Source organism: Chenopodium album, chromosome 10, assembly GCF_948465745.1.
Source record: "Chenopodium album chromosome 10, dcCheAlbu1.1, whole genome shotgun sequence".
Taxonomy (NCBI): domain Eukaryota; kingdom Viridiplantae; phylum Streptophyta; class Magnoliopsida; order Caryophyllales; family Amaranthaceae; genus Chenopodium; species Chenopodium album.
The window spans coordinates 37080287-37152375 of NC_137843.1; the positions used below are offsets into that span (position 1 = coordinate 37080287).

The 72089-nt window shown below is 34.9% G+C and overlaps 1 pseudogene across 1 annotated transcript; it reads left to right on the plus strand.

Annotated features, from left to right (window-relative positions):
* Window positions 1–2330: 2330 nt before the first annotated feature.
* Window positions 2331–50143, plus strand: LOC145565170 (uncharacterized; annotated as a pseudogene). The gene is made up of 42 exons (XR_014094981.1): window positions 2331–2412; window positions 2542–2665; window positions 2765–2836; window positions 3115–3189; window positions 3283–3354; window positions 3563–3724; window positions 3856–3930; window positions 4114–4185; window positions 4317–4388; window positions 4481–4549; window positions 4633–4707; window positions 4955–5026; window positions 5246–5383; window positions 5687–6165; window positions 6240–6401; window positions 7155–7306; window positions 7643–7862; window positions 8060–8295; window positions 8452–8896; window positions 12790–12845; window positions 13351–13503; window positions 19885–20222; window positions 21637–21716; window positions 21941–22126; window positions 23917–23970; window positions 40755–40878; window positions 41015–41086; window positions 41456–41530; window positions 41622–41693; window positions 41944–42290; window positions 42637–42708; window positions 42819–42890; window positions 42981–43049; window positions 43134–43208; window positions 43542–43613; window positions 43867–44004; window positions 44558–45039; window positions 45138–45296; window positions 45990–46141; window positions 46588–46807; window positions 48723–48958; window positions 49054–50143. The product of XR_014094981.1 is annotated as an uncharacterized LOC145565170 (transcript).
* The last annotated feature ends 21946 nt before the right edge of the window (window positions 50144–72089 follow it).

A 72089-nucleotide genomic window follows, 5' to 3' on the forward strand; every position in this document is an offset into this window, starting at 1 on the left:
CCCTCAAAAAACCCAAACCAAACCCTTAACAGTAGCGGGGAAGGTCCGATTAGGGTTTTTTTATGGTGGAGGATGGGTTTTAGGTAGTTTCAGGGGAGTAAGGATTTCAAAGAGGGGAGGTTCGGTGGTTCAGGTAAGCGCTAGGGAAGAGGGAAGGGAGTGACACGCGGGGGGGGGGGGGGGGGAGGGGTCGGGGCTAGGGGGCAAGGAGGAGGGCTATTGGTAGGGCGACGGGGAAGGTGGTGGCTAATGGAGGAGTTGGGTTTTTTTTTTTTTTTTTTTTTTTTTTTGTAAAAAATAATAATAATAATAATAATAATAATAATAATAAAAAATAAATAAATAATAAAGAGATGCTTTTTTAACTGGTGTAAAATTACACAAGGTATTATAGTCGATTAGAGGTATTATTGTAGGGAGACAAGATGTTTATGAATGAATTAATGTTGTGTTGACATAAGGAAAAGAGAGGAGTGGAGGAATCATTAACCTCAAAATGAGGGTAATAGGTTACCCACCCTCTCCCTAGTGTAACTATTACCCCCAAAACAAGGGTAATAGTTCGCTTTCTTCACCTATCACCACATCATCACTATATAAATCTTCTTACAATCACATCATCACTAGCTCTCCCTCTCCTATATTTAATTTAATTTGCTTGGTTTCACTTTTATTACTCCTTAATTTAATACTCCCAATCCAAGAACCCCTAAAGTGCTTACAGATTACCATTCTCCTTTATATTTTATTAATTTTGAAATTCTAATATACTCCCTCTGTCCCTAAGTTAGAAGCATATTTTTCTTTATTATATGAGTAATAAATATTAGAAATAGGTTTCCAAAGTTCCAATAAAGGGGCAGAGGGAGTATTATTATAAAAGTAAAAAAGAAAAATGTAAAAGATTACTTAACTTAAATAAGTATTGTTATGAAAAAATTACATATAATGTTAAAGTTGACAAGATTAGATCTAGTATCACTAATAAATAAAGACGGTGTCATAGCCAGATCACGAGAAAGCGATACTTGGGATTGCAGTTTTTCACCAAGTGTCGCGCCATGTAGGCGAAAAATAGATGTTATTGAGACAAATAGGCGAAAATTAGATGTTATTGTGACACATTATATTTATGCAGTAAATAGCTTAAAAACATAAATTACATCAAAATTAAAATTCTATTGATCATTCATTCTTTATAAAGCCTAAACTTATGGGTGTTAAAATTTTATTTATTAACTAAGTTTACTCGATAATTAATTGTTTGAGTATTACATTAGCATTACTCTGTAATAAGTTAGTGCATTTTTTTTAATAATTATCAGGGGTACACGGTGTATTTGTAAGGTTTCATGGGTACACAATGTATTTTTTAAAACCTCGGATTGAACTTGAGTATAGTAAAAATATCAAATCGAAGAAATTTTCTTTGATATTTCAAGTTACATTAAATCAGGTTGGGTTAATATCAGTTCAGATAAAAACAAATCAGATTCAATCGGGTATTTGTTGGTTCAGTGTTAGGTCGGGTTTAATTTATTTTGAGTCAAATCGGTTTGGTATACAGTTCAAGTTGGGTCAAATCGGTTTCAAGTTAAGTTCAAGTCGTGTCAAATCAATTTCGAGTTGAGTTCAATTAGCGTTGGATTAAGTTCAGATTGAGTTAACTTCGAATTCGGGTTGAATTCAGTTTGGTAACAGATCGAATTTGATTTCTGAATTTTTCGAGTCAAATCAGGTTTGTTATACAGTTATATTTCATAACGAAAGTCTTCTTTTCTTTTATTTTTTTGGGTTGGGTGGGTTTTCACACCTCTACTCATACTATAGTAAACAACATTATTATTTCGATTGTGTCTTCTTAACTTGACGTTGTTAATGAACCAGTTGTTATTTTTTCCCTTAGATATTACAAATTTGGCGAATAATTGATATTAGTATTATCAACTAAGCAATTTTTCCTTAAAACAAAAAGAAAAACAAAGCAATTTACGAACAAAAATTTACCGTTCACAAATTTGATGAGGCATTGACTATGACATTTATAGCTAATTATACTAATTAATTGCTAACTATTGGTTGATTTTCCTTATCATAATCATGTTTAATAATGTACATAGGTTGACTTAGCATCTATGTTCTGAATTAGTAAAACGTTCTTGTTTTTAATTTCACACTTGCATTGTTTTCTTATTGCATATGAAGTGTAGTAGAATATTTTATGTTGTTAAATACAAAGTTAGAGTGCTTATATTTATTCTGCAATGTGCATTTTAATGCTGTATAGTTTCATTATTCTGTGATTTGTTTCATCAACTAAACTTGGAGCAATGAGTCCTGTTATAGTATTTTGTCTGCTATTTCTAAGCACTCGAATTTCGATCACAAAGTCGGACACAAATAGTAATGATGGTTAGTTTTAAGCATGTATATGTTTCCCTTTCTTCTCTGGTTATACTCAGAATTATCAGACAAACATGTTAATAATGATTTACTGAGAAATTCATGCATGTTTGAAACCGTAATATCTGTTGCATGCAGTTGCTGCTATAGTGTCGTTGAAGGCACTCTGGAAGAATGTGCCGCCTTCTTGGAGTGGTTTTCCTGACCCATGTGGCCGTCGCTGGCAAGGAATTATATGCAATGATTCCCGTGTTATTGCTATGTGAGAAATTTCGTTCTATTATTGCATACAAAAGTTTTCTGCAGTATCTTTTTCCAATCACCTGATCTAATTTTGCAAGTTTTTTTTTTTTTGGTTCAGAACATTAGCAAGCATGAAGCTGGAAGGCAGACTTTCAGGTGATATCCAGGAATTAACCGAACTACAAATACTGTATGATTCTTACATGAACTACGAATGATGTTTTTGAGCTAAATAGCAACCACTTACAGTTGATGTCTATTTGTTTGTCTTTATACTGTCCTTCAGTTTTCGGTCTTATCACTGATGTATTTTCGCTTTCTGTTGCATACCCTAACTTTTTTTCAAAAAATTGTGCACTAAACTACTACATTTATCAATTGATTCTATTCCTTATTCTTGAGTGACTTGTTTGATTGAATAAACTCATCATACTGAGGGTTATCTAATCGTTTGTTTCTTTGATGTAGAGACTTGTCCTATAACAAAGGGTTGTCAGGACCTCTCCCTTCAGCAATTGGGAAATTAACAAAGCTCACAAACCTGTAAGAAATATTAATTCGTGACAAAAATAGCTCTAGGTTATTTAGAAGATATATAACCTTTTGTGAAACATTCACTTTACTCTTGTACTTTAGGATCTTGGTTGGCTGCAATTTCAATGGACAGCTTCCAGATACTATAGGCTCTCTGTCTCAGTTGAGATTCTTGTAAGAATTTTTTATTTCTCAAAGATTTGTTTAATATACATAGAGTATTTCGCTTATATGCTCTTGATATCTGAGTATAGTATTTGATGGACTTCTGAGCTTTGACCCTGAGCTCTCATTATAATTATTATGACGCTACCTCCTCTTTTGTCACTTTATCCGTCAGTGTTATTGTTTTTCTTCATCTAGGCGTTGTGGGTTCTTGCAGATATATGAATTCTAATAGCTTCAGTGGGAGAATACCAAATTCAATTGGTAATCTTTCTAAACTCTATTGGCTGGATTTAGGTGAAAACAAGCTTACTGGAACTTTACCCGTCTCCAATGGGACTACACCTGGTTTGGACATGCTGGTCAATACAAAACATTTGTATGTTTGATAGCTTTGGTTTTTTCTCCATTAATACTTCTTGTCAGAAGTTCCCTTGCCTTGTTCACCCTTGAAATTGTTAAGTAAATTTTTTTTAATTGTCCTTATTTTGGGAACTATTTGATGATCAGCCACTTTGGAAGAAATCAACTTTCAGGTTCCGTTCCACCTCAATTGCTTCATGAAAATATGACTATTCTTCATTTGTAAGTACTACTCGAGAGTCTAAGATATGTGTCTAATGACTTTCTTCATCTACTCTCATTGATTAGCTAAAATTAGTTCTTGATAGAATGAATGGTTTATCTGTAAGTTAGACTATAAGCCATGTTGAAGTAGGGTATCCTACGATTCATGTCAAGTGATTAACAAATATTTTTGGCTGGCAGACTTTTGGATAACAATCAGCTTACTGGAAACATACCATCAACACTAGGCCTAGTTAAAACATTGGAGGTGGTGTAAGCATCCTATCCTCCTCTTTATTTCCAAAGAATTTCATGTAAAATCAGGTGATCAGATAAATAATACCGTGTCTTTGCTTAGTTACCATGAAGTAAGAGTTTTATTTATGGACTTCGTTTTTCAACAGACGGCTTGATTGGAATTCTATCAGTGGGTCTGTCCCTTTAAACATTAGCAATCTTACTAGTGTTACTGATTTGTAAGTAAAACAAAAGCATGGACTTCCTTTCTGTGCAATATTAGTTTTCTCACAAAATTGTAATATTTATTGGGGGTTTTATTTACTTTCAGGCTACTTTCTAACAACCAATTGACAGGCCCTATACCAAACCTTACTGGCATGAACTCTCTAAATTACTTGTAAGTATGAAATTGTGCTGCTTTATACTTCAATGTTACATTACATTCTCAAAAGTAATGTTCTGTGAATATTTTGTGTGCAGGGATATAAGCAATAATAGTTTTGAAGCCTCAGACTTCCCTTCATGGATCAATGCATTGTCTTCATTAACAGATTTGTATTAATTTTATCTTAATTATAACTGCTTCGCGTTTTTCTGTGAATTGGATGGTATATACCCTTTTGTGTTTACTGAAAATCAAGCTTCTAGTTTAGGTTAAATCTGACACAAATAATTCAGTTAAAAAGAAAATTAAAAACCTTCTGCAACAGAATATCAGCCCAGCTGATTCTCTCCTATGTCATCGCTATAATTTATTTCATTTGTATCTTATTTTTGAGTTCTTCATGGTTCCTTTTCTCAGAATAATGGAAGGAACTCAAATTCAAGGCACGGTTCCTGATAATTTATTCAGCCTTCCTCACTTGCAGCAAGTGTAAGTATCATTGTCAGACTTTCAGTCTTTGATTGTTCTTTTACAATGGAGCATTATTTACTTGATATTGGTATTCGATTATTGTTTTCATCTCGTATTCAATGCTATGATGCATAAGAGAATCAAAATGGCATGAAAGAAAATTTGTCTACCTGGAGCCAGATTTTAGTTTTGGACATCACAGGGCAGGTTACTTACAAAATTTTCATGTAAATCAAGGATATTGAAGAAGAACGGGCTCGATGGCAGGTTGGACATTGGTGCAGCTCACAGCACTGAACTTCGGATCATTGACATGCAAAACAATAATATTTCTGCTTACACTCATAGACCTGGAGATAAAAGTTTCCAACTAATGTAAGCTTTGGATTTCGATGTTAGTTCATTTAACTAGTATCATTTCCTTGTTGGGGCTTAAATATTTACCATTTCCTAGAGAGAACTGGAGTGGGGGGATTATTTTTGGTAGAAAAAAGGGTTTGGACAAGAACCATACAAAGATGTGCATGCAATTATGCAAACAATGCAAATAATCAATGTGCAAAAATTTTCAGCTGAAAGCAAGTGATATTTTAATTAATTTATTTTTAATGAACAACATATTAGTCCCTTAATGTTCAATAGAGATCTTTTGCCTCATAGATTTCTTAACTTTTGCAGTCTTGTCGAAAACCCAGTGTGTGATGAAACAACTGACTTGCAGAGTTACTGTGGAATCACTCAGGAGTCAACACCTTCATATACTACACCTCGGAATTGTGCCCCTGTTGCTTGTAATGCAAATGAATTTTCCAGTCCTAACTGCAAATGTGCTAATCCATACACTGGAAATTTTGTATTCAGAGCCCCGCACTTTTCAAACTTGCAAAACTTCAGTTACTATTCTGCTTTGGAGCAAAAACTAATGGACATTTTTCACATTTATAAACTTCCTGTTGATTCTGTTTCCCTCAGTAATATAAGTAGAGATACATCTAATTACCTTGGAATCAAATTGCAAATATTTCCCCTAGATCAAGGTCGGTTCAATAGGACAGCCATTTCTGTTTTAGGCTTTTTACTTAGCAATCAGACATTCAAGCCACCACCAATTTATGGAACGTGCTATTTCACAGCTAATGAGTATACAATCTTTGCAGGTAAAATACATATTCCTTTTCTATATTTCACTCTGTAGTTTCTTCATAATATTCACCATTTTTTCCAATGTTAGATGAACCTGCATCCAAACAAAAGAAGGCGCTCAGTATGGCTGCTATCATTGGAATTGCTGCTGGAGGATCCTCTAGTCTGCTAATATTATTGTGTGCTGGAATTACAATTTGTTACTGTCGGAAGAGACCAGCAAAATCTGAAGAGCCAACTTATCCCTTAGGTGATTTCTCATCTCGTCCATTCAACTTTCTAAGTTTTCATTTATTAGCTAACCTTTGTAATCTATATCATTCTTCCTTTTGTATTCTAGAGCCTAAGAAGAGAAGTTGCTTAGAATTCAACACATGCTTCTATTATAGTTTCTATAATAGATAGTAGCATGCTAAGCTTGTTTCTGATTATACGAGCTTGTTGCTTTAAAGTTTAGAATTTTGCTCATTTTGAAATTCCTGATCCTCAATCAAAAAATGCTTTGTGATCCGTGATATTTTCATGTGTTGGTTAAAGGTATAGAACCTGTAAACATCCTAAATATGCTAAGTAATACTTACAAAACATATATAAAGACATTATATATGTAGTCCAGTACATTTATCCTTTGCAGATTATATTTTCTGGTGTTATCAAAAAAAGATTATATCTTCTGGCTCTATGATGCTCCGCCTTGCTGTGTTGTTTCTTGAGCTTAATTCCTCCATTAAAGGGCTCCATTATACTCAAGTTTACATAGTACATTAGAGTTTTTTTTAATTATTTACAAATATCCCATAAAAATTAATTGATTTTGAGCCTTGTGGCAGAATATGATAATTCTCCACTTTTCCTAACACATATCAAGACACCACTTTAGCTGCCCAAATGGAAGACTTCGACACAATTTAGGACTGTCTTCTTTGGGAATCATTTAAAGAGAAAAGTGAATATCATTTGTTCAAACTATTATAATATTCTGACATTGATTTATAACTTGTAGGTATTACACCAGTCTCACCTTGGAGGTCACCTGGAATCAACACTAGCCCTTTACAACTTTCAGGATCGAGGTTGTTTACACTTGATGAGGTAAAAAGGATCACTGATAATTTTTCTGCAGCAAATGGCATTGGTTCAGGAGCCTTCGGGAAGGTAAATTACAGCTGTAGAAATAAATATACAACCAATTTTGAATGTTACACTCCCTCCATCCCACAAAGAATATATCTATCTAATGCACCACCATTTATACCTGATAGCTAATCCTTTACAATGTGCTCACGATGCGGTGATGCAACCTTGATTTAATACCATGCTATGAACAAGTTATTTCAAGCCATCCTATTATCTTATTTTATAGAAAAATATGTACAGATCACTGGTTTTCTGGTGGACTTATCTTTGAAAAAACTCAGTATAATGTGAATATGAAGGCACTATATTAGAATAGTAATTATATTGATTTTGTGCTATACAATGTTCACATAGGTCTATAAAGGGATGCTTGTAGATGGACAACTAGTTGCTCTAAAAAGAGCAAATCATGAATCAAGGCATGGTGGTAATCAATTCAGAGCTGAAATAGAGCTTCTAACGCGAGTTCATCATACAAACCTTGTCAAGCTGCTGGGTTTCTGCATAGAAAAAGGAGAGCTAATACTAGTCTATGAGTATGTTCCAAATGGCAACTTGAAAGAGAGTTTATCAGGTACTTCAATCTAGGGCACCATTTTTCTCTATGCTCTACAATTTCTGCAAATCATTTGCCATTTTTGTTGAATTGTTCTCGCTTACTACAATAATACTTTCGTGTAAGAAGGAAATTCAAACATGACAGTATGAAAATATGACGATTTTGCTTTCCTTTGGCTCTTGATAATTTTGTGTGTACACTGCATAATGCAGGAAAGTCAGGGGTACGACTAGACTGGAAGAGGATAATAAAGGTAGCTCTTGGTACAGCAAGAGGTTTATCTTACTTGCATCAACTAGCCAACCCGCCAATTGTACACAGAGACATCAAGTCGAACAACATCCTTCTTGATGAAAACTTAAATGCAAAAGTTTCTGATTTTGGTCTGTCCAAGCCTCTGATTGATGTTGGAAAGAGTCACATCACCACTGAAGTGAAAGGGACAATGGTATGTATACACCTTATGCATTTGTCATTGCTAGTTGAGTTTATTATATGATGAATCAATAAAGCAAATCTGCTTATTTAAGCCATATTACTAAGCTACTTGTATTAAGAAATACAAAGTCTAGTAAGTTTGAAGGTTAATCTATTCAATGTACAGGGATACTTGGATCCCGAATATTACTATACCCAAAAGTTGAACGAGAAGAGTGATGTATACAGTTTTGGAGTACTAATGCTCGAGGTGATAACAGGAAAATCACCACTAGTTAGAGGAAAATACGTAGTAAGTGAAGTAAAGAATGTCATTGACAGAACACAGGATCTATACGGTCTTCATGAAGTTCTCGACTCAGGTATTATATTCAGCACTTCACTGAAAGGCATTGAGAAGTACGTCGATTTGGCACTGAGGTGTGTGGAAGAATCGGGTGCTGATCGCCCTGACATGGGAGAGGTGGTGAAACAGCTTGAGGACATATTAGAGATGGCTGGTTTGAATCCTTACATTGATTCGGGAGGAAGTTCAGGAACATTTGATCAGCGGAATATTCGACATTTTTATAGGGATGAATCATTGTACAGTCATAATGGAGCACTCCCTCGTTAAGTTGAAGTTCTCTGTATTGGGAGCTTTTCATTAGAGTTCATATTGTTGTTTGTGATAGACTTGGTGCTAATAAGATTAGATAATTGGTTAAATGTTCATATGTTTAAAACAGTAATATTTATTAATAATCAGTGAACATCATTTTTTTTTTTTTCTTGAAATAAGACGGGAGCGGGAGCATTTTATTAAAACCATATCAGGTAAGGTCCAATTCCGCAAGAGCAGCGATGCCCTGCGGGAAATTGTCCAGAATTACAAGCTCAGCTCCAATCTAGCCATCAAGTGTGCTACAGTATTGCCTACTCTTCTAATGTGACTACAATGAAAAGAAATTGAACATATATCTTCAATCACCAAGTGTCGTGGTGTTCTGCCATTATGCTTCTGCGTGATATCACGGACTACGTTGCTAGCATCACATTCTGATAAATGAGTCTGGGCCACACCCGTCACAACTGTCCACTTTATACGACTAAGGAAATTCCAACTTAAAACCATATGGCAATGAGGGGAGTAGCCCCATATCCTTATAAAGTGGACACAATTATCTTCTTTCTTCAATGTGGGATATACATCCCAATACAAACTCTCAATTATAAACTCAACTAATGTGGGATAACACACCACTCACATGTGGGTTTTCTCATGGGCTCAACACTCCCCCTCACATGTGAGTTGTCCATAATATTGGCCCATATCTCAACACAACCCAACCTGGCTCAGATACCATAACAAATTAATATGAGGGAGAAAGCTTTAATTGTATTCATGTGATATGCCAAAATATATAGCGTACAAAAGTATCAGTGATAGACTTTAGGAAACCACCAAATATTCCTATAATCTATCCTATGCCAATAATATGCCAACTATACCAATCAATGCCAATCAAATAATATCATAAATATCCTAACATATATTTCTATCTTAACACCCCCTCAAGTTGGGACACGGTGTGGATCGAAAGTGCCCAACTTGAACAAGAGGTAATCAAATTGTCGTTTACCAAGAGCTTGGTAAAAATATCTGCCAATTGAGAATCCGTAGTAACATGAGAAGGCTCAATTATGCCTTCCGAAATAGCGTCTCTCACAAAACGGCAATCGACTTCAATATGTTTGGTGCGTTCATGAAACACCGGATTCTTGGCAATATGTAACGCCGATTGACTATCACAAAACAATGGAAAAGCCTTAGGATGCTGAATGCCAAGACTAAGTAACAAACCCTTCAACCATTTTAGCTCACATGTAATAGCCGCCATAGAGTGGTACTCTGCGTCCGCAGAAGACATTGCAACTGTAGGCTGCTTCTTTGTTTTCCACGAAATAGGAGATTTGCCCAAGAAAACCAACCATCCGGTCAAAGATCGACGAGTGAGTGGACAAGCTGCCCAATCTGAGTCACACCACCCTTGCAAAAGTTAAATCACTATCAGCTCAAAGCAAAATCCCTTGCCCTGGGGTTCCCTTCAAATATCTAACAACCCGTAGAGCTGTTTCCCAATGCTCCACTTGGGGTTGTTGCATAAACTGAGATAAAATGTGCACTGAATATGCAAGATCAGGACGAGTCACAGCAAGATACACAAGCCGGCCAACTAGACGACGATACATTTCTGGGTCTGAAAGTATGACACCCTGTGTATGACCCAAACGATGATTCTGCTCCATAGGAAATCCCGACGGTTTTGCACCAGTCAAACCGGCCTCTGAAATGATATCAAGAGTATATTTTCGCTGGCATAGAAACAATCTAGTTGCACTTCGAGCAACCTCAATACCAAGAAAATATTTCAAAGCACCTAGGTCTTTCATTTTAAAAAAATCTGACAAATAAGCCTTGAAAGCACGCAACACATCGGAATCATTTCCCGAAATTATAAGATCATCAACATATACCAAAACATTAATCTAAACAGGTCCCTTAGTGAATGTGAACAAGGAATAATCAGAGTAAGATTGGAGAAAGCCATACAACAGACCCCTAAAAATGTCTCCCCAAAACCAAACCCGATGATGAACAACCTTTTACCGCCATCATTGGTCGGGTTGAGTATTTAATATTGGAGTGCTTAAATCCATATTCAATCCTAATACATTTGATAAACCAACCCAATATCTAGCCCATTTTGCTAAACCATAACTTACTTTCCACTTTTCGTGTCCACATCACAAAACCGAGATGAACTGATTTTGTGGCCCTATAATTTTGAACCAATTATTATTTGGTTGGATAGACCTTTCAATAAGCTTTCCAACTATATATCATATATAACGAAGAAGACATGAGCAAAACACTAAAGTCGGCCCAAAACCGACACCCTTTCACTAAAACGGCCATATCTTAAGATCTACGAAAGATTTTGACCTGATTCTAATTGGGTTGGAAATTTTAATAATCTTTCCAACTATATGTTATATGCTTTATTCTAAGTTACGGATCAAAAGTTATCATAGTTTTAAAAACGCGTAAAAAATTGGATTTGCTGCACCACGGTGTTTGCTGACGTGTCACGGCACTGTGTATTGTGTCACGGTATTTTTCACCTTGACACGGTGATTTTCTAGGGTTTTTTTCTTCGCGGTGCTTCAGTTCTAGGGTTCCGTGCTTCACCCTACTCTTTTTCTCTATAAATACGAACCTAATTTCCTCAGTTTTGGCCTTTCGAGGCACCAAAAATCATTCTCTCTTCCTCTCTTATGCACCAAATCATTCTCTCTCTCTCTCTCTCATATTCTAAGCCTCAAACCTATTATCCCAATTACATTATTACTTCCCTAAGCACTCCAAGGAGTCCATAAAACACTCGAGGTTCTGTCCTTAAACCAAGGCGTGAAAGGTAGAATTGACTGAGGGTTTGGACCAAATCAACTCTGCTTTTTATTTAATTTAATTGTTTTAATTTGATTTATATTTTTATTGAAGTTACTAACAATTTATTCATGATGTAGCAATTTAAAGGAACGCATGGAATATGAGTAATTAATTAATTTAACTACTTATTTTATTCTTTATTGCTAGTATCATGATTAGGTTTATTATTTGATTTGACTAACGATATTATGGTTAAATTGCTTCCAATATTAATGTTTATTCTATTGTTATTATGATCACTGTATTGCATGTTTAAAGGGAATATGTAATTGAATATCACGACTAATAAGATAATTTGGACAACCGGTTTAGGTTCCTTTTTAATCTTATTGTTTAATCAAGTGATCACAGATATTTAATTTTAGAATTATATGCTGCATTAGTATTCAACCAATTTAGCATAATAATAGTTTGGAGCGAATTAAATCTTTGTTTGTATGCCTTTGAGATAGCAGGAAATACTTTTTACTATAAGAATCGACTAGAGGCCAATACGGGCGAATGTGACTCCATGACTCACTTCGTACCATCATCCCCGATCCTCCTTTCGTGGTTCTGAACCATATGGATTTAGTAATCTCATGGATTATGAATGGGGTGTAACCTTCATGGGTCAATCGTTGTTGCCTTTCGTCGTCCCTTTATCGTGGTTGCCTTAAATGATCCGTGAACGGTATACAAGTTCCTTAAAAACTTGTTGGTGGCTCCCTACTTTCCTTGTCCCTAATCGTATATGTCAATTCCTACTTTCTATGAGTGCTAATCATATTCACACATGTTTAATGTACTCGCACTTCGAACGACGCCTACACACACCCTTTCAAAGCTTTGGTTAGTTTAGCAAACATCTCGGAGCCTGTTTCAGACCATACAACGATTTTCTCAATCGACAAACCAGATTCGGATTATGAGTATCAAACCCGGGAGGCAATTTCATGTAGACTTCTTCATCAAGATCGCCGTGAAGAAATGCATTGTGAACGCCCATCTGGTGAAGTTCCCAATTCTTAGATGCATCAATAGCTAAGAAAGCCCGTATGGTAGTCATTTTTGCAACAGGAGAAAAGGTTTCATTATAGTCAATGCCCGACTTTTAATGATTGTCGAACACCACTAATCTTGACTTGAGACGTTCAATATCTCCATTGGAGAGATATTTTGTTTTGTATACCCACTGGCTACCAAGGGCACGTTTCCCTGGCGGCAATTTTTCTAAAGTCCATGTCCCATTATCTTCAAACGCTCTTATTTCCTTTTGCATTGACTTCCTCCACCTATCATGCTTCATTGCTTCCTGAAATGATTTCGGATCTTGACCCGAAATAATAGATGCCAAAAAATGACAATAATGTGCAGAAAACTTGTCACAATTAATATAGTATGCTATAGGATAGAAAGTACCTGAGGATCGCTATGGTGAGGGAGTATACGTTGAAGGAGATGGACTTTTTGCGACAATTGTATGAGTCACATAATCGCGAAGTTTAACCGATGGAATTTTATCGCGGAAACCTCGACCAAGCTGTTGTTCACTGTGCTGTAAGGACTGCTGCTGTGCACTGTTCTGTGCAGACTATTGTACGGACTGTTGCTGTACCGACTGTTGCTATGCACTGTTCTATACGGACTACTGCTGTACGGATTGCTGCTGTACGGACTGATGTTCATTGTGCACACTTGCAGTGTGTTGCTGCTGTACCACAGGCTACTCTGCACCCCCCTGCGGTCAGCTGCCGTACTCCTCGGGGTGCTTGTAGAGCTCACTGTCGGCTATGTGGGGGCTGCTCTAGCTCGGTCTGCTCTGTTATGGGGTGAGCAGCGGTATTACCTCCAATATGTGGTTGTGCACCCGCCTCTTCTAAATTGTTGTTACCTACAACTTGTTCATCCTCGGACAGATGCACATAATATTCTTCGAAATCCGGATCAACCGAAACATCATCATTCTTAGAAACAATATGTGTGGGCTCTATGTTTACCTCTTTCGTGTTAACGAACAGAAACACATCTTCAGAAAACTTAACATATCTAGAAACAAAGAATTCCTTTTTGTCAAGATCGAACAACCTCCAACCTTTCTTGCCAAAAGGGTACCTTAAAAACACACATTTTTTACTTCGGCTTTCGAATTCATCACCCTTGGTTTTCTGATTATGAGCAAAACATAAACATCCGAAAGTTCGAAGAGCAGTGTATGATGGAGGATGACCAAAAAGAACCTCAAAAGGAGTTTTGTTCTCTAACAAAGGAGTCTGGGTGCGATTGATTAAATGTGTTGTAGCTAAAACACACTTGCCCCAAAAATAAATTGGTAATTGTGCTTGAAACCTCAATGCCGAGCAACATTTAAAATATGCTTATGCTTCCGTTCAACCCGACCATTTTGTTGGGAAGTCCCAACAAGAAGTATAAAACAAAATTTCAGTAGCAGCAAAATAATCACGAAAGCAATTAAATTCCATACCATTATCACTCTGAACAATCTTAATGGTCTGAGAGAATTGATGGTCAATCATTGTAACAAAATTCATAAAAACACGAAAAACTTCCGTCTTATCATCCAACAAATAAACTCACACAACACGGGAAAAATCATCAACTATTGTCAAAAAATAACGAGCTCCACACGAAGAAGCATGTCTATAAGAGCCCCATAAATCACAATGTATTTTCTCAAAAATTCGGCTTGCTTTATTATCACTCGTAGGAAACATGTCCCTAGGATGTTTAGCACGAAAACAAACTTCACAACTTTTATCTAAGCTACCCTTAAGACTATCAAGAGGAAGTAACTTCACCACATTCTCCGACGGATGACCAAGTCTCTTGTGCCACAGTTCTAACTGTGTTGTTACTCCATTCACCGAGATATGTTGCACTGAATTTCCTCCGAAGTAGTAAATTCCATCTCGTCTAGTTCCCGTTCTAATCAGCGTCCCCGTTTGGTCCTGTATAGCACACATAGAGGAATTAAATTTGACAATACAATGCAAATCATCGTTTAATTGGGAAACCGAAATCAAATTACAAGTCAAATTGGGAACATAGAGAACATGTTTAAGCACTATCGAATCCGTTTGACAAAGCAAACCCTATTTCTCTACAAGAACAGTCTCACCATTCGGCAAACCACCCGGACAGTCGAAAATAAGAGTTGTATCAAACAACCAAGAGGCATTGCCTGTGACATGATGAGTGGCTCCTGTATCGACAATCCACAAATTATTATCGAATTTACCATTCAATCTATTATCTGACATCTTAGTATTACCAACCATAGTCGCAATATCGCCGGCCATTGATTAGGATTTTAAAAAAAACGTGGCTTCGATACCATGATAAACGGGTATGGGCCACACTCGTCACAACTGTCCACTTTATACGACTAATAAGGTTTCAACTTAAAACCATATGGCAATGAGGGGATCGGAGTAGCCCCTTAACCTTATAAAGTGGACACAATTATCTTCTTTCTTCAATGTGGGATACACATCCCAATACAAACTCTCACTTATAAACTCAACTAATATGGGACAACACACCACACACATGCGGGTTTTCTCATGGGCTCAACACATTCCAATTCCACCCGATCATATCCCAATCTCCAAGCTACATCAATCCCAAAATGCGCAACAAGAGTTTCAGACATCTCAGCCTTCGTCTCGCCCCTCAATCTCTTGACAGCAGCTGCCAATATCTTCCCACCACTATCTCTGATCACTGCTCCCAGTCCCACACCAAAACCCTCCAGAGTAGCAGCATCAATATTCACACACACATTTCCAGCATCAGGGGGGACCATCAGCTACTTCTTGACCTCAGAGAAGCTTGCATATGTCTATTAAAAACCCGATCGAGCAGCATACATTTTGTAATCTACAACCAAACGAATGAACCCTGCAATACTAACCTCCACTTGTTGCCATTCATTGTTAAAAACAATAGAGTTCTTGTAAGCCCAGGCTGCCCAAGTAAGTGCATTAAAAACCAACAGCTCCTCACGCTCCACCCTTTCTGCTATCCACTCCAATCTGTCCGCAAAAGACGAAGAGGGGGCATAATCAAGCAAATTGCAGAAGTAGGAGTTATCCTAGATCACTCGCACCTTAGAGCAATTAAAAATGGCATGAATAATTGATTCTTGATTCCCATTACATATACCACACAAGCCATCACTCCGAACATGCCTAGATGCAAGCCGTTGATACCTTTTGTGTTAGTAATATATCAAAATTTAATACACTACAATACATAGATTTTTCTAGAACTAGGAAGCTGATAGCTTGGGATTTTTTATGACACCATAACAAATCCGGAACGACTTGTTTCACGCTTCACGCTTGGCAATGAAGTTGCCAATGCAAACCTTTATTTATATCTTTAGTTTGGTTTTAGTTACTCTGTATTATTAAAAAAAAAAAAAAAGGTCAAAAACACCTTTTATAACTCTTTTATTGTGAAAAATCACCTTATATTTTTTTTTTTTTGTTAAAACATACTTAAAACTAGATTTTTTTTTTGCGAGAACACACCTTAACCCAATTTTAGGCCATTGACTTGGTTTATCGGTGTTGACCCCCTCACGTGAGTGTCATGTGCTCCGAATAACCTCATTTCTCTCTCCTCCAAGCCACCACAACAACTACCTAGACAACCTTGGTTGCTGACCTCTCAGTCGCCAACACCACCACTCATCAACCTAGTCGTCGTGACCGCCCACCCAAATCACTCTAAATGTAATCCCTCGCATTTTTAAATAATTTATAAATGAAATTTTATTTTATTTATAATATTTATTTGTATTTTTTTCCGGAATTTAATTTCAAAAGTTTCAAATTATTTATTTGGGTCAAAAATTATTTTAGTACAAATTATTATATGTACCTTTGTTCTCTAATTTATACCCATACAAACAAAGCCTAGTCCATTTTATTCCCTAATTGGCCCATTATATTCATGAGGCCCAATCTTCCTACTTACCCTACAATATTCTCTCCTATAAATACCTCATTAATCCCCAAATTTTTCCCACACAAAAGGTTAGTTCCAATTTTCCTTCTCCTTTATTTTTATTTTCTTTTCCTTTATTTTCTTTCTTTTCCTTTTCTTTTCTTTTTTTTCCCTTACTTCCTAGTGAGGTACTGCTCACTTTGCAGCCATCGCAGCTTAGCTGCCGCCGCCACCTGTGCTCGCCAGAAACCGGCGCTGGCATCCTCTGACCGCCGGCGATCAACCACCAGCCCGGCCTCCCACCGTGGCTGGTCTTCCTCTTCTTCATTTCCCCTTGTTTCTACTCCTATTTGCATAATTATATAAGTACTGTTTTGGGTTTGATTTAATTGTTTGAAATTAGTTTATTTAGTATCAATTCATGATTTTGATAGTTTAAACTTATAATTTTAGATTTATACTTGTGTTATAATTTTCAGATTTTGTGAATTCTAAAACCTAGGGTTCTAATTTATTAAAATTGGGATTTTAGGATTCTTATGATCAATTAAATTGGGGCTTTTGTTCCTATTGAATTTCTATTGATTAATTGAGCATAAAAACATGTTTTGAAGGAAGTTTTAATGAGTTTTAAATCAAGTTATATTGCTGTAAATTTTCTTGTTTGGGTATTGATTGAATCTTATTGTTTGGTTTAGGAGAGGACTTTATAGAAGGTGATTTCTAGTTGGTTAAGTGTCCAACCAATTTGTTTACTCAAGGTACGTACAAGGATACGAAAACCTTGACTTTAGGAGCATGTTTAAGGACATGGAAAACTTAGAATCATGTTAGGAACTTGTGGATTGGTTGAAATTGTATGGTAGTAATTGTGATTAATGTTTGATGTCACGGTTGGTTTTGATTCAAGTATGAGGATTGTGTATTAATTTAACTTGTAAGTATTATTTATGCGTTAATTTGTAAGATGAGCTTAGAGGCAAAGGTACGTGAATATGTGGAGTGAATTATTTTATTACTCGTTCATCATGATTATTGAGATAGCATGAGTAAAGGAAAAATTAAAGTCTTACAAGACGAGGTTAAGGTTTTGGGGTGCTTTATGCACTTAATATAAGGTGTTTACACACCGAGATAGTTAAAGGAATCAATAATAAATACTGTTTGTCACTAATAAATCAAGAATTGAATTGGAAACTTGTATTGCTTGGATGATTTGATATTTGATTGATTGTATTGTTTTGCATACGAGTCATCACCAAGTCTAAACTTGTAAATCACGTAAAGTGCAAGATGGATGAGCAATAAAACTCTAGATTGGTGCACATCTAGAGTAATGACAATCAAGGGTTGGGGTACACGGGGTATTAGCCGTGCACTTTTCTAGAGGCCGTCTGATCTACGAGTCTCTTGTTTCAAATACTTTTTAAAAACTAGGAGTTAGATGAGATCTCATACTAGCTACGGTCACGGAGTCGCGCCTGTGGCTATTGGATGTTTATTGATGTTTCCAAAAGGAGGCATGGGGTTTTTCTTTTATTGATGTTCCAAATGGAGCATAGGATGGACAACCTTATCTATTGCTTAATCCGATGAATAAAATGAAATGATTTAACTATTATTAACTAGTGAAGTCTTAGTAAAGTTGACAGTTGAGTCGCGTGTTTGAGTCTATAATTAAATTGTATGTGATGATTGAATATTAGTAGCATGCAAGGGATTTCTTATTATATTTCGTAGCTTGTATGTACTCAGCGTTGCTGATTCCGTGCTTTTGTGTGTCTTTCTTTGGTCATGGCCTTCGCCTTTCAATGACCCTGTAATGATCCAATTTTTACACTTGTAATATTGGGGAGTAGATTAACCACAGATTTTTATATACTCAGAACTTGCATCAAGGTGGTGGGATTTTGAGTGGAGTGTTGGTTACCATTCACAATTTATGTTATTTCTTACTTTTGAATTTAATTAAACTCTGTTTAATTTATCTACCACTTTTATATTGTTTTTGGGTTTTGAATAAGGGCCTTAATGATTCCAACTTGTAAGACTAAGTTTAGTTTTGCTTTTTGATTTTGAAACTTATTTATAATTGAGTTAGTTTTTCCACTACTAAATTCTGAAATAGCCTTAACGTTTGAACATGTGGCAGTAGCACGTCAGTAATTCTCTTGCATTTTATTAAAGGAATTTACAGGTTTAAAGAGAGAATTATTGGGGTGTTACACTAAACCTACCCTGAAAATCCTCCACATTGATATTTTAAAAGTATAATTGAAGACAAATCTAATAAAACCTCCATGTTTATATTTTAATTTTTTTTAAGTATAAAACGTAAAAGATGTTCAAAGAGTGATGGGTAAATTATAGAAGTTCAAATGGTGCGTTTAAACAAAGAAAAATCTATTGTGTGTGGATGCCCGCACGCAAGTTTTTGTGTGTCTGGCTTGGCTGATATGTTTTACTTATTGGCTTATATGTTTCATGTGTTAACTGATATGTTTTATTTGTTGGCTGATATGATTTTTGTATTGGCTAATATATTCTTTTTGTTGGCTGATATATTTTTTTGGAAAAATTGAAAAGAATAATCCCACCTTTTACCCATCTGCTCAAAATAACCCCACCTATTCGAATTCCAGAAATAATCCCACCTTGTAACCCCCATTTTCCAAAAATGAACCTTTTTTATTTAATGACCGAATCTGTTGAATTAAAACCTTACACTTCCGGTTCCTTTCTCTTTCCTTCCCTAATTGAAAAAATACCGTTGGAGGCATTAATCACCATAACTCCTCTGCTCTCCCTCTCTGCATTTTCTTTAAATTTGCCCCCCTCCCTTCAATTTTTTTTTACAATTTCTCAAATCCTCTCTTGCAAGCTTTCTCCTTTCTCTTTGAATCATCAATGGCAATTCATCTTTCAATGGTCTCTTCCTCAAGGTCCAGATCTAGGGGTAAGTGAGGTAGTCCCTTGGGTCCAGTGTACTGCTACCACAATGAAGTTGCTCCTTTGAGGACGGTGAAGTATGATGGGCCAACAGTGGGGAAGCGCTTCTATGGTTGCTCATACTGGTCGGTAAGAAAGTTAGGCTTTTTTAATCTCTGTTTTTTTTTTTTTTTTTTTTTGCAAATTAATTTTTTTGCATTGTAGCAAAGGACTTGTGGCTTCTTCAAATGGGTTGATGATGTGCGTGAGCTACAAACCCTAATTCTTGAGAGGGACACCACTATTGCTGAACTGGAGATGCAAAAAGAAGAGCTGAAAGAGAAGATCAAGAAGCTAAAGGCTAAGAAGGAGGAGCTGCTGGAAGAAGTGGAGGAAATGGGCATAGCAACAACAGAGAGTATGTTTGAGTTGAAGGAGAACAACACTGACAAGCGATTGATGTTGACTTTGGTCTTTTCTTGGGCCTTTTTCACTCGTGTTGTTGATAAAGTGAATCAGCTAGTGTGGGTGGGGTCTATGATGTTTTTCTTGGATATAAGTAGGTTGGTGGGTGAATGTTTTTGAGAAGATATGATGGTAGTTTATGCATGTTTGTGATAATGCTTTAAGGATGATGTATGGAAGTAGGTTTTTGGCCACTGACTTTATGTATGTCAGTGTTATGGAAATATTTTTCTTTTTAAGATAGGTTGTGGTTTAAGTTAAGTTAATTAGTTTATGATCATGATTTGTAAAAAATTTAGTCCCCTATGATGAATGAAATGATGACATATTTTGGAAATTTTTTTGTGTTCAAAATTTTATGAGCTATACACCATTGATGTTCTGTTTGAACAAGAGGCTAAGACAAAATGCTTGAAATTTGGACAACAATCAAATAGCATAAAATAGCATCATTTCATTTAGTTGACTATGTCTTTGAAAAGTAGAATACGATTACAAAATATTACTAATAAAACAAGGTCTAAACTGAAATTGTTCATTAACTAGAGTACTAATACAACTGAACTACTTTGCTGTCAAATAGCTAAACATCTAGGGGTTGGATGTGGACCCTTAGCTGAAGTTGTAGTTAAAGGTGGTGGTGAAGGCACTAACATCCTGAGGCTCATTGCCTACTGGTGGCTACACGGACCAAAAATAGAACAAAAAAAATCAAAAACAAAGTTAGAAGTTGGAAACAGAATAGGTTAAAGAAAAAAAGAAAAATTAGAGTCAGCAATAGCTTACATTTGTGATACTGCTTCCATTAGGTGTGATAAAAACACCAAAGCCTTGAGGCACTAGCACTTGTGTCCTCCCTCCACCTCTTCTGCTACCCTTGTTGCTTCTCCCCCTGCCCCTTCCTGTTCCAGTGGTTGTGTAACCACCCCTATTGCTTCTTCCCCTGCCCCTTCTTGTTACAGGGGCTGTATCACTTCCCATGCCACCTCCCCTGTTGTTTCCCCTGCCTCCCTTGGTGTTTCCCCTACCCCTGATGCTTGTTGTACCTCTATTGCTACCACCCCCTCTAGTTACCACTCTACCACCTCTGCCAAGTCTTGATGGCTCTGCAATGGCTGTGTGATGTTCAGTGTTGTGAGGCACAATTGGGATCTCTGTTGGGACAGGTGTTTTCCTAGGTCTACCTCTAGGTCTTTTAGCAGGGGTTTGATGGGGCTCTCCTATTAAAGCTTGAGGTGTTGGGCAACCCCTTTTATTGTGCCCTTTTCCCTTTTCAGCTGGTGCATGTCATCTCCATCCCATGCTTGGTCAATTTCCTTGGTCTCTTGGGATCTTCAAAGGGGTCTTTCCTTCTGTTTTTTCTAGGTCTCCCAGGGCCCACTTTGATTGGTGGTGGATCCAGTTCAAACTCAATGTTTGGCCAATGTCTTTCACCCTCAACTGGTGGTATTGACCCTAAGTAGGCTTTTATGTAAGCTTCTTTTTTGTAACAAGCATCCACATAATCTTCAGCATTTTTATGCTTGAAGAAGATGGTTGCCACAGCATGGCAGCATGGGAGGCCTGTCATGTCCCATTTTCTGCATGTACAGGTGTGAGCCTCCAAGTCCACAACACATGTGTCCAAGTAATAACTAACTTGGAACTTAGTTAGAGAAGAGGGAGTGACATCACATTTTGCAGCTTCTTGCTTCTCTATTAACAGCTTCCTATGTATCTTAGGGTATAATGGTGTTGTCTATTTTTGCATCTCTTCCCTCTTCATCACAAGCCTCTTCATTAATGATGACCTAATATCTTCCAATATGTATATCAGGTGCTTGCTCTGGCATTGATAATATACCCATTGAAGGTCTCTGCCTTGTTACTTGTTATCATATCATGACTTCTATCTTCAGAAAGGCCCTGCAGAAGACCTCAGGCTGGTATGATTTAAACCCTTCAACAGCAAGTGGGTCTGCCTTTTTAGAACTTCAATGTTCTCATCATAATCAGCTTTGTTGTAAGACTTTGCACAGTTCCAGAATAGGAGCTTAAACTCATCTCCTCTGAAATTTTTGTGCCAGTTTGCAAATATGTGCCTGGCACAATGCCTGTGTTCAGTTTCAGGGAACACCACTGACACTCCTCATAAAATAGCCTGCAACAGTGTTCAAATTCAACTTCCAAACACATAACAAAACATGTAAAAGAGACATAATCTTAAAGGAGACTACCTGATGTTCATCAGAGAGTATCACCAGCCTTGCAACATCTTCATGCTCCAAGCTCTTTTTCACATTTGCAAGAAACCATTCCCATGAAATGTTGTTCTCACCCTCTACCACAGCCCAGGCAATAGGGAACATCTGGTCATTCCCATCTCTACCAACTGCAGACATGAGTTAGCCTCCAAGAAAGGTTTTCACGAAGAATGCATCAACACAAATGACCTTCCTGCATCCTTCCTTCCATCCCCTTTTGATACCATCAAAGCACACATACAACCTTTAAAAAATTTGGGGGCCTTTGTTATTCTGTCTGAATGTAACCAAATCAATGTCAGTTTTTGGGCTTGCCTTCTTCAATGCCTCAAGATACCTGCCTAGCTTTCCATAATGCTTTCTCATGGACCCATGCAACATTCTATGAGCATAATATTTCACTTTGTATGCAAAATCCTTCCTCACAATAACTCTGTAAGCTCTCCTCACAGTCTCTATTATCTCTTTTGCAGGCCAGTGAGGCCTTGCCTTAAACACATCCAGCAATTGGTCAGCCAACCAAGTTGATTTCAGCTGAATGTTCTTCTCCATGTTCCTAAAGCATGTATGCTCACCCATGACTTTCTTCACCACAAAACTACCTTTCCTAGAATCCCAAGAAGCATACAATCTAAAAGGACGGCCTTGAATACACTTAACCCCTATTCTTTGTTGCTTAAGTTTGTCTGCAGTCACTATACACAGATTCCTCCCTTAAAGTATGGCATACTTAGCCACTGCCTGCTTAAAGTCCTCCCTATATGTGAATCTCTGTCGTATAAGCCACTGAAACTTAGAGAAATCTGTATCTTTCCCAACTAACAGCCCTCTCTTGGCCCTTTTTTCCTCTAAAGTTTTTTCATCATCACTAGTTATAGGAGTGTGTATTTCATCCTCTGAATCCTCATACTCAGACACAGGTTCTCCTTCCTTCCTACTACTACTAGCCTCTACAGGTTCCTTTCTGTTTTTTCTGTGCTTTCAACTTACCCTCAGCAGCTTCTTGCTGTAGTTTATGAGCTACCTCAACTACAGTACTGTTAAATCCCTTAACCCTTTCCCTTGCAACAACTTGCTCATCATCACTTGTATCCACTCCCTCAAATCCCTACAACAACTCAGGTTCTTTCAACAGATCTATATCCCCATTATCAACTGCAGCTCCATCAGTACCAAAGTTAAGTTCATAAATCTCATAATCACCTAGCCAATCATCCTCCCAATACTCATTCTTATTAAAATCTGCCTCATCAAACAAAGCTTCATCTATCTCTTCCACATAATCTGGGTCACTATCCCCTTCATCATCACTCGGGTCTGTATGATAAAATAACTATTCTAGAGGAATGGGGCAACCAGGTCTGTTATCTTGCCATTCATAATCTTCTAGGACACGTCCTAGATCTAAGATATATGTTTCCAAGGTGAGAACTGTTTTGTGTTTCTGGTTCCTGGTTTGGTAGAGTTAGAGATGAAGAAGGGATAGGGTTACAAGTTTGACTGGGAGATTTAGAATCTAGTTGGCTGAGTTTCTTTTTGCCTTTTGCAGTTAAGGTGGGGACCACTGGAGATGCTGTTTTTTTAGTGCATTTTGACAGCTCTGGTAACTTGTCTTAAACAACACAGGATTCCTGTGCCAACCTATTAGACCTTCTTGGGGTCAGCTTAGAAGGTCTATTGGGCTGAGTTTGTTTATCATTTGGGATTTTAATGGGCTGGGCTGCATTTGTGGATCTAGTTTGTGAGGGTTTAACCGGGGTAAGCAATCAAGGTCTTACCCATCATGCACAACATACAACTCAATGGTTCTACTGCCACCCAAGATCTTCCCCATTGACCTCACCTCACTGTCATCATAAACACTCCTCAATCCACCCTCAAAATCTAACCCAGGGACAGCATAGTATACCTTAAATATTGGACTATAATTACCACATTTTTCAACTAGCTCCCTCAAATAAAAGCAACACAATCCACTTCAAACGTCTTAAACTGCCCACCCAAATACACCCAGACATTCTTCTTTTTTTTAAAGGCACCCCCATGAAAAATTCGCAAACAAACAAGTACCATTTCAATCTGAAATATGCAAATAAGGGAAATTGACGTAATTAGGGTTCAAAGACTACTAATAACACCAATTAAAGTACAAAAATAACACCAATTCATCAACATGCAGCAGCTACAATCATAAATTTCAACAATTAACCTAATTTAAACAGTTGCGAAAAATTTAGGGTTTGTAGAATTACCTCAATTGCAATTGCACAATAACTTCCTCTCTTCTAGTAATCGCAGTTTGTGACAAAAAACTTCGACCTTTGATTTTCTGTGGGTGGTGTTTAAAACTCAGACAACAATGGAGGTTGGGTGGTGTTTCGCGTTTTGGTTAGTTGAAGATCGAAGTAGTTTAGGAGTGTAGACACCCATTTGTGTCTCCCCAAAACCAAACCCAGTGATGAATACCTATCACGTCGAAACATAATCGAATGAGGTAAAAGTGTGAAAAGTCAAGTGTTGCGGTTAGTTTTTATTAAAATCCTTCTTTCTGTTTTCGAAAACCCACTCTATTTTATGAAAACGTCCATTTCAGTTTATTTTGGTCCATGATAAGGGTCCAATAATGGTATAGTTGGATGGGGATTTAAAATACCTTTCCAACGATATATTATAAGCCCAATTCCGATGAATAATGAGGAAGTTATGGCCAAAATACTAAATTGGGCCCAAACCGGATTTTACCTACGACCCAATGATCATGTGGAGGGTCCCAAGGTTTAATCCTATTCCTAAACTAATTAGGATTGATTAGAATCTTCTATAAGTTTCTAAAATATCTTAATTATCCTTTTTTGAAAAGATAAGATCATGGAATTTGATTTAAATATAAACTTTCCTTTTTTAAAACTTTCCTAATTGTATTCGGATTTAAAGATGTTCAAAGATAGTCAGATATTATTTTCGTGCCTCATATTTTTTATCCAAATTTTATATGGTTGGATAGATCTTGAAATTATCTTTCCAATGATATATTATAATAATAAATCCGAGCTATAACGAAAAAGATATTAAAGATATACGAAACTCTATCCAAAACTGACACCGTCCTACTATTTCGTCCATATCTTTTTATCTACAAAAGATTTTAATCTGATTCTAATTGAATTAGAAAGTAGACTTCAAGAGCTTTCCAACGACATATTATATGACTTATTTGGACTTCTAGATCAAAAGATATGATTAAAACAAAATCCGCAAAAAACTGTCTTGTCGCGAAACGACAAGATTGTCGCCTCGCGCCAGACTCTGTCGCCTAGCGACAAGATAAATCTTTGGCGACAAGGTTGGTTTGATTAGCGACAGAGTGGAGTTTTATTCCTTATCAAATTCTATGATTTTCCGGAATGTTTTCTTATAAATAGGGTCCGAACCTCTGTTTTTATTCATCAACTTTCATCATCAATTCTCTCAATCAACTTTCATCAATCACTATCAATTCTCTCTATTCTCTCATCAAGAATTACTTAATTCTTATTTTCTCTCTCTTTCTAAACTAGCCTTTTTACAAAATACAATATTCCGCATTCACAAGATCTTGAATCTCTTAGCCAAGTTCGAAGTTGCCTTCGCCCTAGACGTGAAAGGTTTGATATTTCTGAGGGTTTGGTCCAAAACTAGTCTAAACTTTATTTAATTTGATTTTAATTTAATTCTTTCATTGTTGTTTATTGATTTTCATTGAAGTTTACTAACTTGTGTATTTTGTTATTAGAAAGAGGTACGAGGCTTCAAAGTAAGTAGATTAGCTTACTCCCTATTTCTTTCACAATGTAGATCGCATGCTTATTATTGTTTTATAATTCCTAGTATCATGTTAGGATGTTATTTTATGCTTTCTAGTATCATGTTTAGAGTGCTTTGATTCTTTATAATATCATGTTAGTACCATGTTAGGTTAAAGCTTTGATCTTTATTCCTTAGTGACATGCTAGGATTTGTTATTAATCTTGTTAGTATCATGCCTAGGATCTTGCTATTATTATTATTAAGCTTTATTATGCCTTATCATGTTATTATCATCATTATTGTTCATTGATTTATTATTATGTTGCTTGATATTATTTATGTTTTATTGTTATTGCTTGATCACACCTTTTATGATTGTTAAAGGGAATTTGTACTTGAAATCACGCTTAATAAGATAATTATTAATTTGGTTTAGGCTAATGTGATTTTAACTCAAGTGATCGCCAATAATAGTATTATTTGTGCATTAATATTCAACCGACATAGATTAAACAGGTTAGGTTCAACCTAATGTTTGTATGTTATTCGAAAAACGCACATGAATACGAGCAGAACAAAGTAGAGGCCTATTTTATAGGGCGGGTCCTTTCTTTTGTAGATTGGATTCGTACCCTCATCCCCGGACCCTGTTTGGTTCAAGACCTTATGGAGTAGTTGATGGTCTTTTTGGATTGTCTTTTGGGTTTACAAGTTCCTAAAACTTGTTGGCGACTCTTTTTGTTCTTTGTCTTTCCCTTTGGAACGCCACCGTACTTTAGTGTATGATTACAGTGGGGTTCAAGTTTGGGGTTATCATAATGCTTGAAATATTCCCTACAAGGAGGGAAAATGAGGGAGAAAGAGGGAAAGAAGAAATAAAAAAAAGGGTTAACCTTTTCTCTAGGTTACCTGTAAAAAGGTTCATTTTGGGAAGATGGGGTTACAAGGTGGGATTATTTCTGAAATTCGAATAGGTGGGATTATTTTGAGCAGATGGGTGAAAGGTGGGATTATTCTTTTTAATTTTTCCTATTTTTTTTTTAATTTTTGATATGTTTCTTTTGTTGGCTGATATCAGACATCATTTGGCTTATATATTTCTTTAGTTGGCTGATATATTTATTTTGTTGGCTAATAAGTATATTTTAATTGTTGGCTTATATGTTTCATTTTGTTAGTTGATATGTTTATTTTGTTGGCTTACCTGTTACTTTTCTTTGTTGATTTCATCCTTTTGTTGGCTGATACGCTCCATTTGTTGGTTGATATGTTCTTTCTGTTGGCTAATAAATAGCGTTTGTTGGCTGATATATTCCTCTTCCTTTTGTTGGCTGATATGCACCCTTTTGTTGGCTGATATGCATCCTCTATTGGCTTATTGTTTATTGGCTGATATATTCTTATTGTTTGCTGATATGTATCTTTTGTTGGCTCATTGATTTCTTTTGTTGGCTAATACGAATATTAATGTCTGATACATCTCTAATATTGACTGATATAAGATATCAATTGGCTTATATATCATTTTTATTGGCTTATATATGTCATTTATTGGCTAATATGATTAACAACACATTTTTATTTCCTTCTCTCTCCTCTTTCCCCCTCTTCCTCTCTTTCTTTCTCTTTCTTTAAATGTATTAGCCAACAACCCTCTCAAACTAAAAACTCAAACTCCAAACTCAAACACCACCACCCGCACCACCTTCCCGACCCAATTCACCAACACTAACCCAATACAACAAACTGCAACAACAACAACTGTCAGACCACCGCATCACCCCGCAACAACAAACACCACCAAATCTGCCCACATCGCCACCACCTCCACCCATAACACAGCCGCACCTTTTCACTGTAAATACCAAGCCACCGCCATCAGCAACGAACCACCAATATGCACCAAGTGTCCACCAAATCGTCGGATAATCACCACCGATAGCTACCACCAATATGCACCAAGTAGCCACTAAATCGCCAGAAAAATCGCACCCAAATCTCACCCCCAATCGCCACCAACAAATCGCACCACCAAATCAACCCAAATCGCACCACTGAAATACACCACCAAATCGCAGGAGAGAGAAGGGAAGAGAAGAAGGAAAGAGAAAGAGAAAGAGAAGGGAAGAGAAGAAGGAGATCGCACAGACGCACGAACTGTTGGGTGCGGGTGCACCCAATACAGAAAAAAGTATTTTTTTTACAAAATTGTCGATATAGGTCATTTTTTTTTTACCAATCTGGTTATTTGGAATCCGTACACAACTATCCTTTTTTTTTTAACAAGCTAGAGTCAAAGTTGCACATTTGCTGAGACACAACTTTGACTATCAATATTTTAATAAGAGATTAGTAAAAAATTATGAAAAAATTGATTTATAAAAGTAGACATTATGACAAATCCAACAACATATTATTATATGATCATATATATTATATATTGGTAAGAAAATTAAGTAAATGATGACATATGAATAGTGGAAAATCTCAACTCTGGCTTATAAAAAAAAAACGGAGGGAGTACAACATATGTCGTCTATGTTAAATAAGGTGTCTCTGACGTAAAGTTAAAGTCAATTAAAGTTAAAATCCGTAATTATAATAGAAAGTATCAAAATTGGCAGAACTGTTTAAGACACTTTTAGGGGTCCGGAGCAAAAACTTAAAAATCTAGGTAGGTATTAATAAAAAAATAAAAAAATAAATATTGTATCCGTTTCTTAATAATTGCAATAGTAAGGTTGACACGAAGTTTTAGGAAATTATAGGGTGGAGACCAAAAAGAGAATTTTTTTTATATAAAGTATAACTAATGAAAATATATTTAATTGTTAGTAAGAAAGAGAAATAATAAAAAGTAGTGTAAGGCCCTGCTCACTTCATCTTAAAAAAAATAATATTAAGTAAAAATAATTTCAGTTCAGTAAAAATAAGTTCAGTTCAGTAAAATTAATTTCAGTTCAGTAAAAATAATTTCAGCTCGGTAAAAATAAGTGCAGTTCAGTAAAATTCAGTTTTCTTAAAGAAGAATTATAATAGAAAATCAGTAAAAATAATTCCAGTTCAGCAAAAATAATTTCAGTTCAGTAAAATTAATTTAAGTTCAATATAAATAATTTAAGTTCAGCAAATATAATTTTGTTTCAGTAAAAATAATTTCCGTTAAGCAAAAATAAGGTGAAGTGAACGGGTCCTAAGTGGGGTTGGTAGGAGAAATAAATAATTGGAGTAAAGTATATGATTGGGTACTAAACTTTCATGTTTGTTGGAAAAAGGGGACTCGACTATCGGAAGTTGCAAATTGGGTATTAAACTATGGGATAGTACTTGCCGAAGAGAATATTCCGGCCATTTTACCTGTTCTAATTGGTATTAACCGGTTTTAGCTTAAAAAAATAAATAATCAATTTTGAAAAACAAAGCATGATGACATTGCATTGGTAAATGGGAGTTGATGCCTTCTCCTCTCCCAAGAAGCTAAGCAACAAGTGGCGGTGTATTGATTTATTTTATTTTCAAAGTTTTGATTTTTAATCAAATTTCTGGAATTTGTAGTTGCTTACTTTCTTTCATCTCACATGCATAAATTTTGCAGAGATGCTACACATAAACCTGGTTTATGTGGGGTAGACATAAACTTCCAATAAAGTGTGCCACGTCACTACTAGCCAAAAAAAAGAGGGAAAATTGAGGGGGAAAATTATTTGGCTTTAGGCGGCTAAATATACTGTTGGGCGGGAGAAAAGGCTTAGCGCAAAACTTCATTTAATGCTTCATAATCCCAACAACATCTTTTCAATTGAAAAATAATCAACAAGTTGTCGGCAAATAGCCCCAATATCACATGACAGTAGAAGTTACAAAAGCATATAGCCCCATTATCAATTTATATGTTATTGTTACTAGAAAACGTTCTATCTGATATCATATGTAAAGGCATCACCAAGAGGTACAAATTTACTAGTCTATACATAAAAACCAACCTTCTCAATGTCTCATTGTCCCTATATATACACCATACATTATTGATAAGAGCATAGGTCGGTAAGGGTTAAGGGTCGCGATCATGAAGGAAAAAATTCTAAACCGAATGGGAAAAACAACAACCGATATTTGCAAACTATAATTTATGTTTTGAATATTATTTAAATATAAGTTGTTACCAAAGTAAATTCAAGCCTAAGGGATAAGGTTGTTTTAACTATTTTTACAAAAATAAATATTTACAAAGTAAGAATAACTCATCAAATGCTAAATGTCTGTTTTTAAACATCCAATATTAACGACAAGACTTGAGTTGAAGAGTTAAACTAAAGTAGTGAATGGTTAAAGTCAAATAATAGAAGGGTTAAAAAAATTTATTTGGAATACAACAAATAGTTATTTATGAAAATTAAATAAAGGTTTTGAAAGATATTAATAATAAAACTTAAAATTTTGGAATCTTTGTTTATATCTTGTACGAGTAAGTAGATTTCTAACTACTCATGATTTTATTAATTATTATTTTTCTACATTTTCGTTAGCATTACTAGTATGGTCACATTCTTTAATATTAATTTTAAACATAAGATTTCATGTGAGAAAAATATTTTTAAACGGAGGATTTATAATATGAACTCATGATCAATTATTTTATAAAAAAATTATATTATGCAAAAATAAATATTTAAATATTAAGTAGTAACTCTTTCAAGTTAAATTGGAGGGATTAAATGAGTTAGTGAATGGTTAAAATCAAATAGTGGAGGGTTAAAATAAATAACATTTGGAATACATAAATTAGTTATCGGTTACTAATAAATATAGCGTTATGTGAAACAAAAGTTTCAAATAACATATTTATACTTCCTCCGTTACATATTAGTTGCAACTTTGGAATTTTTAATTTCTTACCAATGATACCCAAAAGTTGCTACTAATTTACGTTTTATCATCCTTTTACTATGTAAGAAGATATACAACTAATCTACGTTTTATTATCCTTTACTCATCAACTTATAAGGAGATTAGTAACTATATTTAATAAACCATTGATCCAATATTGTTTGCAATACTAATATGATTTTATATATTCTTTAACTAGATTAGAACCCCTGCGATGCATGGTATACTTTATGAATTAATAATTTAAAAATTTTATATTTTCATCAAAATTATGGTATAGTACTGGTTTAACGTCACTTAATACATATTTCAATGTAAGAGATAATTTACTAATATGCTATTTAAAACTATTTCAAAATTTATATGTTTTAGTTGTAATGTAGAAGCTTCCAATATTTAAATTGAAAAAACGTTAAATATGAAAGCTTCATGAAAAAAAAACAAAAAAGATGACATCCACCTTGCATTTAGGCGGAATTTTTTTTTTATTAAGAGAGCGACATGTAGGCAGTGATGATGTCAGCATACTCTGTTTGAGTAATAGTTAATAGAATAGATATTATAAAACAGGTTACTCCAAGACACAAAAATTACTAAACTTGTAGTGTACATATACTAACTCTCGATCACTTGTTATTTTTAAAAATGAAATGGTGCTCTTTTGTAATAAATTAATAATACAACTACTATTTCCTGATCTACATGTTTTACCAAAAAGTGAATTACGTTGCTTAATATTAATATTGGATAATAATTGATTATTAAAAATGCTTAATGATTATTAATATTGTAATATAAAAATACTAACACTCGATACATTGATTAAGCAAATAGTGATATTATGCAAAAATATTCATTTACAAAATATAATAGTGAAGGGTTAAATAAAATAGTGGAGGGTTATATTAAAATAAATTTGGATGACAAATAATAGTTATTAGTTACTAAACAGTATATAATTTTGTGAAAAAGGATTTAAAAATGCAAAATTATAAGTAAAAGTTTTATAATATGTTAATAATAATACTTAAATTTTTTTGAAACTTTCTTTACATCATCTTGTAAAGACATATTCAACTAGCATTACTAGTTTTGTTTTCATTGCTTAATATTAATATTAATATTAGATAACTAATTATTATAAGGCACACCATTTATTAATCTTGTAATATAAAATAAAATAGAAACTCTCGATCAATTTTTGTTTTTTAGAAGGGAAACTATACTTCTTAATATTGAGATAATTTACAACTAAATCTCGATAACAAGTGTTTATAAAAAAGTGAAATTATGTTCTATAATATTTATATTAGATAATTGATTATTATAAGGACAAATAGCACATCTCAATCAATTGTTATTTTTTAAGAAGTTAAATTTTGTTCCTTAATATTAATACTACTACAAATATTTATTTTTAAATTTACAATTGTTAATTGCATCAATAACCAAATGTGCAGGATATTCACTATGTTAACATCTTCATACTTTATACTTTTGTATAGTATACACCACCATTATTAAATAATTGTTGTTACTATAATATAGTTAATGAATACTATAACTATTATTACTAAATAAATTAGAAACTTACAATCATTACAACCCGTTTAATTTTTAAGATACTAGATTTTTTTTCTATGTTTAAATATTTCAATTTGAACTATCAATAATTTACTGACTCCAAATATTTCATGGATAGGAAAGCTTCATGTTTGGTGCTAAAAATGAATATTAATTTCTTATTAACATGTATTATCATAAATCAAGGAGTTTAATCCATTGTGAATAATCCAATGCCTAACATCTGTTACTAGTCAATAATCTATCTTGAAGAAATTTTATACTTTGATGCTTTAAAATCTAGGAAAACTCTTCTTCACAAAAAAATCTGGAAAAATTGATGAACATAGGAAATAACGAATTTCAATTCACATAATACAGTACGACTCGGTTAAACAAATGGTTGGGGTGAAAATGTAACATTATTTGTCTTCAAAATAAGTCAATAATTTGAAAAATCAATACAAAAAAGCTAATATAAATTAAAAACATCCTTTTTTTTCCAGCTTTAATAATAAAATTCATATAAATCAACAAAATTTTACATACTAGATTTGTAACACAAGATAAATAAAATATAATTAAATATTATTGTATAACAAAACATTGTATATTCATATGAAATTCTTAAAAACAAACAAATTTTCAAGCAAAAAATGAAGAACAATTTTTACAAAAAATCTACAAGAACGAAGGGAAAGAATAAAGCGAAAGAAAGACTGCTTAAAATCGAAATTCAAACCTCAAAATTTTTTTAGCCAAAACTAATAAGCAGAAAATTAGTCGTGAAACATGATTATAAACATTAAAAAAAATAATAAAATTAAACTATCGAAAAAATCTGGAAAAAAAAAAGTGAATTTATGAACATGAACAACATTAGAAGAGAGAAAACCAGACCAAAAAAAAAAATTCAGCGAAAAAAATGAGAGGAGAGAGAATTGGATGGTTGGGAAAATGGATACATTAATTATTCTTAGAAAATACAAATCAGATTTTGAAATTTGATTTAAAATTTGGTTTAAATTTTGAATGAAAATTTAAAATATAATATTTTTGGACCCCAAACAAACATCTATCAAGCAATGCCATGTAAGCGGTTTATACATGGCCCACATAAACTAGATTTATGTGTAGCCTTTGCCTGAAATTTTTTTAGTTTCATAGTATGTGATGTTTAAACTTATATTTTCTTATGATTTTTCTGGGACTAAGTAAATTAATACATACTTCATATTAATCTTGTGTGCTATTTAATTTCTGTTTATGTTGGGCATATTTGGGTGTTTGAGTAAATAAATGGGTTTGTGAAATAATTGAAAATGGATAGAGGTTCAATTGATGGGTAAAATACTCAAATTGGACAAACCCCCCCCCCCCCCCCCTCCAAAAAAAAAAAAAAAAAAAAAAAAAAAACTATTGAGGGGAAAAGAGGGATGGAAATGGTAGATTTTTAATAGATGGAAATGGGAAACCAGAGAAAATAATGTTTGTCTAGATTTAAGAATAACCTTAGAAGTTTATTGTTGAGGGAGGGTGTCTACAATCAACCTTCCTACTTCTAAAATCAGTGAGTTTCGAAGTTTCATAATCTGTTATAAGGTGGTGAAAAACCTTTTGTGGTTGATCGAAAATGGCGTTGAGGTTAGCAAGAAGAAAGGAAATGGTGTAAAATGGAATGTTTTCTTCCATCTACTTCATTCTAGTTCTTGGCTTTTTAACTTTCTGTCTCATTTATTGAAATATTTCTACTTGGTTAAAGTCTTTGTTCTATATACCCGGTGAAACATATATAGAAAGTTATTAAAGGATAGAAGCAATGTGTGACTCAGAAGGAACTCATGAGCACTAATCTTTATTTATTTATTTATTTATTTATTTTGAAGAAAGCACTATTCTTGCATTGTTATTACCTGTGTCTGCAGATTCACTCAGTAGTAGCACAAACACTCTTATCTTGCAAAAAATTCAGACAAGAAGATTATGGAGCAAGCAAAAAATTGCTTAACTCCTTCAATTGTAATGGCTATATTATCTAAATGACAGTTGCAATGCTCATTTTGCTGTTTAATGTATTCTGACAATTATTGCTCTTTACAGACTTGAAGGCAATGAAAAAAAAATTGCTATTATCTGCTGTAATTAACCGGCTACAACAAGTTAAACAGGTTGAGTACATAGTTTAGTACTCTAACTGCAACTTGTGAATGTTGAGTACCCAATCTACAACAATTGCCATAGTTTTGTACCCAGTCATATACTTCACTCTAAATAATTGTATGTCCTTAATCCTTAGCAAATAAAGAAGTGCTGCAATTATTATCAAACGGATGAAAGAAGAAAGTGTTGCGATCATTTAGAAACGAATTTGTACGGTTTTTTATGTCAATTAAAGAGTTTGTCGTGCAAAGCTAAATATAGTCCAAATTTGTACTAGAATTGGGAGTCCATGCACCGCATATACTTAGCTGCATGCTTGTGCATGTAGAGGTAGATGCAACAACCCAAAACGCATGTTTCACTGAATGAAACGCAGCAAAATGCAGTCCTGTTCTTCTGAATTCGATCAACGTTCTTCGCGCTAACACATTTCCTTCTTCCCAATTTTTTCTGTTCTCTTTTCGATCAACAATTTTTGGTTTACTTCTTCCCAATTCTCTCTCTTCTCTTTTCTTTCCTAATTCTCATCAAAATTTTCGATCAAAAATTTCATTATGATTTTCTTTTCCTTTGTTTTTTCTCCTTCCTTCTTTAATTTCTCTCTCCTCTGGTTATTATTATTATTATTTTTTTTTCTCTCTCTTTTGTTTCAATTTCCGATTCAATTTTTCAATTGAATTTATTATGTGGTGAATTTGTGCTTAATTTCAATTGATTAAGTTTATCTGATTTTTTGAATTCATATGAATTGAATTTTTTTAGCTTCGATCAATTTCCTCTGTGTATGAATTTCATCTGATTTTCTGCACTTTTTTTAATCAATGAACATAATCATGCAAAATATGAACATTGCATAGGTTCCCTTAAATGTGAACATTAGCTTTTTAGAAAGTGAACATAGGCATAAAAAATATGAACATATGCATTTTAGAAAGTAAACATAACAATTCAAAATATGAACGTAAGCATTGGTTTCCTTGAAGTAAATATAAGCATTTAAAAGGTGAACATATGCGTAAAAAATATGAACATATGCATTTAAGAAAGAGAATATATGTATAAACAGACTTAATGAGAATATTTCATGAATAACAAATATTTACTATGAATATTTACATTATGAACATATATATAAAATATTATTATGAATATAAGACATTTAATTATGAACATAAAAAATTGAAGAAATAAAAAATAATATGATGATGAAACATATGCATTATAAGTATTAAAAATATGAACATATGCATTTTGAAAAATGGACAAAAGCATTCAAAATATGAACATATGTATTGGTTCATTTTTGAATGCGTATGAACATAATTAAGCATTTTAAAATGTAACATACACATAAAAAATATGAACATATGGATTTAGAAAGTGAATATATGTATTTCAGAAAGTTTACAAAAGGATTCAAAATATGAACATAAGCATTTAAGAAAGTGAACATATGCGTTTTAGAAAGTGAACATAAGTATTCAAAATATGAACATAAGAATTCAAAATATGAACATATGCATTTCAGAATGTGAACATAAGATATCCGTTTGATTTCACTAATTTTTTTTGACAATTCCAATAAAAAAATTTCGAACAATAGAGTAACGAATAATATTCAAACAAAATTAAATGATAATCATATAAATGAAAACAAAATTAAGTGAAATTTACATAAAATTGCCTTTTTGGGGAGAATCCAATTGATTTTTCATCTCATCTTAAATATTCATGGTTGTTTTTTAAGAGAGAGAGTGAATTGTGTATGATTGTTAGAGAGAGAAAATCAAAGAGAGGAGTAATAAATTTCAGAAATTTAAATTTAAGAGTGACGTTTTTTTAAAAATAATTATATTTAAAAAATAATAGCTGTTGAAAGTGATGGTTGAGTGGGCTGTATTTTAAAAATATGTTCAGTTTTTGGGTAGGCTCATTTTTGCTTGGGTATCTTTTAATGGGGTGTGTTTGAAATTGGGCTTGTGGGCTGGTGTTGCATCTAAAATAGGTGCACAAGGGTGCATCTTAGACCTATTGTCCATGCACACAATTCACTATTGAGACCGACACCGGAAAATAAACAAATCACCAATTATTTGCCATAAAATTCGTATCATTTTTGTTGAGTAAAGGAAAAAAATTCTACTTCATCAATGAATAAATCAATGGAGACCGAAAGCATCAATATGATGAAGTTTGTGTACGTAATTTTCATTTAATAATTTCCCTTGACAATTACTTTGCTTTTACTAGTTCTTTGTAGATTTATATTTTATATATCCACTTTCTTTATGAAACTATATTGATTACCTAGTATAGTATCCATAATTCATGCTTAAAAGTCTATTATTGATTATTTATTTTTTTGACGGGCTATTATTGATTATTTAACCTGTATGCACGTCTTCAATCTCCCCATTGATTGATTTGTTCTTGTTAAATTGTTCAGTATCATATTAGTCCCTTGAATTTTTAATTATTGTTGTTGTTATTATTATTCTGAAAACGAACTTCAATTTATCAAAATCTTCATCTATGTATGTAAATGTGATGAGTTCATTTGCCAAATTGTGGGTTTTTCCTGTTTTTGTTTATCTATTTTATAATGGCAATTTGATTGATCATCGACAATAACAGTAAATTATCATAATTAAATGCTTACTATTAGTGGGTTTTGCTCCTCAATATCTTGATTAGTGATTGGCATCATTTGACTGAGTATATAATTGAATTTTTGATTTTCTTAACTAAATGCATTACTATGAATACTGCAATATAGTCTAATAAATTAAAACGGGTTGACCGATTTCATTGGGCAAGCTTGTATAAGTCATTGAGTTTTTGGAAATTCCTCAACTTTTCTGTAAAATTTATTTGCTGCCACAGTTATGCTGTGAGGTTTTCGAGTGTTTGTGTTAAATAGTTTCATCTTGTTGCCTGTAATGAGTTTTAAGGTAGCAATTTACCTACTTCTGATATGTATGCAAACTTCCATTACAACCTCGGAAACAGACCCTGATGATGGTTAGTTTGATCCTTTCTTTGTCTTCTGTAATTCGTCTGAGATCAACATCTCATTTTCTTACTTTCATGGGTACTTATCTGCACTTGTGCTTACTCATCAATCGACCTTGTTTTATATTTTTGTTCTTGTTTTGTTTGTAGAAGGAAGATATCTATCCTAATAATATGATGATTGAAAATTTAAGGAAATTTTGTAAGAAAAAACCATTAATAACAACTTTTTTGTTGGAAAAAACCTTATAAAAAATTTTTGGCACGAAGAAATCAAATTGTAAAATAATTTTGTTGAAAACAACCTGAGATCTCTAATCACTCAATTAACCTCTAATTTCCCTTAATTCTTCAAATTATCCTTAACTAATTTTGTGCCCCGTGCGATGCCCGGTGTGTTTATTAGTTTTTAATCTATATGTCAAATTTCAAAATATATCATTGATATAAAATTTAGTTAGTTATTGATATGCTTTTGTGACGATTTGCTATTTAATACTCTAATAGGCATGTAATGACATAAAAAATAAAAAATAAAAACAAAAAATAAATTAAATAAAAAAATATTAGAAGCCCGTTGGATTGATCCGAACCCAAAACTTTAGGTAAGGGTTGAACATTTCTTGGCCGGTAATGTAAAGTGACCTGATCCGAGATGACTCATGACTCCACTCAGATTGATAGGTCTACATAGTAATAAAATTATATTAGATTGTGTAGTACTAGTATATTATTTTAACTGATTAGAAAAAATGTTATAAATGGATGTTTTACGTTTTGAACTACTTCTTTCGTTCCAAAAATTATTATGATATTAAAAATGAATTTATATAATAATTTTTAAGAATTATAATCTAAAATATTTTTGGAATAAAATTATAATTCAATTTGTACATCTGAAATATTGGTATTTTATCAAAAATAAAACTCTAAATTAACAATTTTATCCTAAAATTCTATCCAAATTAGATTGAAAATAGAATTTTAAACCTTTTTTTTTTTTTTATTCTAAGAAGTTTATGACATTTGGCGAAAAGTTGGATCGCCAAGCGTCACTGTCTCGTGGCCTGGCTAAAAGTTTAGTTTTATATGTTAGTTATATAATATGATTCTCACTGATCAATTTAATAATTAAGTTAATTTATAAAATTAAAAAAAAAAAAAAACAAAAACCCCTCCTCACCACCACCGGGCACCAGAGCCACTCTCCTTCTCCCCCTCCCATGGCAGCAACCCCCTCTCCCATCCCCAGCCTCCGCGTAGAACCCCCCACCCCGCCGACCAACCTCCACCGCCGAACCGACCCCCTCCCTTTCCCCTACCCTCGCAGCGACTACCCTCCTAAACCCTAACCCAAAAATTCCACCCAATAGAGTGGCCACCATCACCGCCGCAATCAACAACGACCCATTACAGAAATGGGGATTCGTCATCTAGGATTCTGGGCATTCATTAGAATTGCTTAAAGCTTTTCCGAAATTGAGATTCAAAGGGTCCGAAGTTTGTGTGATTTGTTTTGATAACTTGCCGGCGAAATTTGCGATTTGTTTGTGCGATTTCTTTTGGTAGGTGAAACTTCCCGGCGAACCGGGGTAGGGGCGGCATCGGCGCCGGCGCGGGGTAAGGGAAGGGAAAGGTAGACGGCAGGTGGTAGGGGCGGCGCCGCTTCTGGCCGCCGCGGCTGCTCTAGGGGAGGGGGTGGCTGAGGTGAGCTACGGTGTTTTATGTTTTTTTTAATTAATATAATTAATTAATTGAGAGTTAAAGGCTAATTAGGGAAAATTAGAGGATAATTAGGGTAATTAGAGTTTTTGGTTGTCTTCAACAAAAATATTTTACAATCTTGTTTCTCCATGCCAAAAGATTTTTATAAGGTTTTTTCTAACAAAAAGGTTGTTATAGATGGTTTTTTTTGACAAAATTTCCAAAATTTAAACAATTTTTGTAGCACTTCTTAAACCATTGAAGATTACAACATTATGTTAACATTTCTAATGTATAATTCTTTCTGCATTTAATTTTCGTTATTGATGTGGTAATACAAATAGGTTATATTTAGACATGTCTCTTCGTATCACATTTATGGTCCATTTAAGATGTTTCTTGGTTATATGAGGAAACCAGGATGGTCCATTTAAGATCATCTTTAGCGTGATAGGATTCTAGGAATATAAGTGTAACTTTTCTTTTGTGGCCATGCGGGTTGGAACATGTTCAATGTTGATTGAGGGATTTGTCTCTGATCTTATACCTTTGACAAGCAATCTTCTCTTAGGAAAGTAGAATGTTCATATAGGTCAGGTGCTATTCTAGTTGTATAAGCTTCAATTTTGTTATTGGTTTGTTATCCATGGATTTTACTTGTATTCGGCTGTATCTTTATCTCATATGTTGAGATATTGGACCGCTAAATGCAACAATAACAACAAAGCCTTGGTCCCAAATTGGATAAATAACCTAGGAAAACTTGTTTTTACTTGACTTTTCTATGTATCTTATGTGTTCGGTTCTTCAAGTTAGTTTATTTTGTTTTGGATTTTGTGGCGCATGAACGACTGTACACCTCAAGCTAGTGCTGTAATTCTGCTAAGAAGTCAATAGGTGCTGTGATTTCTCCCATTTTCGTCCCTATGATTCTTGAACAAAAATAAGTCTTTGTTGAACAGTGTTTTCCTGTCAGAGATTATAGAATGGGCAAATAATGTTGGACAGAGGGACTGTTAGTGTAACATAATCATAAAAAGTGAATGAAGACCTAGCTTCCAGATATTGACCAGACTTATTGACAAGCCTTATAACAAGATTGCATCTTTGTTGTATGTTATTGAATCCTTTCTCTGTCTTTTTCTGCTGTGTGCAATAGTGCATGCCATCACGTAAGTCTTAACATGTTGGACCACCTTCTTGCCTGTGAAGTTCAGCAATGATGAATTAAAATCCATCCAAGTCTTAATTTGAATTTGGTTACTCATCATGCAGTTACTGGATTATTATCCCTCAAAGCAATTTGGGAAAATGTGCCACCATCTTGGAATGGTTTTCGCGATCCTTGTGGTGATCGCTGGGAAGGAATTGCCTGCAATAATTCCCGAGTGATTTCAATGTAAGTCACACATAGCATTTCTTGATTTGATTTTACAAGTTGTTTCTCGATTTGATTTTACAAGACATTACATCTAGAGGCAGCCATAACCATCTATGAAGCACTTCTTGATTTGATTTTACAAGTTGCTTCTCAGAACTTTATCAAGCATTGGGCTGAAGGGCATACTGTCAGGTGATATCCAGCAATTGTCTGAGCTACAAACTCTGTATGTTTTCTTGTGCTCTCTCATTCTCAAACATCTGTCTTTTCTGATACAGTAGATATATACCAAAAACTTCCGTCATCTTTCCTGTATTTACTACTCCGTAATTTGTACTTCGTATATGGTATTTCTTTATTTTTTTTTTTTTTTTGTAACTTATTTTACTTATTATTTTTAAAGTAATTTATATAGGCAAGAAAAGAGAACATCAGGAAACCCTCTTCACTAGGGTAGCTCACTGTTTAGTATTCTATTAAATTGTGTTCATGGATTTTTCATCATTTTGAAATTCAACAAGTCTTCTCTTTTTCTTTCATATTATTTATGACCATTTTTAATATATATATATTTTTTTTTGAAAATATTGTATAGGGACCTGTCTTCTAATAAGGGACTGACCGGTTCACTTCCTGAAGCAATTGGGAAATTAGCAAAGCTTACAAACCTGTAAGAAGTGTGATTTTACAAAATGTACTGTATATGGTTACTTGTAACTTATATTCTCTTGCAACAATAATTCTTTCATGCTGCACTGTAGGATCTTGGTTGGCTGCAACTTCATTGGCAAAATTCCAGACAGCATAGGATCTCTCTCAAATTTGATATTCTTGTAAGAATTTTAGTTCTCACTTTCTTTCTTAAATTTTCTCTTATAACTTATGCTGTATGTTGTGTAGATGCTTGATAGTTTGTACACTATCACACTTTGATTTTGAGTTCTAATGAGTTATATATTTATGTTAAACTTCCATCCATTCAGTTCATTTGTCCCTGTCCAAAAAAAAGAGGGCTATATTGCTCATCCCCTTTATATTTTCATACTAAGTTATATCTGAATTCTGCACTTTGGTATTCTGCAGATCATTGAATTCTAATAGTTTGAGCGGGCCAATCCCAAGTTCAATTGGTAATCTTTCTAAGCTCTATTGGCTGGATCTAGCTGAAAACAAGCTTACTGGAACATTACCTGTCTCGAATGGGACTAAACCTGGTCTTGATATGCTGCATAGTTGCAAGCACTTGTATGTCTGAGGCATTTAACTTATCTAATTTCACCATTATTGTACTGCCCTCTTTCAATCTTTTAATTATCAATTTCTTGTTGCAAATTGCTTGTCTATTTGATTGCTAGTCACTTTGGAAGAAATCAACTCTCTGGCTCAATTCCGCCTCAGCTGCTCCATGAAAATATGACACTTATTCATTTGTAAGTACCATGCAAGATTGCAAGATTTATGTTAAGATATAGTCCAGTCATTGACATATTTTCACTGGTAGTGGTGCAAATTTGAATGGATAATTTCTGCTGAGCAAAGCTCACTGGGGTAAATATTTTCGAATTGTATTCTTTTTCAAAGCTTCTGACAAAAACCTGTTGCTTAATTCTTTTATTGCATTGCTCTAGCAGTCCAGCATTATTAATTAGTTATTATGTTCAGCCGTTTCCATGCAGTGAACTAGGCTTTGAGAATGATGTTTTAATTTTGTGGACCATAGACTAAGTTAGGTATGTTAACTCATTAATTGACAAAGCATATGTTTGGCTGCACCAGGCTTCTGGATAACAATAAATTTAAAGGAAGCATCCCGTCAACGATAGGTCTAGTGAATAAAATGGAGGTTCTGTAAGTATCCTATTTCATGTTTCCAGAAGATATCATTAACAAACAAAGACTATTGAGAAGTAGCTAAAGTTACCATTAACTTTTATCTCTTTAAATTCAATGTTTATCAGACGATTAGATTGGAATTCATTCAGTGGGTCTGTCCCTTCAAATATTTCCAATCTTACTGAAGTTACCGATATGTAAGTAATAATTAAAGTCTATTTACTTGTGGACTTTGTTCAACCAGAATCATCAGCATAAATCATACATGAATATCTGTTTATTTTCAGGCTTTTATCTAACAATCAATTCACCAGCTCTATGCCTGACCTTACTGGCATGAACCAACTCAGTTACTTGTAAGTTAATGATCATATTTTACCTTGTACTTGAGGTCTATAAGTGGATGTTTAACCATGACATTTATATTAATTTGTGCGCAGGGACATGAGCAACAATAGTTTTGATACCTCAGATGTTCCATCATGGTTCACAGCCTTGCCATCGTTGATTACATTGTATTTTTCTTGACTTTTTGTTTACACAAAAAGGATTGACTTACTAATTTCGAATTGAATGAAATCAGATAGAATATTCCTTTTTAAATATGTGAAATTTTGTCATCATTGATTTTCTGCATATAGCTGATTCATTTCCTTGCCAATTAATGTTTTTAGCTTACTATGCTTACCTACAACTATTAATTTTTTGCTAATCTAAGGACATTTTTTCTTTTGCTGTAGAATTTTGCAAATAATCAAGACTACACCTTGCATTAATCTGTCCTGTTTTATTGCCCAAATACCTAATTGATTTCATATTGTTGATATCTGTACATTTACTATGTACAGAATAATGGAAAGGATTCAACTACAAGGTGAAGTTCCAGAATCATTATTTAGCCTCCCTCAGTTACAGAAAGTGTGAGTATCAGTTAAGTTCAAAGTCAGTATTTCAAAAGTGGTGCATATTCTGCTATAAGGACCAAGAAGTTTAGATAAGCTCAAATAAGGACTACCTAACTCAGATTCTAACATTAATAGTCTAAAGTAGTTTTCGAGTGAAAGAAACAAAGCCAAAATCATTTACTTATGGTGATGCTTCAAAGAACCAAACTATCTGATCGAGGGAAGCGTTCTTTCATTTTAATACCTTTTTCTTATAATGTTAATCTAGGGTATTGAAGAGGAACAAGCTCAGTGGTACATTGAATATTGGTTCTGCTGTCAGCTTACAACTTCGATTAGTTGACATGCAGACCAACAATATTAGTGCTTACACTAAAAGACCTGAGGATGCTAATGTCCAAATAATGTAAGCCTTGAAAATTCTTGATTCAACTTTGCTATTAAATTTCTGCTTTTCTGTTTGCAAATTAAATTTTTTAAAGAGGAAGGCTCCTCTAGAATGCTGAAAATAGTTTTCTTAACTTTTGTTCTTTGTGGTGTAAAATAAGAAATTTGAAGAAAACATTTTCTAAATCTTTTCTTCCATTTAAATGAATATTTTTACTGGAGGAAAATGTATTCGATCTCAGGAGAGCAGTTGTTTATTTCTTTTTCCCAGCTTGCTTTACTTCAATTTGAATCCAAGCCATAAATATTTACTTTCAAAAACAGTTATGTGCTTTCAATCACACAAGAAAATGCATGCATAGAACTTTTCCCCAATTACATTTTCTTATATGGAGCAAATTTGTGTTTGGACTGAGTTATGTTGTATATGAAATACATATAATGGAGAAACATATTTTTGTTAACCTAATGGAGTTAAAGGTCTTGTTGCGTTCTGCTGGTATGTGTTCTGAGTTCTGACTGGATACTAACTCTACTATCATTCACGCCTCTAACACTATTTACAATTGCAGCCTTGTCGGAAATCCTTACTGTTCAGATGCTATCTCGGGAGAAAGATACTGTATTCTTCCTCAACAGTCTAATATCTCATATACAACAACAGCACAAAATTGTGCCCCTAGCAACTGTGACTCAGATAAAATTTCCAGCCCTAGCTGTCACTGTGCCTACCCATACACTGGGACGCTTGTATTTAGAGCCCCACAATTTTCAGACTTGGAAAATTTCACTCACTATAAGGATTTAGAGACAAAACTGTTTAAAACCTTTAAAGCTAAAGAAGTCCCTGTTGATTCGGTATCTCTCAGCAATGTAAGCAGGGGTCTATCAAATTATCTTGAAATGACCTTGCAAGTCTTTCCCCTTGATCAAGATCGTTTCAATAGGACTGCAATATCTACTTTAGGCTTTATGCTCACCAACCAGACTTTTAAACCACCACCAGATTATGGACCATTTTATTTCACTGCTGATGGATATACAACCTTTGCAGGTAACACTGTTTTGAAAAGAAAATTGGTTAACACATTTTTCTGTGCCTTTTGGTTCTGGAGTTTCCTTATTAACCTTCACTTTATGTACCCATCTTAGAGGAATCTGCACCTAAACCAAAGAAGATATTGAGCATGGCTGCTATTATTGGAATCGCTGCAGGAGGGGCTGCTTTACTCATAGCGTTGTGTGTTGTAGCAATCATTTGCTTCCGTAAAAAGAGGCCTCCTAAAACTGTGGAGCCAGACAATCGTTTCGGTAATTGTTTTTCTTTTACATGGATATCTTTTGAGGCTTGCAATTACAACAACTTTATGATGTTTTCTAAAGATTGAAGGTTCATTATTTTAACCAAAATCCATCACACAACCACCTTTATTCTTCTAAACAATCAGTTTAAGAGATTGTGCCATCATGTCATACAACAAATAGAGAGAATTTCCGAGAGAAACCCTGGAGGACTCAAATGTTGCTTTGATCTCAACCCTATCCTATAGTCGCTCTTGTTTGAAGGTGTACTTCAGAACATCATATCATTCCCTCTATCTAAAACACCTTAAAGTAGACAAATTTCCGGCCATTGTAGAACTTACCTCTCTTTTACTCTTCTAAATATAATGCAAGTATTCTGTGGTTTATGATTTTAATTTATACACAGAACTCCAACAACCTCAAAACCCACTAAACTAGCAAATTCGCAATGCAAGGATACAAAAAAATATTGATAAAAAGTGGCTCAGTCTCTTTAATAACAACTTGACCATTTTAACACAATAAGAGAAAGCACCTTGTTTAGTTTTTGAGTTTGCAGTCTGTCATCAGGCCGAGCTTATCTATCTCAGGCATACAAATGTAGGACTTTGAACTATTCCAAAACTCACACATTATAAAGCTAAAACACTTGATCATTACTATTAGAACTATTTCATGACAAAAATTTATAACTTGTAGGTCTACCGTCAACCTCATCTTGGATGTCCCCTGGCAGCACCAGTAGCACATTACCATTGGCAGGATCAAGGGTGTTTCCTCTTGAAGAGATAAAAAAGATGACCAATAATTTCTCAGAATCCAATGTGATTGGATCAGGGACGTACGGGAAGGTATTTTTGTTCAATTTGAATTGTATACTACTTTATAGGACAAATAAGATGCAAATCCTGCATAATGCTTTTTATTTGCATTTTAGCTTGAAAATAAATCTTTCCACTCTCTGATTATCTGATTTCATATGTTTCCATGTTTTTGATTCAAATGGAGATGAAATTTTTTTTTGAACTTCTTCAAGAAAAATGCTTTTCTTCCTTGTTGATGGAAGTTTACCTTTTCTTGATGGAACTGTGTTAATCTCTCTCTCTCTCTCTCTCTCTCTCTGATTATCTGATTTCATACGTCTCCATGTTTTGATTCAAATGGAGATGAAAAGTGAGTGATCTTTTCTTCAAGAAAAATGCTTTTCTTCTTTGCTGATCTAAATTACCTTTTCTTGATGGATCTCTCTCCCCCCTATATTTTAATTTGTCTTATATTTCTTATGGTGTCTCAACAGGTTTACAGGGGGACACTTACAAATGGGCAGCTAGTTGCTGTAAAAAGAGCTGAACAAGGTTCACCGCAGGGTGACCTTGAGTTCAAAACTGAAATAGAACTTCTATCAAGAGTTCATCATAAGAACCTTGTTAAACTGTTTGGTTTCTGTTTGGAGAAAGGAGAACTCATACTGGTCTATGAGTATGTACCAAACGGTACCTTGAAAGAGAGTCTCTCAGGTACATATATCGGCTTAATTCTGTCTTTTTTCCTGTGCCTGTGCACCGTCAATGCTAGCTGGGTGGAAGCCCGAACAAGAAAACACTGAATTATTTAAAACCTTTGACTAGATTATTTTCTTATAATTTGGTATAATTTGAACAGTTAGCACTTCAGACTTATATGAGTGTCGAACATGAACATGATCTATACATATATTAGAATAACATTGTGATTTGTTAGAATCGTTACAGTTTCCTGTCTTAGAAGTTAGAACCTTTTTTTTTCAAGTAGATGCTTTTATTAAATATAGACCATTAATTTAGGCTAATGTTCTAAATCAGTTGTAGCTTGTAATGAGAATCACTGAGTGTAGAACAGGGAAACTCCCTTTGATATAAAGTGTTGTTTGATAATCAAGCTCTCTTCCATTTGTCTCCATTGCTCACCACATTCACCTTCACATTCATGGTGTCAGTGCCAAAAACCATTGCCATCGCCGCTCCCCTATATGTAATCATCACTCCCTATCCCTTCCTGTTGCTACGTTGCCGCTTCTACTCCCTCTTCCTTCTCTTATTATTTTACCACCATCATGGTTATATTTGATGTTTAAAAGGTCAAAGTTGAACTTGAAATCTATAGATTTGGAGTTTTTTTTTTCTTCTTTGTCACATTGGCTTATCTAAAGACATAATTGATGATACAAAAAGCTATGTTTCTATTTTTAATTATTTTTTTTTTTTTAAAAAAAAAAAAATAGGTTTGTGAGAATTTGGTTGTGTGGCTGGGTTTGCAAGATGGTAGGTTTTTTTGGCTGGGCAGGCGGGGTAGTTAGGAGAGGAAGCGGGTGCTGGTGGTATTGGTAAGGGTGATATTGGCCTAGTGGGGAGAGGGTGGATGGTGTTGAAAATCAGAGTAGATGAGTTGATTGAGTTCATGAGTTTGGGGGTAAGGAGAGTGTAAAGGAAATGAGTAAGATCAACTATATTCATTGTAGTTAAGTTTAAATTCTGTTATTTTTGTAAGGAAGTATTTTTAGAGAGCGCTTGGAATGGGGGTAATAAATTAAGGGGTAATAAAAGTCAAACTAGTTAAATTATAGTTGATTAGAGTTATTAATGAATTATTGTAGGGAGACAAGGTGTTTATAAATGAATTAAGGTTGTAGTGACATAAGGAAAAGAGAGGGGTGGAGGAATCATTACCCTCAAAATGAGGGTAATAGGTTACCCACCCTCCCCCTAGTGTAACCTATTACCCTCAAAATAAGGGTAATTGTTCCCTTTCTTCACCTATCACCTCACCATCACTATATAAATCTTCTTACAATCACATCATCTAGCTCTCCCTCTCTTGTGGTTACTTTAATTTTGCTTGGTTTGACTTTTATTACCCCTTAATTTAATACTCCCAATCCAAGTGCCCCCTTAAAGAGATAAAAACACTCTTTCCGACTGCAGATTTATATAGTTTATGTTTTACTACTCCCAACGTCTCGTTTTGTTTTTCCTATTTGGAATAATTTTAAGAGAAAAAAATTAATGTAGGAAGAACAAGTAGAGATGGAGGGAATATTTTTTTACAAGAATTAAATATGTCCATTATATTGTGGTCAGTACAAGTGCTTGTATTTTTTGGAGTTACATACATGCATGACTTGTACATTTATTTTGCGAAGTCTAGTACATTATGCATGATAGTGAAATAATCTTTATAGTGAAATAATCTTTATGTGCTTCTGCACTAGGAGTTTGTGATAATTGTAGTAGTACTTAGCCAGAAAGGCTGTCATAGTTTTACTTAAGAAAATTTTCCAATAATGTAACTTAAAAAAAAAAAGTGTAGCCAGATATGTATATATTTTTTTTCCTGGTCTAATGACGACTTTAAGTTGTATGATCCAACCTGAAATGATGATATTGTGTCTTGCAGGAAAATCAGGAATAAGATTAGATTGGAGAAGGAGAATCAAGGTTGGCCTTGGTGCGGCAAGAGGTCTGGCATACTTGCATGAACTAGCCAGCCCACCAATCATACACCGGGATGTCAAGTCGAACAATCTCCTGCTTAACGAACACTTGAATGCAAAAGTTTCAGATTTTGGTCTATCCAAGACTCTTCTTGATGTTAGAAAGGGCCATATCTCCACTGAAGTGAAAGGGACAATGGTGTGTATACATTCATCTAAGTTGATCCTCAATATTACATGATTGAAGTGAAAGGGACAATGATTGATTATTAAGTCTGAACTTTTGTGATGCAGGGATACTTGGATCCTGAATATTACATGACACAAAAATTAAATGAGAAAAGTGACGTTTACAGCTTTGGGGTGCTAATGCTGGAACTCATTACCGGAAAGTCACCAATTGACAGAGGTAGATACATTGTGAGAGAAGTGAGGAATGCCATTGATAGAGCAGAAGACCTATATGGTCTTTATGAGTTTCTAGACCCAGGTATCGGTCTAGGCACATCATTAAAAGGATTTGAGAAGTACGTCGATTTGGCTCTGTGTTGTGTCGAAGAATCAGGAGTTGATCGACCTGTCATGGGAAACGTAGTAAAACAGCTGGAGGACATACTACAGATGGCAGGTTTAAATCCATATACTGATTCAGCCTCCAGTTCTGGGGCATATGGTGATGGAAATTCGCGGCATCTTTATGGGGACGAGTCTCTCTACGGTTATAGTGGACAACTCCCACGTTGATTTTTCCTAATTCAGAAATGGTTTCCTTCATATCCACCTGTTTAAGTTTCGACTAGTTGATCTTAGAAATATACTAGTTGGATTGTATTTTTCTTTTTTTTTTGGTTTTTTTTTTTTTTTTTGGTCAATATCTACCTTTTTAAGTTTTGATTTTTGCGAATTACCTTTTAACTTTACACTCCCTATGGTTTTTTTTTTTTTTTTTTTTTTTGAATTTTTATTTTATTTTATTTTTTATTGCAACATATTCAATTTGTACTATATTCACATACCAAGTTTAACTTAATTTTTTTTGTACTATTTCCTCTGTTCTTTTTTTTTTTTTTGTTTTTTTTGACAAGTCTGTTCTTTTAGTTGCATCACTATAATAATTACGAACTCCTATGCAGTTTTTGTAGTAGAAAGAGATAGAGAAAAAAAAAAATTAAGAGGACTCATGATAATAGAGAAATAGAAATAATTTACATAAGTAAAAAGGGGGTTATGCATTTAAATTGAAACTTTCATTTTTAAAAAGTGATTTATCTAACAAATAAAGGAAAAGTATTATTAAAAAAAATATCTTATTATATAATACTATCATTGTATTAATGGTCACAATGTCTATGTACAACTGATGACGGATTTCACCAAATATTCTGTAAATGAGCTCGATCACCTTCAACAATTTCCACAATTTACCCCATATTAAGAACCCTAATTTAGACATTAAAAAAAAAATCAATACTCCCTATCTCCTTTTTGCTTTTGAATTATTGGCACAAACAAACTTTTATTTTATTATTTTTTTTTATGCGGTAAGATACGGGGAGGTCTCCCATCCTATCACAGGAATGGAGGGATGAGGATCGAACCCCCAACCACTTGGGTGGAGAGTCCTCGGCACAAACAAACTTAACATAAATGACAATACATATATATGACCAAAATTAGGAAATTTGCAATTTAAAAAGACACACAATTTAAAATATAATTCAATTCGCTCCAAACTAGTTATATACTTCGTATATAATACGTTTGTCAAATCTTAGTACACACATAATTTGCTAATATTGTGATCATTTTATCATACAACACAATTAGTGGGTTCCTAAACTGATCGTTCATAATTATCTTATTAGACATGAGATTCAAATACGGGTCTTATTTAACATGCAATATGGAGATCATGGATAAAGAAATAAAACATGTATAGCATAAAAATCTTTGAAGAAACAAGCATATATAAAGGAAGGTGATATGGATACATTTCATGTATGTTGGTTCCACATACACATTGCATTAGATTGTGACACGTCACTTATTTTTTTTTATCATATGAGCGTCAATATAGAAGATAAGGGTGGGATAACTTTTGCGCCTTTTCCCGCCTACCTTGTTTCTAAGAAGGATTTTGATGGCGCGATCCTCGAAGAAAGGCCATGCTAGGAAAACGAATAATTTCTCCTGGTATTATTGAAACATATAATTCGATCATTGATAGATGTACAGTTCTTTATACAGTGTTCATTGTTATTTTCCCAATTAGAAGAAAAATCAAGCGAGTATAGTCCCGGCGAAATACACCACCGTTGAATGTCACTCTGGCGAAATCTATCTATAAAAGAAATAGTGAAGGTTAGCTCTCTGCACTTTAACTCCTCCATATGTTGTTCTATTTTGATGGCAGAATTCATTATCCCAAGGAGATAAATTCATAATCGCATGCATGTTTTCAATAATAACAAAAGTTTAATATTGAAGGATTTTAAAAGTCAAGAACAACAGTATAATTACGGAAAAGGTATTTTTGAATATAAATTATAATTACTTGAAGTCAAAAAAACAAATGAAGTCATGATAAAAATAACAGTTTAATTCAAGGGATTAGTCTAGCATAGTAGACTTAATCAAATAGTTCCACAAATTAAACAGCTATATTATCATATTTGTCCGGTATCTTTTCTTGTTAATGCTCAATAGATTCATAATAGTTACTCTTCCCTGTGTCAATTGTAATTTATGTTATTTATCTTCTTAACCGGGGTTAGGGTTAGCAATAATTCATGTTTTACTGAAAAACTTCAGAAAATAAAAAAGAACTACAGAGAGGGTAGAGAAAATATTGTGATAATGTTAGATGGAAGACCGTGGTTATTATTCCTATGTTATATATTAGTAGTGTAAGAAGTTAGGGTGTATAATTATCAAGAGTTTAAATTATGACATTCATATCGTGGAATCGAAAATGTAAATTCGTAACTTTAAAGCTAATATCAAACAAAAATAATATTTTTCTTGATTGTAGTAGCTTATTATCAAAGAAAGGTTATATAATAAAATATTAACAAACATTATTAACATAATACCTGATAGTACTAACAAACAGTCGATCACAACTACTATAATTCATGAATATGGTAACCTATTATCAAACAAATCAACATAATACGATACTGTAATAACACATTATCCAAGACTTAAAATATATCATCCATTAGCTCATAATATTTTATTAGCTTATCAATAAAATATAATGATTTGTAACAGAAATTTATAATATGTGTATTGTTCAAATCGTAGAATCATGGAGTAAAGGGAAATATTGATCTTAATGATATGGTCGTCGATGAAAACCCTAATGAAGGAGCATGTGATTTGATTGAGCCAAATGAAGGAATGGCATTTAAATCAGGTAGTGAGTATGCGCAAGTATGCCATGTATATGCCTACAATAAAGGTTTCATGTTCTTTACGAGGAATAACAGACTGATGAGAGAATACAGGGAAAAAGGTGTATCTAGAAAAGGTGTGGGAGATCTTGAGGCGAAACCCCACATGATGGAGGAAATTAGGCTCAAATCTAAGTTGGGTGGGCAAGAACAAAGCACCAACTCTAACGTCAGTGGGTGTAAAGTTTATGTATATGCTTGAATAATAGAGGGAAAAATGGTCAATTACAGAGGTCTTGATTGTAACACTCTAGAAATTCATTTCCTTTAAAATACCTGTTTTGCCATTTTAAAATACAAAATAAAAAAATCTAAGACATTATCGCCACCATGAAAACGGCTTATGCAATTATCAAAGACATACAGCGGGAGACTATCTTTAAAACCATTCAAAACAAGTCAAGTTAAAGTCAAACCAAACGAAAGTAAAGTCAAACCAAAGTCAAACGAAGACAACCTACAACTTGGAACCATTGTAGCCCCTTATTAAAACTGAAACAATACTTAAAACATTTGCATTAGTCTCACATGCATAATATAATATAATAATTAAAGCAATAAACCACATCATATCCCTATGGAACCTAAGCATAATTCGCTCTTCACTCATGCCCATCATGAATATGCTTCATCACCTGAAAAGCTTCTCTTTACTTTGTCACCACTACTCGCCATTAGAAATGGGTCGTCGTAGGGCCAAGATAAAGACAAGGCCAAACAAACATATAAACACACAATCAGCAATGCTAAGTACATAAGCGTTAACAAATCACACTAACATGCTTTCACCCAATCATCACACAACTTACCTTGTTGATGCTGTTTGCAAGCAAACAACATACAAAATGACTAACTATCATACCACTAGAATATTTATTTAGCATGATTACGTATCGAACGGGTTTTCCCTCCTAACCTGCCCCAATAAAGGGGTACCAACACGGGAGATAACCGTTCTAGTATAAAGAACCACTCGTAAGTGGCAGAATTCTTGCGCATAATAAAAAGGAATATACAGCATCCTGTACTTCCAGTAGAAGTTATGGTCAAATATAAAGTGGCATAACTCCCCCCTTATGTTCATAGTTAAGGTATATACGTTTCAAGAGTTTTGGTGCGTAATCTCTTTCACTTTAGGTTGCTTTACATATTATTATACTTGGTGATGATTCTCAAACCATAACACAATCAAACGTTATAATCATTCAAGCAATCAAACATACCAATTTAATTCTTGAATACTTAGTGACCACATAATCTTTAATGTTGAACCCTTTTTAATCTATCTCAATGTCAAAGACACCTTAAATGCATAATGCACCACAAATCCTATCCCTCAGCGTTAGAAACACCTTAATAAGTGCACAAAGGTACCAAAAATACAATTTAACCCTCGTGTATATAGACACTTAAATAACTCCTTTCTCATGCTTATAGCATCCATAAAAATTATATAAACCATAATAAAATTCATTTTCAATATTCCAAACTCAATTAAACATGTAATTTAATTAAACATGTTCTCAATTATGCCAATAATAAAAGTGTGGTTCATGCTCAACATGCCAACATAATTAATTCCAAACATCAATTCACTACAAATAATCCATACTTCACAAATTATTCACCAACGTCAATCCATACAACAATTCCAATCAATACCTATCATGATACTACCTTGGAATTAATTAATCAAAGCCTAGCATGCTTCTACATACTCAAATAATTACCAAGTACGCGAACATACCTTGAATATATATGATCTCAAAATCGCTAGGACTACACGAAATCACTCACTTGGAAATCTTATCTCCTACAACCCAAAATTACAAAGAGACATTAATACCTATTCAATATAAATTTCCAACAATAGAAACACTATTTAAATCACTTATTAACCCTCTAAAATAAGCTGAAAATTAGTTAAGAACCCTTACTTTTATTCCCAATTGATGGGTAAATAAAAATCCTTTCAAGAAACATTATTATAACCTTTATATTAAAATTCCAACTTTATTAAAACATGTAAAATTGCTGTAATTATATTTAACAACATCTAATTTAATAGTTTCAATCACCTACAATCAAATTCCATCAATATACATCAAAATAGAAACCTAGAGTTTTCAATTTGGGGCTTTTTAACTCAAAAACTAAATCTGAAAATTATATACATAATAATTATAATCAATCGTCATAAAAATTATCACACAACCCAAAAACAATAATTAAAGCAAGGTAGATTATAATTAAAACAAAAGAAGAGTTTTTTTTTTAAAAAAAAAACTTACGCACAAAGGAGAAAAAGAGGGAAGAGTGGTCGGCGCCACCTCCCCGCGGCTGCTGCTGCCGTCGGTCTGTGCTGGCATCGACCGGCTGTAGTGGTGGTGGCAGCCGGCCACTGGTGGTGGTGGTGGTGGTGTGCATGTGATGTGAGTAAAGAGGAGGGGGAAAAATTAAGGGGAACGAAAAATAAGAGGAGAGAGAGAGAGAGAGAGAGATAGATAGATAGAGTTTACTTTTGGGTATTCTCCACCTTGGGCAAAGTTTAATTTGCTCATATGATGGGTATTTATACCCTCTCCCAAAAACCCTCCTAACTTAAATTCCTTTTCTACCCTTAATGATTCCTACTAGATATTGACTTCTTTAAAATACCATTGACTAAAAAACTTCCTTTTATAAAAATTATATGCCCCAAGGTTTCTAAATTATAAAATAAAATATTTTCAAAACTATTAAATAAATAAAAATGGATCTTTACATAAAATAAACCCCTTTTAAAATAAATAAAATACCACAAATAATTCATTTCGAATTATTTAAATACTTAATGAAATACTAATTTAAATTAAAATATGTATAAAAATACAGGGTATCACATTGAGGACCCGACTTTTGGTAGGATAATTATTACTGACCAAGCCAAAATCCCTATTGTATAGAATTTTACTGAGCAAGTCATTGAAAACGAAGGCCACGAAAACTTGACCTTCAACAAAAGAGATGTAAGGAATGACGTGAATGTTGCAAGGCGCCGATCAAGGATTCAAGGAGATGTAAAAGCTCTTGAAGATTATTTTGAAAGGTAGCGTAAGTTTAATTGCCAATTTTATAGTTCAATGCAGCGAGATGATGAAGGCAGATTGTTGAATTTATTTTAGTCTGATGCAAGGAGTAGGGCATTAGCTAAAGATTTCAGTGACATCATCACATTTGACACAACCTTTCGCACTAACAGGTTTGCATCTTTGTTAACTAAGTTAATTAAACTCTAACAAGGACCATTTATTAATTAATAACTAACGTTGGTTGATCAGGTATCGCATGCCTTTTGCCCCGTTTGTCGGAGTCAATTATCACAAAAAATGGTATTCTTCGCTTCATGTTTGATTTCTCACGAGGATGCGCAAACATTTGTTTGGGTTTTTCAGCAATTAATGGAATGCATGGGAAAAAAATCAATGGGAATCCTCACAGATCAATGCAAAGCCATTGGAAAAGCAGTTGAGACCGTATTCCCATATGTCCCCCATAGGCTATGCTTGTGGCATATATTACTGTAATATCCCGTATTTTTATACGTATTTTATTTAAAATTAGTATTTTGTTTGGTATTTAAATAATTTGAAATGAATTATTTATGATATTTTGATTATTTATTTTAAATAAGTTAGGAAATATTTTATAAAAGGAAAGTTTATTTAATTATTTATTTTATTAAAGTTGGGGTTTAATTTAGGAAAGTTTTATTTTAGTAAAGTTTTATTAGGAAAGGGATTAGGAAAGAGTAAAAAGGGAAAGTTTAGGTAAGAAGGGTTTCTAGAGAAAGGGGTATAAATATTCAACACTTGGGCAAATTAAACTTTGCCCAGAGTGGAGAAAACCCAAGGTAAACTTTCTCTCCCTTCTCCTTTATTTTTCTCCTTTTTCTTTCTTTAGTTTAATCGACAATGGCTAGCAGCAGTCGGCAGTGGTGGCCGGCCTGCTGTCCGGCCTCCTTCCATTCGAAAAAAAAAATAAAAAAATTTAATCTTTCTTTTTAGTTTTTGTTTAAACCTTAGATCTAATTATTAAATATGGGTTTTGTGATTAATATTATGATGTTTGATTATAAGTAGTATGTAATTTAATTTTCAGATTTTAATTCTAATTAAAAAGCCCCAATTTTGAAACCCTAATTCATAAATTATTAATTATTACAGGATTATGATTTAGGGTGGTTTAAACCTTTGATTTAAGTGTTTTAAAGCCTAATTACAGCAAGTTTTCATTAATACATAATGCTGGAATTTTTGGTAGTATATTAAAAATCAAGTTTCTTTAAGGAATTTTAATTACCCATTAATTGGGATTAAAGTATGAGGTTTTAAATAAAATTTCAGCTTATTTTAATTAAATTATGAGTGGTTTAATAAGAGTATATATTGCTGGAAATTTGTGTAGAGAGGTTTTTAATGCTCTATTATTTTTTTAAATTGTAGGAGACTTCGAAGTGAGTGGTTTCTATTAGTCGTGGCGATATTAAGATCGTATTCAAGGTACGTTCGCGTACTTAGCATATATTTGGTGATGTAGTAGCATGCTAGATGTGATTAATTGGTTACAAGTAGTATCATGCTAGATTATGAATGGAAATTGTGATTTGGTTGATATTGATGATTGAATTATGAAGCATGATTTATTTGTGATGGATTAATGATTGGAAAAATAACGGTTTAGCATGTTGAGTATGAACCACACTTTTATTTATGGCATGAGAGAAAGCATGTTGATTAAACTAAATGTTTAATTTGGATTGGAATATTAAAAGGGAATTTTATCATGGTTCATATAATTTTTATTGATGCTATAAGCATGGGAAAAGAGCTATGTAAGTGTATGTACACGAGGAATAAATTGTATGTTGGTGCCTTAGTGCAGTTAAGGTGTTAACAGGTGCAACAAGGTAAGTTGTGTGTTGATAGGTAAAAGCATGTTAGTGTGTTTAAATACGCTTATGTACTCAGCTTTGCTGATTGTGTGTTTGTGTGTTTGTTGGCCTTGTCTTTACCTTGGCCCTATGATGACCCATTTTTAATGGAGAGTAGTGGAAAAAAGTAGAGAGAAGCTTTTCAGGTGATGAAGCATAATCATGATGGGCATGAATGAAGAGCGAATCATGCTAGTTTCCATAAGTTTATGATGTGTTATTGCTTTTATTATATTGTATTATTATTGTTGTGAAACTAACGTAAAGGTTTTTAAATTGATTTGGTTTTGTTAAGGGCCTACAATGGTTCCAAGTTGTAGGTTTGACTTAATTTTACTTTGGTTTGACTTTACTTTCATGAGTTAACTTTTTAAGTGGAGTCGTTCTAAATATTTTAAAGGAGAGTCTTCCGTTGTGTGTCTTTGATAGTTGCCTTAGCCGTTTTCAGGGTGGTGGTAATGTCTTAGATTTTCCTATTTAAAATTTTAAACAGGGCAAAACAGGTATTTTAAAAGAAAGGAATTTCTAGGGTGTTACAATTACAGAATGCACATAAGTTATTAGGTAGACATCCAAAATGGAACGAAATAGATGTTGCCATGAGTCGTTCATGATTTTCTGGAACCAAATGAGTTTGATGAAGTGTGGACATTAGTTATAAAACAATTCGGATTGCAAACCAATGCATGGATGAATGAAGCATTTGAAATAAGACGGAGGTCGGATCCCGGACATTGGAGAAGTACAATTTGGGCAAGAATGTCGTCTACACAGAGGAGTGAGCAAACTAATCGTTTTGTCAAAATTAGTATCAACATTGATTCGGGTCTTGAATTTTTTGTGAAAAAGTACGAGTTGGCGTTACAGGGAAAGGTAGTTAAAGAGGCTGAATTGAACTTTAAGGCCAGGCATAGTTCCCTAGCTGTTGACAAGGGTGTCTTAGCTAATATGTGTTTCACAAAGCCTATACAAATGCTAAGTATAGAGAGGTGAAGGATGAGTGTGATGCTTTGAAGCATGTTAGTTTTACAAAGATTAGGACATTAGGTCGGTATTTTTATATAAAGCAGATGAGATGAAGATACCCACCCCTATATGGAGGAAGAGGTGGAAGAGTTATTCCCTCACCATAGACAAGGACAAAGGCGAGTTCAAATGTTCGTGCAACTTGTTTGAGTTTCAAGGTATCCTGTGCAGGCACATAATACGTGTTATTGAGTCTGAGGACATTTATTGGATTCCTAAGAAATATATCCTACAACAGTGGAGGAAGGATATTGTTAGGAGTTATGAAGATATTAGGATGCCTTACTATGATCCAGAAGAATCAACTCAAGTTGTTCGGGCACGGGAATTGTCACGTAGGAATAATTATTTGCAGGAGTTGGCATTGTACAACGAGGAGACATACAACTTATTTAAGGAAGCAACAGATAGCATACGTATAACGCTTGAAGCCGCAATAGGAAAAACCGTGCTGCCAACGTCGATCAGGGATGGTGGGATCCAACCTCTTCAATTGTTTATGGTCGGCAAAGGATACGTCCGAAGGAGAATAATTAACGCCACCTAATCCGGTCAGCAGAGGATGTGGAGCCTGACAGCATCAAAGACCCAAAAGACAAGCGTTACACTGGTAGGGCTATCAAGAATCGTGCTCAGAAAGCAGGAGAAGTGGATCATTGTCCAAAAAAGAGACATCTCTAGCAGCAGAACAAATTAATAAAAACGAGGTTTTAAGTAGCATTAGGTCAATATAACCCATATGATGTACTTTGTAATTTTGTATGTGTTATGTTTACACTTTTTTTCCTTTTGCAGGCTATTATACACTTAACATTTGGTAATATGGAGTGTTTCCAGAAAATGTAGAGACATTATTTGGCTAATAACAATGTGCCAACACCCTTAAGATTGCCACGGGATTATTCCAATGGACAACATAATGTTGCATCCACTTCCCATGTAGACCCTTCTCAGGGATTGTCTCAGCAATATTGTCCGTATCGGGAAAATAAAAGCATACCTTATACTCCGTAATTGATTCATTTGATTGTATAGACCAATAAAACTAGGAAACATATACAATAATACAAGTAGTACAAAGAAGTTACGCTAGTGCTTAAATAATACAGTAGTTAGTAAATGTAACAACTTTTTATTTTTTTTGGATGTAACAATTACTTAAATGTACACAGATGACTATTTAATGGCTACAATAATTATGTAGTCATTGTATTTGTTTTTAATCCTAACCATTAAAATTTTAGGAATAAATCTTGATCATTTATTTGTTTGACTATAAAAATTTTGAATAAAAAAATACTAAATGCTTCTTGTTTTTTCACAGAAAAAAAGTTAAAATATGTAAATCTTGTTTTGGTCGTCAAATACTAAAGTTTATCTCTATCTCTACCAAGCAAATTATCTCTCAATAAGATAATCTCCATTAATTGTGCAACAGAAAATTAACAAGGTGAACTTTGTATTGTCATCAAGAATTGGAATATTAGATCTTTTATCCTCCATTAACAACTCTGTATAATCATACTGTACGAAATAAATCCTACAGAACTCGAAATTAGGAATTAAACGAATGAATTAATGGAAGAAAGTGTTGGGATATAAACTTATAAGGCTTTTTTTTAAGTAATCGATCAATTACTATTACTAATTTTTATTTCAAATAAAACTAATTTATATTTATTGTTTACAAATATATCATTCTACTATACTTCGCATAAATTATTTAGTCAACTTTATCAATGGTCAAGATTTTATACTAAATTTTAGGGTTCCAGATTGAAAAATTACAATGACTACAATATTAATGTAGCCATTGCAGTTCTTACAAAAAAATAAAAAAATAAAATAAAAAAAATGTAGCCATTTCAAAATTGTCCTAAATGTTTAATTATTATATTACATGTACAAATGTTAATAAAATGATGTCTTCAATTGTTAGAGAAAAGATAAAAAGACAGTACGGAGTAGTAATTAAAGGACAGAGAAAAGGTATGATGATTAAATTGAGGAGTGTTAATCGATGCTATCTTTGGGAGGCGGGCTATCATAGTATCACTAACACTACACGTAACCCTTCACTCTTCCATCTCCCTCCTTTTTAACTCTATAATCAAGTACTTCGTATTTACCTATACTTGTTACATACACTCTCTAAAAATCTTAACTTTTTCAATTTTAATTTCAGTTTTGATAATAATTATCAAAGAAATTTCATTAGAAGATCAACTTCATCATTTTTCTTCTTCTTCTTCAATGTTATGGGGTAACCATTAACCCACCTTGTTTGATTTCTTGTTTTATTATTTGTTTTGATTTAATTTCCTTAATTTAATGAATAATTTCCGCTGATGATAGCTAGGGATCAAGGTTAATTCCTTTGCCGTCGGTTTGCCTTCTAACTCATTCAAAAGTCTTCGTATTTCCCAGGTTTTGTTTTCGTTCTTTACTTGCTTAATTCTTTCTTTGTTTGTAATTTTTGTATATATTGTCGTCTAACACTACAATATACGAGTATATTAGATTACACCATTTAAATACAAATTACTATTCCTTCAATATAATTATTTTATCTTAGCCTCATCCTTCATTAATTGTTTTATCAAACCACTTATAAGTTTCATTTCTTTGTTGATATTTCTTTTTACCCAAAAAAAAAGTAATTCTAACCTATACATCTCAAACTCTTTTTTGGCTTTATTAGCCTTTAAAACTGAAACTAAAATCATGAAAACTAGTCAAAAAAGCTTAGCAAATGAAATTGCAAATTACTGATATGTTGTCTCATCCTTTATTAGTTGTTTTATCAAACCACTTATAAATTATAACTTTTTTAGGGAGAATGTTTTAGTATTTTATACTGTATAAATGAAGCAATTTCCAGTTAAATTATTAAGCCTTTTGTTTTCCCCTTTTTAAGCATAAGTAGTCTTTGTTACTTCGTTTGCGTGAAAGGTAACTGATTTGAAGGATGGTTTTTTTTTTTTTTAATTTTTTTATTTTCTTGAATAGATGTTAAAAATAACATTTAAATCCAATCTAAAATATGTATTTTGTTGAATAATTTGTAGGCTACTTTACAGTACACAAAACCGGGGAACATTAACATGCGAAGCTTGGTCTTCGTGAACTACGTGATCAAAATGATATACTAATTTTCTCATTGAGAGTAAATCAATGTAATATGGCCACTTTGAATTTGGATTTTCATGGATCGCAAGACATAGTCTTCTCCCTTAGTGGTCCGAGGGCCGTTCATCTTGCTGGATATCTTTACGATTATATTCCTTCACCTACTAATCTTGTTGCCCTTCCTATGTATGTTTCTCTTTCCCTATCACTTTTAAGTGTTACGAGTATATTTTATGAACAATATATATATTTATTTGTTTTTTTTTTACTATGAATGTTAATTTTTTTTTATAGTATGGATAATGGAGGAAGTGACATCCAGCAAAAAGAATCTGTGCTAAGTATTAAGATTTCTGGTCTTGGTAAAATCCACTACTTTTATAAGTTGTTATGTGTTAATAATGTAACTAAGAATATGTAAAAATTTAATGCTTTGTAGTAATATTGCTGCACTATCATTTAAGAAATATTAAAGGTTGATTGTATAATATTCTATTCTATTTAGCTAAAAACTGTAAAGATTAAAATACGAACAATATATGTTTTATTTTATTATTATAACTTTGTTTACTCCATTATTTGATCGAAGTGCTCTTAGCTATGTCTTTCGTGAATATGATGGAGTATGGTTTTAATTTGCTAATAAACCTATGAGGTGTCATTATAAATATATATGATTATATAATGGAGAAGGTGATCATTTGAAAATAAAATGGGAAGACAAAGAGTGTTTTATTGGAAAAGTTAAAAAAAAAAAAAAAAACCTAAACAAAAAAAAAATTCCTAAACATAATACATAAAATATCTTATTAAAATAATACTATAATATTTTATTGATAAGCTAATAAAATATTATTAGCTAATGGATGACATCTTTTAATTGTTTGATAATAGGTTACCATATTCATGTATTACTGATTGTCAAAAAAAAAAAAATTCATTTATTATAGTAGTTGTGTTTGACTGTTTGTTAGTACTATCAAGTATTATATTAATCAAGTTTGTTAATATAATATATTATTATATAACCTTTTTTTTTAAAAAAAATAAATAAGCTACTACATTCAGGTAAAATATTATTTTTGTTTTATACTTGTATTAGCTTTACTAGTTAAGAATTTACATTTTCAATTCCACATAAACAAACACGTAAACAAATATTATAATAAAAAAACTAGTATAATGCTCGTGCGATACACGTTTTTCAAAACAACATAATCTTTCGGATACCATAAATTTAATTTAACTTAATGTTTAATATTGGACTCGTTTATTATTAATCTTGTTTATTAATGTATTTTGATTATTACCCCTTCCCCGATTAATTCTTGTCTGATTTTGTGAAATTTATTTTTCATTATCGTTAATTTTCTATTGTACGTAGATGTCGTATGGCTTTATTTAATAAAATATAGTGTCCTTTAGGATCTCTTATTTAAAAAAAAAGTGTACTAATTTGTGTTAAGGTATCGAACATTCATCACTATACATACACACAAATATAGACTCACAATATTGTTGATCAATGCAAAAATAAGAAAATGACATTCCAAATAATTTTTTCCGTTCCGGTATAATTATATTTATATATATTTCTTATAAATTAATAGAATAATACGAATAATCATTCCTAGTAGAAATTAAATTCGTCCTGTGTGAAAATATGTTAACAATGTTTGGTTTTGCACTAACCTAGTCTGTTATATTTAGATATTATACGACGTCATACCTTATACTCATGAACTCAGAGTTTGTATAAATTGTAGGCTGTTGAGATTCAATATAGACTTACAAAGGTGTATAATAATGACATTCATATATATATCAGACATAAAATAAGCATACGAGTACTTATTATTTCGGATTCTCTGGTATGTTATTGTGATATAAGTTTGTTAGGTTTGTTACGTTACATTTTTTTTTTATCAACAGCTTAGTTTAGTTGGATGTTATAATACTTTGTTTGAAAATAATTTTCAGTAGTTAGGTATAATTTTGCTTAAGTTTGGTTATATGTTTTTCTAGTCCGGTATTATTTATTTTTTTTAAAGTGAAAGATAGTTTTTCATAGTAAGGTTTTAAATTACTTTAGTTGGTAATAGTTTTTCATAATCAAGATAGCACAAGAGTCAGAAGAAAAATACTCGGTTTAGGAAATAGGGTTGTCCATTCTCTGACTAAAAATGGCTATTTAATACTTCCTCTGTTTTTAATACTTGCAACACTTCCCTAAAATGGAAATGTCACAATACTTGCAACACACTATAAATGGAAAGTTTTTTTAGGGAAAAATATGTACTATTTCCCTTATTTAAAGCACATGGCCCACTAAATTACACTCCTAACAACCACTCACTTCATTTTAAATTGTATTATATCATGTAAACCCCACATTTCTTAAATACCGCGAAAAAGTGTGTGTTGCACCTATTAAAAAACGGAGGAAGTAAATTGTAGGATCAAAAGGGCTACTCGCTAGTAGTAGTTTAATAAGGGTTTAAACAGTTTAAGCTATAGTCAGGAAAAATATTATTTTCTTTTGCTTGTTAGCTTTAAAGTTAAGAATTTACATTTTCAATCTACATTAACATACACGTAAACAAAAATTACAATCAAGAACTAGTATAATGCCCGTGCAATGCACGTTTTCCATAACAACATAGTATTCTGCGTAAGATAAATTTAGTTTATATTAATGATTGATAATGGACTCATTTATTTTTTATCTTGTTTATATTAATGTATTTTGATTATTACCCCTTCCACGATTATTTCTTGTCTGATTTTGCTAAATTTGTTTTTCATTATCGATACAATGATCGACGACTACACTCCACCTTCACGTACAACTATCATATTTGAATTTGCCTCTAAATTCACTTGGGATCACTTGTTTAATTAAGACTGAATCGTCACTGTAAATCTTAACTTTGACTCAAGTAGTATAATATGTTGTATAAAGGAAGGAATTTTTTATTAGATACAACGAAATTACACAATATAATTTGCAGCTACTTAGATTATTTGTTTTTGTTTGCTAAAAGATGGGAGCATCTTATTGTACTATACTTCAATTCTGTTTTGGGTGTTTTTGTCCCTCGGGAGAGTTACAGCTCAGAGATTGATCCGACTGCGCCCGTACCTGCAAAACAAGTGAGACTCCGGGTGGTAAGAGCTCCGCCTCTGACGATCAAGTTAGTACTTGAATGAGAGTAGGAAAAAGGTGCGGAAATTTAGGTGAGATCTTCTCGGATTCCGAGATCAGGTGTTTCTCTGATGCAAGAGAATGTAGGGTATGCTGTAATAATTTGTAGGTGTCCCTAAAATGGGGAAAAATCTCCCTATTTATAGAGTCATCGGGAAATGTGCCCCTGATTATGGCACTCTGACCTAATTATGTTGGGCTGCGCCGAATTACGGCTTTCTCGGGATTTCGGCCCTTGAAGGCTGCCTTTTTCCAGATTCTAGTAATGACACGTGTCAAATGGAGATTGGTCCAATTTGGACTAATCGGGGTATGACACGTGTCACGATCTGGTTGGCCCACGTGACATGGGTAAAATTACCCAAAACATTTGCCCCTCACAGATGTGACGTGGCGTGCCACGTGGCATCTGTGACACGTGTCACTCAGCCAAAATAATAATAATAATTAAATATATATTTTTTATTTTTATTTATTTTTTTTAATGTGAAAGTTTAACCTTTTACTTTCCGGGGAAAATTACAAAAATGCCCCTGCATTTACCCCTCTATAAATACATGTTTTACCCCCCTTGTTTTGGACGTTTCCAAAACTTTTTAGAGAGAGAAAGTCAAGAGAAGTCTAGAGAGAGAAACTTTGACCACCGTATGTGTCAAACACAAACTCCTTCTCTTACCCGTCTGCCCCAGCCGGTTTAGCAACCGCTTGTACCTCATACAAGCAAAGCCCGCTTTCAACCTGTCTGCAGCAACCAGTCAACGCTTGACCCTTTCCAGAGCCAGATTCAAAGGTACCATCTCTACCCCTTTCAGCTCATTCTTAATTTTTCCGTTTGCATACTTTCGTTCAAGTAAATGGATTCATCACCCACACGGCACAGCCTAAGACAATAGTCAGCCGGTCTCCTAGTACGGTTGAGTCTAGGACTGGGGGTGCTGACTCTGGGTGCATGGAGTAATTTTGTACTCCCCCCTAGGGCTGTGCACAGGTCCAGAACCGGACCGGACCGGACCGGGACCCCTTGGACCTGAAGACCTGAATATGGAATTTTTGAGGACCGAGGACCGGAACCTGAAAAAATCAGGTCCAGACCTGTCCGGACCTGAATATTCAGGTCCGGTCCGGTTTTAAGACCTGTTAGACCTGTTTGAGCAATTTTGTTGTTTTTACCCTTGAAAAAATAATTAAATAACAACCTGTTAATTAAGAAGGCATATATTTTAAGTTACAAACTACAAGTCAAAGGTCTATAAGTACTACAAGTCAACAAGTCTTACTACACGTTTAGAATACATTTAACTATTTAAGTACTACTTAAAAATTACAAAAGTCCACCAATTTATAAATACAACGACACGTTTAGAATGCATTTTGTAGAAATAACAAAGCTTATTATATAATCACATCTTCAGATCTACTATATTTTAATGCAAAGATGATAATTGTATGATGCTTTGTATTATTTACTTAACCAATTGAAGTATTAGCAGCAGCAAACAACAACAATACAATTCGAGCCTTAATAATTAAAAGTCCATGAATTTCTTCTCTGAATTCGCCATTAATGGGCCATTTAATAGATACTTTGTATATTTAACTTGTAAAATTGCAATGCAGAAAGTAATTGAACACAATTACACAATAGATGTCGAACAAGCAGATTTAAAAGTTCAGCAATTCAATACATACCTTTAACTCGACTTTCAGAGTTCCGATGTAGAAGAGGCGGCACACGGTGAATCGGAGATGCTCAAAGTCGCCGGAAAAAATGGAGTATGTGTGACAGTGTGAGGGTGTGACTGTGTGAGTGTGTGACTGCGTGAGAGTAGAGAAAAGTTTGAGTTTGCAAATGTTAGGGTTAGGGTAATAATGGGTAAGTCAGTAAGTGAGAAAATTCCCAAAAAATTTATAATTAACTTGCTTTTTTTAATAAAATCCGGGTTTCAAGTCCAGACCTGATTATTCCGGGTTTAGACCGGACCGGACCGGACCTGAAACCCGGAATCCACTTTTTCCTTGGACCGAAGACCGGCCCGGAATTAGCAGGTCCGGTCCGGGCTGATCCAGGTCCAGTCCGGTTCAGGTCCAAAATACGGTCTGGACCTATTTTTGCACAGCCCTACTCCCCCCAACCTACCGTCTCTGTGTCTGTGCAGGACACAATGGCTAGAACCAAGCAAACAGCCAACAGACGGCGAAGCGAAGACGGTACGTTAGAAGTGCCGTCTGATGAGATTACCCCGGTTGAGGGGGAAGCAAAGCAAACCAGCTCAAGAGAATATTCCCCGTCTGGGGTTCCCAAGAACCCTAGTGACGGGATTTTTGGTGATGAAGATAATGAAGGCGGTTAAGAGACTGCCTCCAATGCTAGATATGAGGGAAGCCCATCTACCTCAGGGTCAGACGATGAAGAGGTTTCCTAAAGAAGAGAAGGGGAGAACCACGCGTCAGAGTCCAGCTCTGAGGACAGCAGTGATGATGATGACCTTCCCCCGCTTGAGAATAGCGAAGAGAAAGAGAGAAAGAATTGGAAAGAGAAATATAATCCGGCTGAGATTCATGTGTCAGCCAAAGACAGAGCTGCAATGGAGAAGGACTAAGAGAATTTTAAGCTCAAGCATCCCTTAGGAGACGGGTTTGACATCCGGATTCTGCCTGAGCTAGGCACTATTACGTGGGAAGATGAACAGCGGAACGTCAATCGGTACTTTGGTTGCTATGAGGCGGCGTTTCTAGACGGTCTCCGCTTCCCTCTCCATGACGCAATTAAGGCCATTCTCCGGGGGTATGACCTGCGTGTATGGTAGCTGACCCTGAATTCGTGGGTCAACATTTTCGAGTATATAGCTGCCTGTGAATGGCAAGGGCTCCACCCCGGCTGGGAGGCTTTTGCACACATGCACTATCTAAGCCAAAGCCCATGCAGGTGGAGGGCGTGGTACACTCTTACCACGTACCCACAATACAAAATGTCCTTAGACAAAGTGTCTAAGTGGGACAACTGGAAGGAGCACTTCTATCTGGTGTCTTCTTCCAAAGCAAGAGAGAACCGTGAATACAGACGGTATAATAGGAAGCCGGATCTTCTAGGGCAGAAGTGCAAGTTCCCTGCTATCCCGGATGAGGACTATAAGAGAATCATAGAGCCGGGTTTCTTTGAGCTTACAACTGATTACCTTTCAATCGGGAAAGCTATAAGCGTCCCTAAAAACTGGATTCCCCGGCATATCTGGTTAAGAGACGAGGCGTTTCTGGCCGCCTGCGGTCTTAGTTCAATGTTTGACAGACGTATGTGTAACTTGTACCGGCTGTGATTATGCTGTGCCCTTGAGTCTATTCATGTTCTAATAGACGTTTTGTTTGCAGAAACGGCCAGAGAGATGGTTTCTGAGGAGAAGACCCCCAGAAGGTCCGCTGCCAAGATCCGCAAGGACAAGGCGGAAAGTAAAAAAAGGAATTTGCTTCCAAGGGTCAAGTATAATTCGTCTGACCTGTTTACTTGTTCTTTTTTATTCTTCCAATAGAGGCGGCTCAATGCCGGCTATATGCTCACTGAGTCGTATCTTGTAGGAGGCTCCTCGCACTCTTCAGAAGCTCTTCAAACGAAAGACGGATGAGGTGGCTGACAGCCCATCCAAGTCTCAAATTGTGTCGTCTATTTAGATGGCCCTTGAAATGCCGGTTTGGAAGCCCCGCTTGGCCATTGGGGGGAAGAGCATCAGCCTAGGAATTAACCTGGTCAAGAAGTTTGGGGCGGTTTTGGCGCCGCAGACGGGCGAAAAGCCTCAGACGTCTGAAAAGCCCAAGGGGGCTCGAAGCTCTGCCCCGGCTGTGGGTGATGACAGCCTGCAAATAATCGAGCAAGCTACGGCTAGTCCTTTCAGGTCACCGTTTGAGCTGCCCTGGCCCATGCGGGTGAAGTCTCACTCACAGCAGACTTTAGAGGGTTCATCAAGGGGCCGCTTATGCCGCTTACTCACCCAATCTTGGTTGTGATGCAGATTCCCCCCGGTGGCTGGATGTACAACAGTACACTAAGTCCATGCTTGGGGCAGACCCTAAGAAGGAGAAGGATGCCATCCCGGGCATTGAGACGTTCAATGTTGAATGGATCAGTGCCCTCTGGTTTGAGGTATGACTCCTTAAATCAAATCTTTCAAGTAGCTTCCCGTTTGGGTTTTTAACACTCCGCTTGTGACCATAGGCCTTGCTGAGGGTAGATGGACTGAAGAGGCCATGGCAGCGCAAGCAAACTGAGGTAAAGAGAGCCAATAAAGCGGCGCAAGACTCCGCAGACGTTGCTCTCTATTCAAATACAATAAATGAACTTGAGTCTAAAGCATTTGAACTTAAACAGGCGGAAAATATCAGGCGCTTGACGGCTGAGCTTGAGACTCCCAAGAAAAAGGCCTCCGACTTTGAGGCTGCACTGAAAAATGCTCAGGCGGACCTCAAGGCGCTTGAGGCGGTTGACTAGGAGAACACACAACTCCGCTTGGATGTCAACCGCTTGAAACATGAGATGGCCCAGGCTCAGGCGAACTTCAAGACAACCCTCGCAGCCCATGAGGAGCGGATCGTTGAAGAGAACAAATTCGATTGCAAGGAGCGCATGAAGCTGGCATGGGACACCCTATGCCCGGATCAGGATTATGGCCTCTGGGACTTGGCGTATCAATATGCTAACGAAGTCACCAATGCCAGGGAGGATGGCACACCCCATCCGAGAACATTCCACGCCTAGGCCAATCAGGAAGAGACTGCTCAAACTGTAGACGGTGGTGAGCAAGAGCAAAACAAGGGAGATCAAGCAAACCCCGCTCAACCATTAGCAGAAGATACAGGGAATGAGGTCCCGGCTGCGCCTACCAATTAAGCTTGTTTGTATTTAACTTGGCTCTATGCCGTCTGCTTTTCCGGCCTGCGTGCCGAGTATTTGAATGTCAACTCAACAATTTCTCTGGTTTATTTTTACCCGGATGGTGATCCGGTTTAACATTTCTCCCCGGCTCTTTATAGCCGGGTTCATCTATGAAAATACTGACTGAGTCAGTTTTGCGCTTTTGAAATTTAAAATCTGCTTGTATATATATGCTTGCATTTTTGCTGATCTTTTGCCTAACTCATTAACAGCGTACGGCAGGAGCTATCCCGGCTATACTTGCCCCTGGGCGGCTGTGCGGTTGGTTTTACTACCTTGCCGATTGATTGACCTAGGAACTTGTGATACTTTAGAGAGTATGGCAAGCTCCTGAGTCAATCAATCACAGTAGTGATTGCCCCAAACCAATCACGCAGCCGTCCAATTACTCAAGCGGGCAGCCGTCAGACCAGGCGGTGGAACTGATCTCCCCCGTCTGGGATATCTATAATCATACTCAATGTCCCTTTACCCCATTAGGAGGACTTGTACTAATTTCGTTGAATAATCTAAGAACTTCAGTCGATCACCAGCTTATGTCACTAGACATCCGGCTTATGAGCTTAGTCATTCTTTAGACTATTTTGGTCAGACGGCTATGAGTTGACTAATTAAGTCGTTCAATCTTTGCCGTCTGCATGCGTTTGTAGAGCAAACGATAAAATGCCCACTGCGACGATAACACCCGGAGGGGCGTCGCCGGACGCCATACTCATGTTGGAGCAGACGAATTTATAAAATAAAATAGCATCCGGCCATTGGCCTCTTAATTTGAACGTTAATCTAGCCACTAAGGTTTTTACTTAGTTTAACTCATCCAATTTGACCGTCTGCACTTTGCACAGACGGTAATTTATCACTACGCATGTATGTACACGAGGTAATTAACAGGAATGGAAACAAAAAGCAACTTTTTTCATTGATAGGCTTTTCATTTACAAAAATTTACAAATCTTAGAAGTAGTACTTTTTCAAGTTGTCTACATTTCAAGTTCTTGGCAGCCGCCTTCCGTCTGGGGTTTCCAGGCGGTAGGTGCCGTTTCTCACTTCCTCATAGATCCGGTAGGGGCCTTCCCAATTAGGAGTTAGCTTCCCCTGCTCATTGGCCCTACCGGTTGCCTCCATCTTTCGTAACACAAAGTCCCCAACTTTCAAGGGCCGTTTGTGCACTCTTTTGTTGTAGGCATGGGTCATTCTCAGATGGTAAATCTCATGGCGCAGGGCTGCATTGCCCCTGCGCTCCGGGAGTGCGTCCAATGCTAGCCGCATGGCCTCCCGGTTTGCTTCTTCATCGTATAGCATGACTCATAAAGTCGGCTCATAATGCTTGATGGGCAAGACGGCTTCAGTACCGTAAACCATGAGAAATGGGGTTTCACCGATTGCCCGTTTTTCAGTTGTCCGGATGGCTCATAGGACATGAATCAATTCTTCAGCCCATAAGCCACCGGCTCTTTCAATTTTCTTTTTGATACCGTCTGAGATGAGTTTGTTGAAGGCTTCAACTTGGATGTTTGCTTGGGGTCGGCCGACTAAGGCAAAACAATGTGAGATCCCTTGATCTCCCAACCAAGTTTTAAGCTGAGGCGTCTCAAACTGAGGTCCATTATCAAACACCATAGACATAGGTACCCCAAACCGGGTGATAATGTTCTTCCAAATGAAGGAGATGACATCCTTGGTCTTGATGCGCTTGACCGCCTCTGCTTCCACCCACTTGGTGAAATAATCCATAACCACCAGAATATAGCGCTTTCCGCCTGGTGCAGGCGTATAAGGACCCGGAATGTCCATGTCCCATTTAGCAAAAGGGACCAGGCTGTGGATTGCCGTCAGATCAGTAGCCGACCGATGGATTAGCTTGCCAAACCTTTGGCACTTGCACATTTTCTAACAAACTCCATGGCATCCGACTCAAGAGTGGACTAGAAATACTACCGCCTGGCTTTGACGGCCAAAGATCTGCCGCCTGCATGAGAGGCGCAGTATCCCACATGCAATTCTTCGAGAACTTCTTTCCCCTTTTCTGGGGTAACACACTTTAATAGGGGGCTTCAAGAAACCTGCTTTGAAGAGCTCTCCTTCCCTCATCTCGAAGTTTACAGCTCTCTTCTTCAGCACGACCGCCTCCTGGGGTGAATCAGGGAGTGTGTCATCTGTCAAATATGCCCGGATGCCATCCATCTAGGTGGAGCTCCGGTCCAGTACTCCAATGGGCTCTTCATCAGATATGCTTCTTTTTTCCATCACCTCCCAGAAGACTGACCGAGGCGTATCACAGGAGGCGGAGGATGCCAACTTTGACAGAGCATCCGCCTGGTTGTTTTCAGATCTAGGCACTTGACTTAGATGAAAGTGTTCAAGTGTCCCAGCTTCAGCTTTGACCGCCTGCAGATATTTGATCATGGCCGGATGGGTGGCTTCATACTCACCATGGTATTAGCTAACGACCAACTAAGAGTCAGAGCAAGCGTTAATTTTTGTTGCCCCCGCCACCTTGCACATGCGGATGCCGGCTAGCAGGGCTTCATTCCACCTTGTTGTTTGAGGCCTGGAACTTGAACCGTAGTGCATATTCATATTTATCTTCTTCCCGAGACTGGCGTATTATGCCTGCACCAC